The sequence below is a fragment of the Aulonocara sp. 'chitande type north' Nkhata Bay genome, linkage group LG12 (genome assembly GCF_057382095.1).
Source record: "Aulonocara sp. 'chitande type north' Nkhata Bay isolate Kocher_YH1m ecotype deep benthic linkage group LG12, A_spYH_male_GT1.1, whole genome shotgun sequence".
NCBI classification, from domain to species: domain Eukaryota; kingdom Metazoa; phylum Chordata; class Actinopteri; order Cichliformes; family Cichlidae; genus Aulonocara; species Aulonocara sp. 'chitande type north' Nkhata Bay.
Genome location: NC_141355.1, coordinates 23,179,352 through 23,239,369, shown reverse-complemented (window position 1 = coordinate 23,239,369; position 60,018 = coordinate 23,179,352). Strand labels below are relative to the sequence as shown.

The following is a 60,018-nucleotide window of genomic DNA, read 5'->3' as shown; positions in this document are numbered from 1 at the left end:
GGATTCCTTAGCTTCCTTAGAAATTCTTCCTTTGAAGTTCCTTAGCTCACATGTACTATAATTGCTTTAATGTGTTAGTGGAGTAAGGCAAAATTTTAAAAATGCATAAGGTGGCTTCACTTTGCTATAATCCCTAACTCAGACTTGATGGTGCAAGGCCCATTTGCTTCACCCATGTTACGCATTGCTGAAAGCATTAGGAGTGTACTGTACAGTTCTTTTTATGAGGCAGTTAAAAAGTCACAAAATCTCGGCAAAACGGCCACTCATGCTTTCCATTTTAAGGTTTTAGATAATGATAGTGGCATGTGACTACATGGCTCAAATTAAGAAGTAAAATGGAAACAATGCAGAAAAGAGATTTAGGCTCAAGATCTTGATCATTGTAATGCTTGAGACCTCAATTCTAAACCCATTCTCATAGGCAGAATAATAAAAAGTCTCCTGTATGCTCAGGAGCTACTTAAATGACAAAATTCAGTTACTGGAGATATCGTTCATTTATAGCATTGAGAGAATAGTTTTGTTGCTCAATAGTAAATGGACTGGTTCTTATAAAGCAGTTTTCTACTCTTTGTGAGCACACAAAGTGCTTTACACAACTCGCCTTATTCACCCATTCACACCCATTCATACAAGCACTTTTTCCTATGCTTTTTCTTTTTCTTTTCAATGTGACAGCTTTTGAAGGTGCTCCTGGTTTTGATGTCTAATTGCACATGATTCACATGTGTGCTTTTCATATGTCTTTACTAAATGCCAGCTGAATTTGTTTATTTACTTATGTTGTTTTTATTACAGCTTCTACTATCCTCTTGGCCAGGTCTCTCTTCAAAGAAAGATTAGAAAAAGGATATAACAAATGAAAATACAGAAAAAATAACACCTGCTGCATAACTCTCCAGATTGTTTGAGGTATATACAAGGGCTTGATTTATTATTAAAATTTGTTTGGTGATCTGAAAAACGCAAGTGTAACAAATATGCAAAGAAAAAAAAGAAATCAGGAAGGGATCCTTCATATTCAAAGTGGTGGACATGAAGGATCTAACATGTCGAAAAGCGCTATATAAATGCAATCCATTAAATACTGCAGACAGGCCTGGTTTCCTTTGAATTTAGTGAAGTTTTAGACTAAGATTGACACTATTGTTCTTAGCAAGGGATTAGACCTAGAATTGATATAATAATGGCTGTAGGTCAAGAGGTAGAGCTAATAATTGGAAGATTGGTGGTTCGATTCTAGGCTGCATGCCAAAGTATCCATGGGCATGACCAAGTTGTGTTCACTGGAGTGTGAAGTTACATTGAAAGCACTTGGAAGAAAAAAAAGGTTTTGTGTAAATGAGGAAATTTGTATTAAGTATTTTCAGCCCTCAAGTAGAGTATACTCTATGCTACAGTATGTATACAATATGTTTTTGATAGACTGTAAGTCAAAGCTTGGGAAAAAAGAAATGTACCACAATTACACCACACCACAAGAAGACAATATTGAACAAAACACAAATGTAACCCTCCAGTTGACTTAAAGGTTAGCTGGAGATCGCTCTAAAGCGTAGTGATGGTGTGACGGACCATTAGTTTTAGACAGGTATAAATATGTGAATAAAAACTGCATTTTAATGACGGTGTCAAAGAAGCTCATAAAGAGCAAAGAGTCTAACAGCTAAGTTAAGTTAACGCCTCAGTGCCTCGCCAAAAATAGCACAAAATGACCTTCAGAGTTTACTGCAGTGCCGTTTGATTGCATACTGTGTAACTATATTATGTCCACTGAAACACAATCAGAGTGTGCAAGGTTAACTTCCACTAGGCGCTCATCACGCAATCACTAAAACATAAACTGTACTTCCTATGGCTCTCCATAAGGACCTCCTCCCACCCAGTGAGAGCACACACACACACACACAAGAAAAAAGAAAAGAAAAAACAGGATTGAAATGGAAACTGTACAACAGAGATATGAAGTCCCAACATATCCCGTCATACGCATTTTCTATTCCACAGGTTGGTGTATAAATGACTTGTGTGGCGTTTGTTTGACGTGACACTCCCCCTTGGTCGATGGGAGGCCGACGTCACCCTGCCAGCGGAGGAGTGGATGGCCTGTGCAATAAAAATACATGAAGAGAATTGAGGAAAAGGAGAAGATTGGCCGGGGGAAAAGCAACAACACGGCTGTTATTCCTTTCTTTACGTTCCGCTCGTGAACCGTGGACTTGAGCTCCCTTCTGAGGCGCACTGGGATGTTTTTTCGCCTCTCTATCAAGAGCTCGGGCAGAAATGCTGTGTTATGTGCGGCTTTCTTGGCTTTTTGAGCGCACCGAGAGAGATAACTGTACTGTATCCCAGCCTAGCGGATTGGAGTGAAAGTCCGCCATATTCTGCCTTACCACGCCCGGGAGTCGAGCCATTGGAAAATAAACGGACAGCCTTATTCATGCGTTTTTCTTGTTGCCCTTATCCGCAGACGGTAACCTGAACGCGAGGGATTTCGTTTAATGAAAAATATCAACATTGACGACTTTGAAGAGAGGGTGGCCCGGCTCGGATGACAATGCTTAACGAGATCACACTGAGCAGTACGGAGGATGTGTCTTAAAAGGATCTGTTGATCATATTGAGACGGGAAAGCAGATTACACCTATTAAGATTGCACAGATATTCCACCGAAACCGCTTTGGACTGTTGTTTTGAAGCTGTCGGGAGGCCCCAGATAAGCGAAGCAGGGGGAGGGGGTGGGGGGGTCAATAATTTCTCAAATATCTAATTTTCCTTTCCACCACAATCTGTGCGCTGTTGGGACTCACTATAAGGGCGTCCACGCGTTATTTCACCACCAGTAGGCCTGTATGAGGACGTTATTTGGCATTCACAGGCCTGTTTTTTTTTTTTTCTTTCTTTCTTTTCCTTTCTTTCCTTCTGCCCCTGAAATCTGGATGAATCACTAAGAGGGGAAAGGAGTGCGCGTTTTACAAAAGGAGAGAGAATGACCCTGGAATCCATAATGGCGTGTTGCCTCAGCGAGGAGGCGAAAGAAGCCAGGCGGATCAACGACGAGATCGAAAGGCAGCTCCGCCGGGATAAGAGGGACGCACGCCGGGAGCTGAAACTGTTGCTTCTCGGTAAGCTCGACGGGGAGAGCAATGCCAAGCCCGCATTCCTCTCTCACTAAAAATGCCTTTGTCGGCTGTAGGGAGTGGGGGTTAATGGGGTTTCCCCACCTGAGTGAAGTTTGGGTGGTAGGGTAGAACTATCTCGGTGTTATGAGTCGAGTGCACAGATTGGCAGGTCAGCAGAGGGAGGAGATGCTGCCCAGCAAGGCCTGCATGGCTTCCACTATATTAAAAAAACCACCTGATTTGAATAACTGTGACTGGCTAGTGTCGAGGAAACAAATGAGCGCTAGCTCTCCATTGACTCCTCCATGCTCTTTACAGGTTTGACAACAACCTGTGCAGCCAGATCTTAAGGAGCCCATCCAGGCGGTGTGCTTATAAGAGTGCGGCTGGGCCAAAGTCTGCGCTTTATTGGGCACAATCAAGACAGTTTTGCAGCTTAACACATAACCCTGGCAATCATCATATCCCAGATATCGATGTAGAGTGAAAGCTTGGCCACTTGATGTCCTATAATATGTGTAAACCTGTGTGTGATGGTATGCTCCTGCATATTATATTGTGGAATATTAAATTTCCAGACTAACAGCAGTATTCGGTGCAATACAGTGAGTAATGTATCATGGTTTTAATAGTAACATTCTAAATTGTTATTTAAATTCTTTAAAAAAAAAAAAAACCCTAAATAATGACATTCGTAACTGTCTTTGCAGTGTTTGGTTGTAAATGGGGGAGAAGGGGGCAGATCCTGTTAAGCAGCATTAGTCATACTGAAGAAATGTGAGGAAAACAAGTCATCTACTTACCATCCCGGTTTTAATTAGGTTTTCAACAAAAAGCCCATTAGATGTGATGACTGTGGTCCTGGTGAGTGGTGCCAGAAACCTCGCTTCCTGATCTGCTGCTCTCCTCATTTAGTTCCTTAGAAAATGCAAGAAGGCAATGGTCTAAAGTACATTTAGGCCCTTAGATCGCAACATTGCCTCCCGAGTGATGCTTAAGAGGGACTGGATGAGAGAAGTTTACACCTTTGGCTGCTGGTTAAAACAAAACAATGACATGAATCCTTCTTAAATGGATTTGAAGGAGCTCACTGCCACCACCCTTGTTAAATAACTGTGCTGCTGTTGCCCCTTAATCTCTCATAATACACCACAAGTTCATTGTGCAAATTCATAAGCAGTCAGTGACCTTAAACAACAAAGTGTGTGCTATTTGAGGGCAGCTGTTTCTAATAATCTTGTATTTATTTAATCTTTAGTCAGTAATGTGTGAAAATTTGTCAGCCCAAAGTGAAAGGGTAGGCTGTTGTATTTCAGAGGGATTTACTTTACTTTAAAAAGATATAAAGTGAAATGGAGCATGATTATATAGAGACAGGAAAACAAGAAACAGCAGCACGGATTTTAGACGGTAGTAAAGACTTTTTTCTGCTGTGTGGCTTTTTCCGGAGTTATAAGAAACATCTAAGGTTTGAGCATGGAGAGGCCGATTAGAGTATGAATAGGAAATGCGTTATGCTCAAGGCTAACCTAGGACAATAGACCTTATTAATCCTTGTAGAAAGTAGCGGCATTCATAAATACAATAGGCAGGCATATGCTTGAGCATCTAAAGCAATCCTGGATAAATTAACCATTTTATTTTTGGACCTGATTCAGTATATCAGCTCATATGCAGGGCTCTCAGTTCACAATGATTGTTTATTTATTTATTTATTTGCGTGTGTGTTAATGCACACAAATACCACTTCTATTACAAGTGGTCAAGTGAAACAGAGGAAGATGTGCATATGTGAAGATGTGTGCTCTATATGACTGTGTCACCACAGATGCTCTGTGAACTATTATACAGTGACAGGATACGGGTATTCAGTTTTTCAAGCTTGCTAATTGCTTAATTTCCCCGATGGATTTGACCACTAAACTCTCCAAGTCAAGTTCACTAGTTTTCAGGATGACCATCAGTGGGCTTTTCAGAAATCATCTTGGCTTTTAAAACATCACTTATAATCTTTCAAAACCACTAATTGCTTTGTGTCTACTGGGATCGTGTATGTTGAAACGCAGGCTACACAGCAAATGAGAAGATTGCAAGTTTTTAATCCATTCCTCAAGTATCTCATGTCCATTAAGAGCTAACCGGATAATGGGAATGTTCTGAAATTAACACTCATTTAACCTTATTGGATGACTGAGAATACATTAGCAGCAACAGTGTAGATGAGTTGATTCAGTGGGAGAAGGGCTTGATATGTTTCTCTTAAAAGCTGTCAAGTATAGATGTTGTTTAATGATAGGTCAAATACTGGAGAAACCGATGGTTTCTCTCATATAAGTGACTAATAAAGACTCTCTAGTTAACAAAACATTGATATATATATATTGTGCCTGAATATTTCATCCATACATCTATCAATCAATTTATCCATATCCATTCCCTGCTGCTTATCTGGGTTCAGGTTATAGGAACAACTGTCTAAGCAGAGAAGTCCAGACCCTCTCTCCCTCCAACCGCTTCCTTCAGCTTAGCCTGGGGGACAGAGATATAATCTCTATGTCCCCCAGGCTGAGTTGCTCTGAAACCTCTCGGTAGTACGTGCCTGAAACACCATACTTAGGAAGCGCCGAGGAGGTAATTTAGTCAGATGCCCGAACCTCCTCAATTGGCTCCTTGTGGTGTGGAGGAGTACCGGTAGCAGCTCTACTACTCAACCTGTTCTGAATGACTGAGCTCCACATCTTTATCTAAGGAGAGCCCAGCTACTCTTTGGAGAAACCTAGTTTCTTCTGCTACCATCTCATCTACAGTCTCATTCTTTAGCTCATGACCGTAGGAGAGGGTAGAGACATAAATCAGCAGTTTTGCTTTCAAACTCAGCTCTCTCTTCACCACTACAGACTGTCACGGCATCCACATCGCTGCAGACATGACCCCAATCCGCATTTTAGTTTCCCCAATCAACTCTCGCCTCACTAGTGAACAAAATCCTGAGATACTTAAACTCATCCACTTTCCAGCAATTTGTCCCTGATTCAGAGTTGTCATTCTTTTCTGGTTGAGAACCATTGCATCGGACTTGGAAATGCTAATTCTCATTCCTGCTGCTTCACAAGATCTCATCTTTAAGCCACTCAAGCAGAAACTATCCATCACTTGACTATGCCTTGAAATTGTGTCTATAAAGGTTACAGTTAGTTACAAAAGTTAGAGTTATTGGCAAAGTCCAGCAGTCGACCGGGATGGAGTCCAGTTTATTAGCTGGTATTATACATCGAGTCTTTGCACTGCAACTGGTATTTTTCAAAATCTACAGTTTTTACTTTGACAGCAAATGGTTTCCATTTATGGCTTCTGTTGCACTTTTCACAGTTTCTCTACAAGTTGGAGAGTAGCTGGAGAGTATTTTTAGACAGGTCTGCCTTTTTATGCAAACTACAGGTAACCGCAGCAGTATGCTACCAATCAAAGTAATCATGTTTTTACCAACTGGTTGGGGAGTACATGACCCATCTGTTCCCTAGAAAAAGGTGGGTCCTGTGAAAAAATGAGGGTCACTGTCTATTTCTAGATTCTAGGCCTGTAAGAGTGGGCCTTTTAGCAATCATTTAATCAGCGACTGCTATCAACCTCATGCAACCACTTTAAGCCACCTGATGAGTTCTCATTTTTTATCTTAATAACTATTAGTTGCCATGGACCAGTCTCTAAGCCTGTGTGACTAGGACCTTATTCACTTTAGCCTATATAGTCATCACAATTGTCATACAGCCAATATGGCTTACTAGTTAATGTCATGCTTAGTGGTCTTGGCTGTGTATACCTCAATAGTCAAAACGGGATTTAGTTTTGACTATTGCTAAAAATGTTTTGTTGAGTTCAGAGGAGAATGACCAGACTGTTTCAAACTGTTAAGAAGACAACAGAAACTTAAATAACCTCTCGGTACAACCAAGGTGTGCAGATGAGAATCATTGAATGGTCTACAACAGCAGAAGACCGCACCACGTGTCACTCCTGTCAGCAAAGAACAGGAAAGCCTATGATTCACATAGACTCACCAAAGCTGGTTAACAGAATATTGGAAAAACATTGCCTTGTCTGAGTGTTTTCTGTTGCAACAGTCAGCTGTCAGTTAGAATTTGACTTTAACATGAACTTATGGATCCATCCTGCCTTGTATCAGGCTTGGTAGTGTAATGGTCTGGGTGATATTTTATTGGCATTGAACATGAATGAACTCACTGTATTCAAACGGTTTCTGTATCCCAATCCAATAGAACACCCTTTGGATGTGGTGGAAAAGGAGATTGAGATCATGGATATGCAGCTGACAAATCTCAGGTCAATAAGGACCAAAATCTCTGAGGAATGTTTCCATCACCTTGTTCATTCTATGTCAGGATAAGTTAAGGCAGTTCTGAAGGCAAAAGGGGGCCCAACCCAGTAGTAAAGACTTTAGCATCATTTTATGGAAGGGGGCAAGATTAGTGCCACGCATTTAGCGTCTGATCCAGTTTGAAATATGATCACAGTCTACTCTTTCGTTCTGTTATTGTTTTTAAATAATGGCCAGTTGGCCTTTGAACTGCTGGATATATCATGTCATCTTTTTTTTTTTAGCTTTGTACTCTATTAGATATTTTAGGAAATTGTCTTAATTGGCACATAAACTCTTGAATTATGGCAGGAGCAAAAACCTGTTTTGCGTTACATTGCTGGTTTAAGGTCAAAGACAAATTGTTATCAGCTCCTCCCAGAGTCCAAGTGGCCAAATTTGAAGAAACCCATTCAAAACTCTTGGGCTGTTGTGGGAATCTAGGCATATTTACTTTATCTAGAAAATAATTTGTAGATTAATAATAGATACCACTAATAATAGGCAATTCTTGTTTTATCATTGAGGTCTGAAGCGTCTGTTGACTCTGAAATGGGTTAAACATGACTAATTATTGGGCTTGTCTACATTTGCTAAATTAATTTAAAATTGCTCAATTACAAAAATGGCACGACCCAGCTCCAATCCTTAAGGGACCATTGAACCTAGTTTTTGGTGCTTGTCCCCCTTTACACACTTTCACATGCATGCCGAAAATTAATTTGTAGACAAGTGGGATGGACTCGAAACACAAGATGCCTTTACAACTTAGGTTATAGATTTACCTCAACAAACACAAAAGATATATTCTACAATGTCCATTTTGAACAAATAATTTTGAAAATCATTGCATCAGTGCTGGTGTGACTGGGTGAATGAGGCAATTTGCGTAAAGCGCTTTGAGTGCTCAGAGTAGAAAAGCTCTCTGTAAGAAATGGTCCGTTTACCATGTTGTGTCATGGCTATGACTGAACAAAGTCCAGCCCTACTTATAGCGACTCTTTCACCAGCACATGGTTGTTATTGTTAGAGGAATGCCTAAAGGTGGCTTATGTTTTGATTAACGTATCAATCAGTGTTTAAGTCATTTTTATTCATTTCAAAGTCATTGTTTAGCTTCCAGATTTTATGATAGTTGGGTCCACTTTTGGACAATTTTTCAAAATTTTGCCTCCAAAATAGATTTTTAAGTTAACGTGGATGTGATTGAAGGGCAAAATTTCTACTTGAGATCAAGCGACTGACTTGGCCATTGAAGAATATCCCATTTCTTTGCCTTGAGAAACCTTTGGGTTGCTTTTGCAGTATGTTTTGGGTTATTTTCCATTTGCACTGTGCCCGATCAGTATTGCACCATCTGATTGAATCTGAGGAGATAGTATAGCCCTGCACACTTCACATTTCATCCTGTTGCTTCTATCAGGAGTCTCAATAAATCAATAAATACTTGTGACAGAGTCAACAAAGTCTATTCAGTGAGACAAAGACTTCAGTGAGACTGATTGTTCTTGAGTTAGTCAGAAGTTGTATCGTAATCAAGGAAAAAATGCAGTCATGCACTTTATTTGTTTTCTGTGGTCTTTCAGGTCTCTTGGTGTATCTGAGCTTGTCAGTTACGCTTTTTGACTTAAAAGTATTTGCAATGCAAAAGTGCTGAAGAAATTGAGAATATGGTTTAATACGGCACCTTGATACACCCCAGCAGTTCTACTGAATTTGCCTTTCTATGGAGTGTTTTGGCTCTTTTCAGTCTCTGCCATTAACACCAAATTGATCCGACTCCTATAGGAGTGATTTTCTTTGGAACCGTTAAAATATAAATATATCTGTTTATTGTTCAAGAGTTTTAAATTCTCTTAATAAAGTAAGGTTTATTTTATGTACTTTCCTGTCATCCAGTTAAGATTGTTAAACACAGTGAAATCCCTGGTCTGCAGTGGTAGTCCTACTTACAGCAGTGGTCAGTTATGCACATGTATAACTGACCTTAGTCAGTCATAAGGAACTAAATAATGAACTAAATATTCACTTATCATTTCCTGAAAGTATTTACTCTCTTGCATTTAGTGTTAATGTATATTTTGAATACAAGATGCTGTTAAAATTAGGGAGCTTCTGTTATTTGGTTAGTCAAATAAATGAAATGTAAAAGCTCCTATCAAAGTAACTGAGAGGGAGAAGATTGAAATCCAAGTCTGTCACTCTTGTAACTGTACAACAGCTGAATAGTTTTCGCTTTCAAATTTAGGACCAAAGAGCGTCTGAGTTTTGTTAAACTCTCATTAGTAGCAAGGCTGAAAATCAAGGTCCAATAATCTATGCCGATGAGGAACAAATCGAAAGTATTTGTAAAAGTGAAACTGGCACTCAGCCTTCGTGTCTTAACTCTACTTAAGGTGCTGCTAAGAACTTGGAAGTGAGTGACTTTCTTTTTCACTCATAGAGTCAGTTTAAAATGAGGTACGTTCTTAAAATGTCTGCGCACTGCAGACAGTAATGGAGTTTGGCGAGTCTTGAAAGCACAAAGTTCAAGACGTCATTTGGCCAGTGAACAGGAGAACTTTTAATTATCCTTTTGATACACTTAACCCAAATAATAAGCACATCTTAAGTGTGAGTGCTGAGTATCTTCAAGTCAAGTTTTAAATGTCCAGGGTATTTAATAATTAAAGGAAAAGGAAGACTGAGCAGCTTGTTTTTTTTTCCTTTGGTCTTTTGTCATATTGTGCTTTTGCTTCTGAGTCAGACAACTTTCATAGAACCCGTGCCATGGCAGATGTAATGCTGATCCATAGACACCATTACAAACTTGGGTTAATCTGGGGTCGCTTCATCGATTGGAAACGTGACTCAGCAGCCACTAATGGCCAGAAGACAGTCATACAGAGCATATTTGCTGTCTCCCTATCTTTTTCAGTGCCTGTTATACTCATTGGTATAATGGAAAAGATCCATTAAGACAGAGATGCGGTCAAGCGATTATGATTTCTTTTCGAGTAATTGTGTACAAATCTATGAAGTAATGTGTGTAAAAATATAGCATTCTTGTAGGAGAGTACTTTTTTTCTGTGACAACCAGGATGATGTCATCGGCATCCATCCATTTTGCTACCACTCATATGGATCCAGCTAGGCATGCTAGGAAAAGCTGCCAAGACCTCACTACTCTCCACCACTAAAGTTCTTTGGGGGCTTTCCCATGCAGGCAGGCCGGGCAGGGTCTCCACCCAAAGCATCTTACCAAGGAGGTACTGAGAGTGTATACTAGACCAAGCCTGGCGATTGGGATCCTCACCCAGAGCATCCACTCTACCCACCTCAGACTCTGAGGTGCTAATTCTGTCACCCACTTCACTGGTGTTAGGAAAAAATGTTTTGAATGTATTATTTCTTAAAATTAGTTAAAGAATTACTACCCATTATTTAGGTTATTGTAATTGTTAACTCCCAGTCATTAACTGGAACAACAAGGTAAATAACACTATGCTGTTTGGGCAGCAAATACAAATCCAAGTCTAAATCATGAAGCATAGGCTTGTATGAGTTTTGCCTTTCACCCAATTACAGCTTAGATGGGCTTCAGCCTCCAGTTGTGACCCTGACCTGGATAAGCAGTTGAGAAAATGGATAAATGGACAGATGTGGTTTTCTTTGCTTTGTTTAGTGGAAAAGAAACCATATGCATTGTGGTATTCATCAAATTAAGTTGAATATGCATGGAAAAACAATGTGTTCTAATACCTTTCCTCAAAGCGACATTTATTAATTTGGAGAATGATTGCTACCTCCCTGCAAGCTTCTATTGGACTACACTAGAAAGCCTGCTTTGGCTTCACTTTTGTTACAAAGAAGTGCAGCATATTCAGACTTCTATAAGAGAGACGCTCAGTTAATATGCACTGCAGCACACATGCAAAACATACATGTGCACTCCTTTCTCTTGAAGTTATCCAAGAGGTACTAGTCAAGACTGCTTCACTGGTCTGCCAAGATTCTCAATGAACCAAAGGGAAATCACACCCCCAGTTCTTCACACCCAAATAGTTCCTGTCACCGCTGAGAGGACAGAGATGTTGTTCTTGGTCTATCACCAGACTAAGCAAACAGGCTGGGAGGAAGAGTAACCAGCACATAATATCATATGTGTGAGTGCATGAGTGGATGCGTTCATATGTGTATGTCCGTGTGCATGTACTGTTCATCTGGGTGTATAAATGTTTATTCCAAGACAGGATGTTGTTGCAAAAAGCCACGATTCATCTTAGGATAGGAAATATCCCTATACACATATTTATGTTTGTAATTCTGCAAGAATCCCTTTCATTCACCATAGTTACTTTAATCAGCTTTTCATCATTAACAATGGACCCAATTACTGGGCAGTGTAAAAGGGGTTGCTAATAGCTTTGTACCCATAAGAAAATCATGGGTGGATACTGAACATGGACATTTGGCTTTGATATTAAGCAGTTTATAAACTACATAGTAAAAAGGTTTTACCATCTGGTTGTGTCCATATCAAAGTAGAGCAGTCAGTAGTTGGTAAACTTAAAGCAAATGAAGCAGGTTATCTCTTACTGTCTGCTATACTGGGAAAGAGGTAATTTCAGACAGTATCCGACTTGATTCCTCCAGCACTGTCTGAAGTTTGAGGACTGAGGACTCCTTAATATGCAACACGAGTATGGATATCGTCTTCAACCAGCAGTTTGTGTTGCTCCATGTCAGCCTGTCTCTGTTACAACTTTATAAAGTAATCCTGCCTGTTTGCTTGTTCAATCTTTGTCCGTGATGTGAAATATAATAATGCAGCTTGAATAAAAAAGGCTGTTAGACAGCGGCGCTTCGGCGTTTTTAAAAACGTTTTTATTTCTTACTGTGGGTGGATTGCTGTGGGGTACAGGTAATTATGGAATGTGAATGGAAGCGTGTAGTTTAAAAAACGAATTTAATGCCAACATCACAAGTTTGTTTTTGTCATTTTCAATGAAAACAAATGCTACACTGCAGAAGTCTATATGGATTTTTTTTCTTTTCTTCTCTTGAAACGCTCTGACAGCCAAGTAAGGATCTTGCAGGGTCCCTTCTTTTTTTTTTTTTTGCTTTGGTTTATAGCAGCTAATTATGATCTGTACTTGGATTTCAGCTCTGCCCCTATAAATGGGGCAAATGCAGTGCAATCAAATTTATTTTCTATCCATACAGCTATGGCAATCTCATGGTAAGGACGTTGTACAATCAGTGCCGCCTATGTTCTGTATTTAGACCACTGGCTGTGCAAGAAGCCTCCCCTGCAAGGTTTTAATGCCTTTTTCTCTAGTTAACAGCAGTGGATTAATTTTTAACAGTGAAAATAGTCTGAATGTCCATTTAAGAAGCATGACTGCCGACACAGGAGACGACACGCGTCGTCTGGTTAAATGACACTTTGCACAAACCTACTGTATAAATAAAGTCCGTGTTCCCTTTTCCTGTGTACTTTCTCAGGCACTGGGGAAAGTGGGAAGAGCACATTTATCAAACAGATGAGGATTATCCACGGAGCCGGTTACTCTGATGAGGACAAAAGGGGCTTCACCAAGCTGGTCTATCAGAACATCTTCACGTCCATGCAGGCCATGATCCGAGCCATGGAGACGCTCAAGATCCCCTACAAGTATGAGCACAACAAGGTAAATGGATTCTTTCACTCCAGCTTTTCACGTTCTCCAACTTAAATGGCAGTTGATGGTGTCAAACAATTAGAGAAAGAGAGAGAGCGAGACTCTACGATGTGTTACATTGTGCTTGAGTATTTTTAGAGTGCCGTCTATCTTATTTGTAACAGCCATCCATAATCATTTCCTGTCCTTTTATAGACTTCCTGTGTCCTTAAAACACTCAAGTACTCATCACGCCCTTTTGAGTATTTGTGTTTGCATATTTCCTTGAAATCCACACATGCATATGTGCACACCATCCCTGCTTCTACACTACTACCATACCCCACACTACTCGCTCAAATTTCACCTTGCTCTCTGTACTTAACACTTCAGCAGAGCCTCTTTGTTGTAGAGGAGTTACCCTGGTGTTCACAGCTTTGGGAACTGGTACAGGGAGTTTTTGCTCAAAGTTTCTTCCATGTGAAAGTGACAAATTAAAGGAAATGATGCTTAGGAGTCCACACCTTGGCACAGCTACTGTGGTCTTCAGTTTCTCTGTGTCAGACTACAGTCCAGGCTGATGTTTAATGAAAGCCTTTTTTAGAGATGTTGTGTTTGTTATGTCAGTGTTAAAATCAGGTGTTTTATTCATAATGCACAAAACCAAATGTGCACTTTAATGTGAGAGCATTTTTGGTCTGTCCCATTTTATCAGCGTTGTCATTTCCCTAAAATACATGTGCAAGTAGACCACGGGATCCCATTCATTCCATTAGAGGGGTGCAAAGTTGTTCCAATGCATTCTTTTTGGGAACCGCTTTAAGCGTTGCATAATTAATACTGATCTGGACAGCTTAGAACTTTTTGACTGATTGCACAGTTGCATCATTTATTTGTATTTTAAAGTGAGATGTGTTCACCCAGGTAAGAGGGTTCCACTACGTGTTGTTCAATTATGTTGGCGGTTTTCAAATAGCACGGAAATCTTCGAAAGTCTGAATAACAATGCTATTCTAAAGACATTAAATTCGTAGTGCAAAACAACACATCTTTTCCCCAGACATGCAGACTGTAACGAGCGAGGAGCCCAGCCACTGCTGTCGACCAAGCGCACATTATATGACAATCAGTGCAACCTGCGAGATTTAAAATGACATCGCAGCCGTGCATGTTTATGCAGATGTGGTGCACGGCTGTTTTCACTTCCCGTCTCGTGTGTGCATTTTCATGAGGAATGAAACTGATTGTGGTATATCAGTTATGCATTTTCACCATTATTTTGCCCACTTTAAACACTATAATTCAGAATATGCTGAATAAATATAATGCTTTTATGATCTATTTTTATGAAACTAAATGCAGGTGGGTTTCTGCTTCAAAATTTCTTCCTAAGCTTTTGGTTCATTGTACAGTTCTCATTCCAGTTTACCACCATGTCTTGCACACTGCACATCCGCCATCTAATTTATAGTAACAGTCAATTTGAGGTTGATGTAAAAGTCTTTTAGGACCTGTACTAAAGGGTAGAACTGACTGTCTAATGAAATCAGAGCTATGTGCACAATGGAACCGTGTAACCTGTCATAATTTGTACCCAACATCCCTCTACTCTCATATACATACGGGTAAAATGGGAAGTATTTTATCCTTGACAAAAGAATTGACTGACATCACAAGGGAAGTGAAAATGAAACCCATCAATTGTGTTTACAGTGTCTTTCTGGGCTTTTATAGTAAATGTCACTCTCACAGTCTTTCAGGCCCACCCTTTTAAATAGGCCTCAATCTTCAGACCCCAGTCTTCACATGTCCGATGTATGCACGTCTCAGTCATGTACTGTAACTCTGTCTCACACTAGGTGATCCACACTAAAAACAGAAACTGTGTTTGTGCTGGACTTCAAGGCTTGTAGTGGCAGGTTAAGAAAAAGGTCATGCTGTGTCTGCATGTAGACGGTCACTGATTTGTAAAGGTTCAGCACGAGTGGTTAATCTGCTGGTAAAAAGACTTGTTCTGTGGCTTTATTTATGTTTTCAATCTGCCAGTTCTACAGTCAATCACACAATCGCTGTAAGCAAGGACACTATTTTCTGATTGTGTCCAAGTACTGTTTACCCTTATCTTCATGAGTATCACGTGCAGTTTATTGACAGGCATTCTTGTGTGTCTGCTACTGCAGAAACTTTTTTTTTTTTTTTTCACAATCAGGAATTCAGTCTTCAGTTAGAATGCACTGACTCATATCTGTGTCATCACAAAAGATTTACTCAGCCATATTAGATTTAGGAACTTGCTGAATGGTTTTATCCAAATAAATATGACAACTGCAAAGTTAAAAGTAAATCTATTCTTTACATCACTGGTGGGGCTAAAGCCACTGTAGACAATATAATTGATGAACATGTGTCCCACTTTGAAGCCTCTGGATGACCTTCTTTTGTAGTCTCCATTTGGTTTAGAAACTGAATTTTAAGGAGCGAGTCTGAAACTGACTGATTGTCAGTCATGAGTTGTTAGCCAGTGAGTATATCCCAGAAAATCCTTATTTCCAAAACACAATATGACCAAAATTTACAAAATGGACAAATTTTTTGATTTAATGTGACCTGAAATAAATGATTGCGGCTGTAAACCGGAAAAGTGCTTACAGAGTTCGAGTGGAGAGCTGTTCTTTATGAGACCAGAAAAGTATTTGCAATCACACGCCTCGCCCCCTGGTGGCCATTGAGAAAAATGCAGTTTTAAGGCACTACTGCTTTAATTGAGCTCCCTTGTTTAAAAGACGTCTAACCCCACTTCTTTTATGGAGGTTTTTGTCCATATTACATATGGAAAAACAATACAATTTAAATTTAGAAAAATGGATTCCTCCCATGTACCTCAGAGTGGTTTGTTCTGTTATTTTTACCCTGTTTACAGTTAGTAAAGTAAAAAAGGAAATGTGAGGCACTGATATTTACATTTACCACACAGTAAAATTAAACAAATTTAATATCTTGTATTACAAGCATTTATTAGCACATTGCATCACCATCTTGAGTGGGATCTGGCAACCTCCAGTTGCTTGAGGAAAATGTGCATCAAGTCCTAACTCACGTTGATGGAGGCAGAAGGTCTGTTCATCTTAAAATCTGAATAGTTTTTAAGTTTTTTGTTTCTGTATTTCACTTATGATTGAATTTTCAGATTCAATGCCTCCCCATTTCACACTTATGGAAGCACCCATGCATGACATACACAATGCAAACATTACGTATCCGTCCTAATCATCAGGAGTAGCTGTGCTGCACTGTTGCTCAACACTTCAACATTCAGTCACGTGTTGATCTCTTGCCATAGGACACAACTCTGCTGTGGGAATCTGGGCCCACAAAACTTTCCGCTTAATAGGCCCAGTGGGATTTGTGCTTCAGATATTAGGTCCATGCTGAGCCCCGGGGTGCTAAGAAATTTCTGCATATAGAATAAGCGAGTGAGAGCAGAAAATACACCAGTGATAATTAGGACTGTGTAACCTGTGCAGTGATTAATTTGTGTGTCTCTGTGTGTATGTGTGAGAGATACTGAATGCTTGATAAAGTTTTGATAAGTTAAGTTTCTGTTTTCCACCAGGCTCACGCCAACATAGTGAGAGAGGTAGATGTAGAGAAGATCAACAAGCTTGAGAATCCCTACGTCGATGCAATCAAGAGCTTATGGAACGACCCGGGCATCCAGGAGTGTTACGATCGAAGGCGGGAATACCAGCTCTCGGACTCTACTAAATAGTGAGTACAGCCGACAGCCGTTCAGGAAACGGGCGTCAAACTGTTCAACAGATTTCTAAAAGATCTCAGGAAAGAGATTTCTAGTGTCTGTGAGGTGCTGGATTGTTTTTACTGCCTGCCTCCTCAGTTACCTGAACGCACTGGATCGGATCGCTGAGCCAGCCTACCTTCCCACCCAGCAGGATGTGTTGAGGGTTCGAGTTCCAACCACAGGCATTATTGAATACCCATTTGACCTGCAGAGTGTCATATTCAGGTGAGATCGGATTGTTATTTAAAAAGTGAAAATGCAGTGCTGTGTCATTATGTATAACAAAAGCACAACCACTGTTCACTGAAATGGTGCTGTGTGACTTTGTTAGAATATCTTAATAACTTGATGGAGCTATCAGCTGACCTCAGGAAAGGAAATGAAAGTAAACAAAGTGTTTTCGAGATGGGCTCTCAATGCAGCGAGAATACATGAGTGCACTCACTCTGTGAGAGTTTGAAGATGCTCAAGTAACCTGTGGACTCTACTGCCTTTAGAAAGAGGTGCACATCATCTGATGGTTATACTTACAAGTAAGACTGGGGATTAATATTTTATATGCAAGGAGTTTGATAAGCTTATAAAATATTTAAAAAGAATATTGTGCTTTGTTAATGCAGGTATTAAACTATACTCGATACGTAATGGACTCGCAGGTTCGCCTTTTAAGTTTATCAGATGTTTTCCTGATTATTTTATGTTAATAATCTGATTGAAATCCACTGAATATCTGATTCAGAAGTGGTCAATGGCATCATCACATTTGATTTGTCTTGGGCTTTCCCTTTATTAAACAACCTGCATCAAGGGGATTAAGTCAAAAGGACAACCACACAGACACTCCCTGTGCTTACGGTGACGTTGTTCTCTCTCCTGCCATGGCAGGATGGTGGATGTCGGAGGTCAGAGGTCAGAGAGGAGGAAGTGGATCCACTGCTTTGAGAACGTCACGTCAATCATGTTCTTGGTAGCCCTCAGCGAGTACGACCAAGTTTTGGTGGAGTCGGATAACGAGGTGATTTGTCCTTTTATTTTATTTTTTTAGAAAGACCAAGAGAAATTTCACCAAACTACCGAGAGATTAAATGGTTTAAAGGATGCTCTCATAAATTCCCATTTGAAAATCCTTATTTCATGTGACATAGGAGATTAGTTGTTTGTAAAGATAAAAGCTTTCCCTATTTAAAACAATGGAAATCAGGTTCTCGGGCTGCTCGGTGGTGCTCCAGCTCTTTTTCCCTTGTAAATGATCAGCCAGCTGTTTTGAATGCCGCCTAAGGCCACGTCTCTTTCTTAAGAGGAATCGATGTGTCAAGGTTTTTTTTAAGTGTATTAATGAGCAGGTGTGCGTTCATATGTGTGTTGCTGTTTTGTTTTTTTTCTCGCGCCCATCTGTTTTCCTCCTTTTTTTTTTGCCTGCATATTGTGAAAGTAGAAGACTGACCAGCTTCACGACCTTTATAATCCAATAGCATTAGATAGTTTTTATTATATAATATAAAATAAGGCATTCTGCTTTGTGCTTTTGATAAACAGCAGCACTGAGAGGTGTAAGACTCGCTATGAGAAGGGTTGCTTGAAATGAAGCGCGAGGGAGAAATTAAAAACATGATTGCCCTACTCTCTCATCTTTACTGCTCTCCCTCTGGTGCCGTGAAACGGTTATTAAAATCTGCACTTAATCAGGTTGAAGGACTGGTTTTTAATTAAGCGACTAACTATCTCTCTGTTTTCTTTCTTTATTTCTGTCCTTCTGCCCCCTCCCATTCACATATACTCTGTGTAGAACCGGATGGAGGAGAGTAAAGCTCTGTTTAGGACAATAATCACATACCCCTGGTTCCAAAACTCCTCAGTCATTCTGTTCCTCAACAAGAAGGACCTGTTGGAGGAGAAGATTATGTACTCTCATCTGGTTGACTACTTCCCAGAGTATGATGGTGAGTGTTGAATGATTGAAGAGTGCTCGTACCAAAACACTGACAGAGCTTACACGAAGCCCCAAAATCAAGACTGTCGAGGTGTTTTTGAGTAAAGACGTCATGTTTTGTTTAACTCTGAAACATGTTCACAGATCACCTGCTGTGCCATTATTTTTGTTAGGCTTCAGTCACGCAGCAACTTCCAGTCAGGATGGAAAGATGTGAAGTCCCCGACTGGATGGTGAGAAGTGGCGGAGGTAGCTAGGGGCCCTGTTGATTGTGTCGGTCAATAACAGATGTTCGTAGATGTAGAAACACTTGCAGAGCGGTCGTAAAACTTGGAAACAAGTGTGATTCAAACTGGGAATAGAGGCTGTTAGTCTCCAAAGTAAAAGTGCCTCATCACTGCAACCAACTTGCTTTCAGACTTTTACTTTGAAGGCAAACAGTCTTGATTTCCTGTCTGAGCTGTGCTCATAGTTTCAGTATCACTCAGCAAGTAAATGCCAAGCTTTTGCAGATAAGTCGGCGTCCTCTATGAATACTACGGACGGCCGTGGAAACCTGCAAAGCAATGACAAGGTTTTCGGTATAACATCTACACCTCATTACGACCGTTTTCACCTAGCCACTGCTAGTAACTGCTCACCACCCAGTGACCGGTGGTTGTCAAGGGGGGTCATTGACAGCTCTCCATGCCAGTGTGACTGGGGGTCCATTAGAACTAGTTTGTAGAGCTGACAGGTTAACCATGGCAGGAAATTTCTGCTTACAGTATAATATCTGATACACAGCTTTTAATGTATCAGAGTAATCTCTGCTATTTTTGTCTTTTTTTTTTTTTTTATTACACATATTTGATTTAAGGAAATAAATGCCGAAAAAATATTTCAAACTCGATATCAAGTGATGCAGATTTCAAGTGCTTTAAAGTGGCCCTTTTGTGCTAATGACAAGGTCATAATTTTATTTCTGGAGTGCACTAGAACAGATTTAATATGTAATTCTTGCTCCACATTAGTTCCTGTCTATTTAAAGGCCAGCTATGATTGGTCACAATGACAAAAGCATTGAGTGTTTCTCACGTACTGCATCATTGGTGCTATTTCTAACTCTGTATCTGGAAGATCGTTCTAACTGTAAATGGAACTTTGAGCACGAACATTTGTAAATGGGGATTTTTAACAGATTACAACGTCTTGGATCAAATATAAGACTTCAAGCAGTGCGGAGAGTTGATGGAAAAATGCCTTCAGCGTGACAGCTTGTTTACATTAGTCATACATAATTTGACAGCATTACAGCAAACAGTGTACTACGCTACCACATTTGCCATGCACTGTGCACCATGGACTAATTGTATCGGTATTTTACTGTTGTGGGGACATGATAAAAGTACATAAAGAAAGTGTTACAGCATTCAAAGCTCATAGCTTTGGTATTTTAAAGTGTGCAGCTTTAGAAAGAAAAGAAAATGATGTTAGACTGAAGCTTAACTGGTTGCCCCATGATATTCTCTTTCTTATGTATATCTGTTAGTTTTGGGTGAGCCAAATAATTAAGCCACAGAAGAGAGGTGTTGACTATAAGTGAAGCATTCCGTGCAAACATTTCTTCTGGGAAAATGTAACAGTATTTGCTTTGAATTTTGCCCTTTGTAGTTTTTTGCACCAGAAACTTACTTATAAGATCAGTAATTTGCGCTCCTGCCATTGACTCAGCATCACTCACATACATGTAGAGCTTAAAAAAAAACAAAGTGTACCAATTAACACATAATGTGAAATGTGCACAGGTAGACATTTGAGGGCACGTCGCTATACTGCAGTGAGTAAAGTTTTCTAAGTACTACCTGAAGCTCCACAATGTTTTTAGCTTGAGCTCTAGGGCAAATAAAAATCTTCGGCTGGCAGACCTGAGATACAGTCGTGGTGCGTAAATTGGAATGATCCGACAAGTATGGCAGGGAAAAACCATGAAAAAAAACAAAACATGGAGGATCTCTACACTGATATTATGAATGATAAACAAGCTGTAGTAATTTATAGCTGTGCATATATACTGATCCACGATATTCCCCCATGCAGGTCCGCAGAGGGATGCCCAAGCAGGGCGAGAGTTTATCCTCAAGATGTTTGTGGACCTGAATCCAGACAGCGACAAGATCATCTACTCTCACTTCACCTGCGCCACTGACACAGAGAACATCCGTTTCGTCTTTGCAGCCGTCAAAGACACCATCCTGCAGCTCAACCTAAAGGAGTACAACCTGGTGTAGAGCAGGGAAGAGCAGGGTGTTCCGACTGCAGGCCCTCAGCACACACTGACTGACGCAATCTGTGAAAAGATAGATCATATATACACACACACATTTAAAAAAGAAAATATAATGGTTGCATAATACTAATTTATTTGCTGTCTGCTGATCTCTTGACTCCTCGAGGGGTGAGCGAAGTAAATGTTATCTTGCTATTTAAGAAGTGATGAAAAAGTGGGGACAGGATATTCGCGAGGGTTGGGTGGAAGGCGCTCAAATGAATGCAGTGTGTTTCTGTCCCTCCTGCCTTTTTTATAAAAAAAAAGAAGAAGAGAAAAAAAGTTTGAATTCCTTTTTTTAGCCTTCTTCCTTACCTGTTGTTTCATTCTGAAGCTTCATCACGGGCGTTTACCTGTTTGCCCAGCAGGGAGTGATGAGTTAGATGGCTTCATTTTTTTATTTATTTTTTTAATCTGATAGACTGATTGGCAAGTCTTTTGATGAGTAGGCAGAATTTGTGATCTCTTTTCAAATGATTTAAGATTCATTTAATATATGCGAGTGGCTTAGATCTTTATTAATCTTACTTTGCATTGGCTTTTGGTGCCATTCAGTGAGTCGAGCATGTGTTTGGAGGGAACAACCCAAGTCGTGTGTCAAGTGACGGTCGTGTCATGGGTTTTCAGCTGTCGATAGAACCGTTCAGTTGAGAAATGTGAGTGAAAAAGGCTTTGAAAATTAAAAAAAAAAGAAGGAAAAAAAGCTTTGAGCAACAAAGTGGGGAAGCACACAGGGACTTCTGCTTTGTCGTGTAAAGATGAACCATGGCAGCGGTCACTTTACACAAACTGAAGGGAGCCGAGGAGGTAATAATTTATCAGACGATATGTTTAAATGATTATGTTCAACTGTGCCACATTAACGCTTTTTATTATGGTAACATGTATATTTATTACCAAATGCCAAAAAAAAGAGTGAATGAGTGAGAGGGACAGAGGCCCAGACTCCACAGCTGTTCACTGAAATGAAAAGTGTTGCAGACAGGAAAGAGCAGGGCTAACAAACACTGACTCTACCGACCCGACGTATCGACCCTGGAGGTTTTCTTTTCTTTCTTTCTTTTAAAATACATTTATTTCATATTTTTTTGAAGTGTTCAACACAATCTGCGGTATTCTTCCCACCCCCGACACACCGACCCAGCATGGACTGACCTGAGCTACAGCGAGCTCGTGGGTTCTGAAAGAAGGGGCAGCTACACCGGCGCAGCTAAACCCGGCGCGTTGAACTGCCTAAAATTATCCAATCACCACCTTGCGCCGTGGGCTGCAGGCCCCTCCCTCCAAGCCCGCGCCAGCCTGCAGACTTATCGAGTCGCATTTTAGCTGTATCTTTGTAATTGTCCAATCACAGCCCGGCTGTCTTGACTGTTGTAGTTGAATAGCAGTGGAGAGTAAATCTGGCTAGTTCCTGTGTGAAAGGTAAAGTCTCGACGTTCAGTTGTACCAAAGTGAGTCCTTCTTGTTTCTAATTGGCATTTCTGATTTGCAATCCTTCATTCCCCGACTTACTTTGAGTACTTTTTTTTATTTTTATTTCTTTCGTAACACTTCCCTAGATTATAAGCCTGTAATTAACATTTATTGAGGCATAGTGCAATTATGAATGCTATAATCATTGTACATACATCTCTCTCTCTATATATATTGCAGCATCTTTGTTGGCTTTTTAATCATTACTTTTTTTGTTGTTGTTTTTATTTGTTTTGTTTGTTTGTTTTTTGGCAGATTGAATGTGCGGTATTGAAAATATGTATCTATGTAATTGTATTGTATGTCTAATGGCTAATTCGTTTTTGGAAGGAAAACAAAGTTCTTTACATGTTTGTTTTGATTGTTTTTTGTAAGAGGAGAATGTAAATTTTGTGTTATGGCAGTTTGATTTCTCAGCGACGAAACATCGTTCAGCTTCAGAACTGCAAAAAGAGGAATATTATTATCCGAGAACAGATCAATTGGTGTGCCAGTACTAGCAGTTTTGTTAAATTGATTTTTATATGGGAAAAACACACAAAAAACCCCAACTGCAAACTGAATCTAATCTACAGGGCTAATTGTAATAGTTTAGTTCTTAACTGGCTTCAGGAACAGAGCGCTCGTCACATACGTGTAATGGCGTCTTCTCTCGCCCATGTCTTTTACGTTTCGTTTCTTTTCACTGCTTTTCAACCAGTATTGATTAACAAGCCTTGCACTTCCTGCACACTTCTCATCCCCACTTCCACCACCACCAAAACCAACCTGCCTCCATTTGTAGCCAAACTGTTTTGTAGTGCAGGAGCAGGAGGTGCGGGCAGGCAATCTGTCGCTTTGTGTCTGATTTTTTTGATAAGAAAAAAAAAACTGTTACGAAGTTGTAATTATCTTTTTGTTTATGTTAATGGGAATGCCAACATGTTGTTGTTGTTGTTGTTGTTGTTGTTGTTTTTCCCCTATTCTCCCAGATACTGTTAAAAACTCAGTACTAAGTCCGTGTACACAAAAGTGCAAGAAATGACTTAACCAGTTGGCCTGATTAGCAAGGTGCTTTGTTTCATTTTTACTTGTATTATTATTAATTTTTTTTTTTACTTCATTTCCACCTTTGATTGCCACAGTTTCACCAGAATGTACAGTATTATTTTAGACTTTATTTATGAAACGACAGCATAAGAGAAAAATACAGTTCATGTGTACATATTGCCTTACTGAATAAGCTGTGCCTCTGACGTCCCATGTGAGGCACCTGTGTTTTTTCGAGAAGTAAAGCTAGTGCAGCCGATATTGTCCTGTTGTGCAGCTGGAGGATTGTTCGGGGTGGTTTTTTTTTTTGGCTCGGTGGTCTTTTCCACCGTCACTCTGTGCTGAAAAGAAACAGCTTTGAAGTGTAGCTCTCATGTAGCTAATGTCACATAAATACATGATATTTTAAGCACATTGTGACTGAGTTGTAATCAGAACACGCTTTCTGTTGATTTCATGATGTTGTCACATCAGATTCTTGTCTTAAAACCCACAGCAGGGTGCGTCTTAAGGCACTGAGCTGCCAGATTAAAGCAGCATTTGCTCCTACGCATCAGGATGTGTAGAATGTGCTTGAAAAGGTGTCACAATCTGGACTCAACCGACCGGCGGCCACCTGCTGGGTGTTGTGTTTTTTTTCCACATTTGGCTGTGTTTTGGCGTCTGCCAGCCACTCTGGCAGGTTACCAGCCCTCGTTTGGAGGTCCTGTTGTTTTCAGGTATTTCAGCTGGCTGGTGAAATTCACACATGGATGGTTGAGTTTGGCAGGTGACAAGTTAATTTTCAGTCCAGTCCTCGGTGTACTTGAATTCAGTGAAGATCTTACAGTAACCACTTATCAACAGCCAGGCCTAACAGGACTGATATTTGGGGCCAGTTTGTGTCAGATGTTGCCAGGGATGAATGTTTTGAAGCTGAACCAAGATTTCAGCTTCATCAGTGCTAATGATCTTCAATTATAGATTTGCAGTGATATCTGATTTTGTTTCCCTGCTGTCAAAAGGTGGCTGTTCACACAAACCCTGCTACTTAAAGGGACAATCCTTGCTTCAAAAATAAACTAAAATAAATAAAAATAAACCACATTTTGCTTTCAGCATACAGAACAGCAACTGCACGCTTATGCGAGCCTTAAAAAAGGATCTCGGATCAGCTGAGATTTCAGCTGATCCGAGATCTCACGTTAACGTTTAGATTTTGTCAGACAGTGAATAAGAAATATATCTCAACTTGCAGAAATGCACATTATGGGCTTTGTCATAAATGTGAGCCACGCAGGACTTGTTTCCAAGCTTTGCGAGGGTTGGCGCTCCTGTCATTGTTTGGAGTGAGCACACGTGAGCTATGCTGAGCCTGGATTTTCCCCTTTAAGAGAGCCAAGACTCCAGCTGACGTTGACATGGTGACACACATTGTCGGCCACCTCCGCTGCTGTTCAGAGTTCATGCAGTATGTTCAAGAGCAGTCCAGTGTTGTGTACAGTACACTGAGAACTACATGGTGGGAGGTGGGAGTGAGAGTGGGGGAAAGCAACCCATAAACTCTTCTTTTACTGAAGTGTCAGACACATCATTTTTATTGCTTTCAGCTCTGTTTTTTTTCTTTTGGGTTTATTTGCATCCAAATCCTTTAATATATGAAGTTTGATGACCATTTTTGAAATAGTGTTATGATGATCTCCAATCATAATTGTGTAAAATTGTTTCCTGTATTCATAAATTCGCACTCCTTCAACTTGTTTCTGAATGAAGCAACATATTTCTTTTCAACTCTTGTCGACTGTGATTTTTAAAAACCTTTTTCCTGTGATCACCTCTACACTGTAGTTTCATTTCGATGTTTTTGAATACGTTTGATCAGGTCACCCGAGTGGTTTTGAATTTTAAATACAGTTTGTATTACAAACTTCTGCAAGCACCAAGAGCGTAGTTTAAGTGAATCTTGTAAAGTAGAACTAAACCCTACAAAGGCCAGTTTAATGGACCGAAGATACTGTAAGCCTCACCACTGAAAGGATGAAATATGAGGTCTTTTTCTCTGTCAGATGGTTAAAAAAGATAGACGGGGAGAAAAAATCAGATGTGGTCTTAATTCACAATCTTCATTTTAAATGGGAGCGAAAACTTTGTTCTAAACTGTTCCCACTACATGCTCAGCTTTGATGATAAATGGAGAGTAAACTGCCTGAAGACTGCTTGTGATTTTTTTTATTTTTATCTAACACTAATTTACAACTTTAGTTGTTTAGTTTTCAACTTTTTCTGAGAAAAAGAAAAGGGTTGGTTAAGTTCAGGGTAATGTTTTCAGAGAATGCTGTTTTATGATTATTAATTATAATCTGGGGCCATCGTGGCTCCACGTGTGTGTGTGTGTGTGTGTGTGTGTGTGTGTGTGTGTGTGTGTGTGTGTGTGTGTGTGTGTGTGTGTGTGTGTGTGTGAGAGAGTGAGAGAGAGAGAGAGAGAGTGTGTGAGAGTGAATGAATAGTGGAATTGTAAAGTGCTTTGAGGGTCCCGAAAAGTGCTATATAAATACAATCTATTATTATTATTATTATTATTATTATTATTAATATTAATGAGACCCAAAGAGCGAGAAGTGTTTACTGGCTCTGTTTCGGGGAGAAACTTGCTTCTTTTAAAAGCACCACTTGAAGGGTAGAACACACTTATTTAACTTCATATCCACAGTCTTAGTACTTCTTTCTTTGTGAACTGGAAAAAGTTTTCCAGAGATCTTAAAGTAAAAAAAAAAATCCTCATATTTTAATTAGTCGTTATATATGTGAACTTTTCGCTACTTGTGATCATTCGACATATATACTGCCACCACTGACTGCTTATACTGTGGATAAATGCTGTGATTACCTCGCTTATATTCTCAAAAACCCTGCTGCAAGATCACAAAACGGGTGCAAAACACTCATTCCTTCACTGTTGGCCTTCCCGCCCTCTAGCGGGCGTGAAGGCCAGCCAGAGGGGCCCTCCCTCCTCCCTGCTGCCGAACTGCTAAATGCGTTTCCTGTCCCTGGATCTCATGAATTACGAGTGTGATATTATAGAAACTTCCAAGGAAAGCGAGCACAGCGTGGAGCACTTCTAAGAATGAGCCATGGCACTCCATGTCCGATTAAAACTCATCTACAGGTGAATTCCTCCTCGCTCACCGTTTCCACAGGTTGTGGCAGCGAACTTCCCATTTTATCCTTTTCTATTTGTAGCCGGTGCCACGCCCTCCCGATTCGTCAGGATAAAGCTGAAGTGTCGTCCAGGTAGAGTATAACTGCAGCACTTTGTCCAATAGGAACAGCTCGTGGTGCACCTTGTTGTACACCTCGATGCTTAAGTAAAACAGAGAGAGAGCTTTGGACTTACCCCTGAAATCTAGCACTTTATATTTTAGCAGCAAACTTTTCTGTTTCTGTGGAAGTCAAAGGCGCAGTTTTGAAGATGCTCTGTGCCTTTTTGCGTCTGAAGTTGTGAAGTGCAAGAGGGGGCAAAGGAGCATTTTTTTTAACACGTCTGAGTTTCCTTTTTCTTTTTTTTTCTGTCTTTAATCAAAGCCTGCGACATTTTTACAGCCGAGTGGTCGTTGGAGAGCAACCTGGTGACTTTCAGCGATGGCTGGATGCTGTGTTTCAGCGGAGGACAGAGAGAACCAGAGGATCAACGAGGAGATTGAGAAGCAGCTGCGGAAGGACAAGAAGGACTCTCGCAGGGAGCTCAAGTTGCTGCTTTTAGGTGAGCATCACTAACCTGAACACCAGCTCGGAGGGTAACTGACTTCACGGAGTCCTCCTCATTCTCCTCATGCTCTCAAATACCATGCTGTAAATCATTCAAAGGTTTCATCTTGATTGTAGTCATAGATGTTCTTTTCCGGGCAAACGAAAAGCTTTAAAACATTTGCTCTTAAAGTTGTTCCTCTAGCGGAAGGATCCAGGCGTTTTCATTTTCAGTTGTGGGGGATTTTGGAGACGGCTCGGCAATTGCCATTTCACCGCTTCCTGGCCACACCTGGCCACGGGTATCATGGCAGGTGGGACAGAGCTCTGACGCCTGTCGACTAGTATTCATTTAGTCATATGTAAGAAGAATGCACACTTTAGAAGGGAAAGGAGTGGGTATTATATCCAGCACGCTACATTTTGTCATTGCCACGTGTGTCTACATGAGAGGATTCAAGTCATGAGCAGCGTTTCACAGTTGAGGCGCACTGGCTTTCCGAGAACATCCAGGGTATGCGCAGCCGCGCGCCATGGCGCTGCCATTGATTTTACGCGTGGTCGGGGGTTTGAATCCTTGAGTACTTTTTGTCTGCTGGGGTTGCTAAGTTTCCACCTGGCCACAGAAATGCCGAAAATGGACACACACAGACAGACAGACAGACAGACAGGGAGAAAACGGATCGTTCAAAATGATATCCGTTTCTTTCCTTTACAACACTTTTACACAGTCCTGTTCGTGATGACCTGTGGAAAGCGTTAAGGCGTGGTAATAGAGCCTTAACCTCACCCCCCACACACACACACACACACTCTTCCTGAATATAGGGGGGTTGCCCTGTTCTAGGGTTATATAAGTTTATGGAAGCGGCTTCCCGATCCAGAGGAAACTTGCTGAACATGTATCAGGCGCATTTTACTGCAGCAGTGTGGGAGCACTTCAGGAACGCAGTCGCCATCCACGCCTCGGTCAGTGGTGTGTTTGAAAGCCATAACTAGCTGCTGCGGGCGCATTTCATGCAAACGTCATGCAAATGCATCACGGAGCACGAGCTATTGGTTTTTACCAACTGTTCTTTTAGCAGATCATTTCACTCAAAACACAGCGTTATGTTTCTGCCTGCAAGCCAACATTCATTTGCTTTAAAAGAAAACCATTTTCTCAGCTCACTGAAGGCTGTTACAGACAGCTGGACTGCAGCAGTTTTGTTTAACACATCACAAAGGTAGTTGAGAGAAGTCAAAAAGTGGAGTGAAACAACTTTCCAGAAAAAAGGATGACCCTGGAGTCTCTGTTCAGGCTGAAGGAGTGTCAAACATAAGGCCCAGGGCCCAGAACCTGGCCGTCAAAGAGCCCAACTCGGCTCCCTAAATAACTTTGGATAATGTGGTAAATGCAAAAAAGAAGGACATAAATGTTATCATTCAAAGTGTATTTTTTTAAAGCTTTTTTAGCGACAAAGACACCAACTGCCCGGTCATGCTGCACCAAAGTCAGTCTGCAGGATAAAGTCTGGGAAATAAACTGCTTCTTTCTGTCATTTTTAAGCATTTCATCATCATTCTCCTTTCTTAAAGTGGGAGAACAAAGAGTCACGTTGGAGTGTTTCTGTTGCTTTCTGAGGTACTTAATGTATTCTTAAATGTCTTTACACAGACAGAAGAAGGAATGATTTGGAGGGTTTTCTTTTCCAGGTAATAAATCTACTGCTCCAGCCCACTAAGATCAAACAGGGCTCTGTGTGGGCCACAGTGTAAAAGGAGTATGACAGCCATGATCTAGAAAGTAACCTTTTGTTACCTGGTCAGAGTGACTCAGCTCTCAGTGGATTTCATTAGGATGGTCAGAGTCAGGTCTACTGAGAGTGCAAGAGATTATATTATAATATTTATACTATATATGCATATAAACATGTATAAATGCACATGCGCACACTTACAAATATGGATATATGCCCTCGATATATCGATATATACCCTCAAATATCTATACATACATTTACATATATAGACACTGAAATACTGTTTGGTTCTTCTTTTTGGAAGAAGTGTTGTTTTTTTCTGTTACTTTTAACTGGAAGATGTTTGAATGTAGCAGTAGATCTGCTGGATCTCTTTTTTTGTTGTTGTTTTTAAAAGTCAAATTTTGCAGATTAGTGACTTCTCATGTTTTTTGTTTTGTGCCTCTGCACAGTCGCTGCCTGGCAGGTACATTTCAGTTGTGAAAAAAAGGGACAGGGCAGAGTTTGACAGGTGGTAGTAGCCGTTATCTCATGACACTAACACCACATTCATTCACACGGGCACCATCACCTCGTGTTACAGCGTTCCCCGATCGAGGAAGTGTGCAGATATGAAGCTGTGTTTGGGCTTGTGGTCAAATCTGTTATATGTGTGTAGCTATTTCATGTTGGCCGCCGGTCTGTGGAGACTTCTGTAGCCGGCATTAATCGGTCACAAGGAAATTGTAAAACCTGACTCTGCACCACGCACACACGCACGTGTCCAGGAATCAAGATAAGTCAAGAGTCCAGCTCAAGACGTCTTTTCAGCTTTATTGACAGATACAGTGAAGAAATGACAGGAAAGTGGGGGGAGGGAGAGAAAGAGAGGGGAAGACAAATGGCTAAAGGGCCATGGGTCAGACTTGAACCTTGGCCGGCCATTCTCAGCCTTATGGTTGCCTGCTCAACGCACTGAGCTAAACTGGCACGTACTATAAGATATCTTGGACATCCCAGACTGCAACGTGAATGACATTTTTTGTGATTGGTGTTTCAAACCTTTTTGTATCTGACAGACTATTTGAATTGAAAATCATTCATGGGGTCAGTTGTCACAGTTTATATCTACTGTAGCTTCTACCGGTGGCGTCTGAGGAAGAACATTCTGCAGGGACAGTGAAGTGATTCATCAGTTTTTATAGCTTGACTATCCTTTAATTTAATCCTCTTTGAAATCAGCACCATTTCACTAAAACAAATTCAAATGGTAAAAGAAATTTGACTGATTGGCAAGTTAATCAAGAATGATATTGACAAATAGAGAACTATCAAAAGTTCATTCTAGAGACGATGATGGCAAAGATTTGTCACAGATCAAGGGCAAAGATTAACTGAATAATGTGACATGAATACATGCAGTCTGAGCTCGTTAACCTCCCTCCTTGAGGTCCAGCCTGATTTGCCTCCAATCTGAGCACCTGCCTCTCCTTCTTCTCCAAAATGATCTCATCTCCGAGAAACTTGACTTGTAAACAAGGTGCATGCAAATGCACACAATTTGTCTAAGATTTGTTTGTTAAGATGTAAAGATGATGACATGCAAAACAGCTGGGAACCAAGGAGCTGACACACACACGCACACAACAAATGCCCACAAGGTGAAACTCCCCACCCATCCCTGCATAAATCCACACATACACAAACACAGCAACCTCCAATATTCAGGTCTGTTAACAAACACATTTGTTAACGAAATCGGCTGTGCATCATGTGATCTCAGTGAGAATATTACGAGCTTTTGCTGTAAGAGCTGAAGAGTAACATGGCAGAAAGGGACTGTGTGTGTGTGTGTGTGTGTGTGTGTGTGTGTGTGTGTGTGTGTGTGTGTGTGTGTGTGTGTGTGTGTGTGTGTGGTTTGCATACCTTTTAATAAGAACAAGTATATTATGTTTTGGTGAAATATAAGTTAATCGAAAGACCTTTTAGATGGAGAGCTTGAGTCCAAATACACACCGAGTCTCTGAGTTATTAAGCGTGCATCTGATCCTGTCACTCAGGAAAGGTTTCAGGGTGAAAAAGTGCACCGTTCTTGTTGAATTAATTATTGGAAGTTAGGAGGGCTTTTGTTTTATTTATTTTTCCATCTGACCAAAGGAAGGTCATTTTTCAGAAGCAAATTAAGCAAGGTTGACTAAAATATTTTATTCAACCAGGTGAAACTAAAGCTATGAATGATATGTTGAATTTTATTTCGGGCAATTTGTGATATTTAAACTTCCTGTTCTCGGATATTGGCGAGTGTCCCTTTGGCAGTCAAATATACATTCAAATCGTTCAGCTTGCGTCCCTGCGTGGACAAGCTGGGTATTGAGAGTTGTCACAGAACTTGTTTTTATTTCTTTCAACTTATCTCTTAGTAAAAAGTTGTTCATAAAAAGACAGATGGGTCTTTAATGTAGCTGCCAGGCAGCTGCCAGCTGGCATACAGTATGCAACACCTGTGCAACATCACACGTAATAATTCAAATTTGGGTCTTTTTTAATGTAAATATCATAAATATTGAGTTGCAGTAATAACTCACCAGGATGCAGCTCAGTAATATTTTAAAGTATATATAAACTTTATGCTCTTGCAGAAGGGGCATGGATGCATGACACTGGGCAGGGGTACATTTTACTGTATCGTAGACAACTTCAAGTTTAAAATTGTCACTGTAAGGAGGGATAGAGACTCCCATGACTTTTTTTGTTTGTGTCTTTGCAGCAGAGAGCTAAATTTGCTTGCTTGCAGTGGCCATAATATCTTCTCTTGGGATAAATGAAGAGTAGAAAATTAGGCTCGTCTTTTATCTTTAACCTGGACCAGATACCACCAGCAAGCTCTGATCAGCTGACCTCAAAGATCTCGTATTTGCATATGAATGTAGTAATTTACTAATACATGGAGGCAACTGACCATAGTAAACTGGAAATAAACCAGTCCATTTCCAATTTAATTAGCACAATTAAAGGTCAAACATCTAGCTAGCACTGACCACACACAACAACTCAAGGTTCAGTATCTTTCTCCAGGATAGTTTGGCATGCAGAGCGGAGCAGCCGCGGATCAAACCACCAGCCTTACAACAGGTAAATGACCTGCTCTAGCTCTTGAGGCACAGCCTCTCTGTTAAATGGTTCAGACCCAAAGTGATCACTAAAATCTTGGAAGTCAGCCTAAAGAAGACAGAATGGGTGTTTCACAGTGTTGGGCAAGTTACTTTGAAAAAGTAATTAATTATAGTTACTAGTTAGTTCTTCAAAAAAGTAATTGAGTTAGTAACTGAGTTACAAGATTCTAAAAGTAATTACTTACTTGAAAAGCAACTATTGCGTTACTTTAAAAAAAAAGTTTAATTGGCCATGTTTGACTACTTCTGATGTTTCTTCTACATTTCACCTTTAAAAACAGTTTATTTGCCTTGTTTAGTATCATTCTTTTCAGCACAACCTCCTGTGTCTGAATTTACAGTTATGTTTTCATTTTGACATACTGTATTAACACAATTGATCTAAAATCAGACAAAAAAAAACAACATAAAATCAGAGTAGAAAGTTATATTTTTTACTGTAACAAATGGTAAATGGTCTGTATTTGTATAGCACTTTACTTAGTCCCTAAGGACCCCAAAGTGCGTTACACATCCAGTCATCCACCCATTCACACACACATTCACACACTGTTGATGGCAAGCTACATTGTAGCCACAGCCACCCTGGGGCGCACTGACAGAGGCGAGGCTGCCGGACACAGCCTCGCCTCTGTCAGTGCGCAAAGAACAAAGTTATTTGCATCCATTTACCTTTTACCCCTTTTTTACAATAATCATTTCAAACTATTTACATAACAATCAGCTGTTCTGCATTCAATAAGATGCCACACAAATTATTTGTGCCACTCCAAATATTTCTGTCCACTATAAAGGAGAACATCACTGCCTGACACCTGCAGGTCTGACAGCAGCAGGTGTATCACTCCTCCTGTTTTTTTTTTTTTGTTTCGTTTTTTTACACCTTGAGACGGCAGTCGCCTCATTGTTTTGACACACAACACAAAATTATCCACAACACCACACACTAACTACACAGGACAACACATTAACTACACACTCCAAACACGCTAAACGTCACAAATCTCTCACATCTACAAACTCGCTCTCTCTCTTTTTCTGTTGTCTGTCTTTCTCGCCGTCACTCCTAAAACTTCCCCCTCTTCCTAAACTTTTTTTGCTCATAAGCAGAGAGTGCTTATGTTAAGTTTAGACAGTAAACTTGGAGAAACTATTCAGGGAAAAACACCGCGTATATATTGTTTATCATGACTCTGGTTTTACGTGGCCTATCAACACAATTTAAACACTGGTATATATCACCTTGTTGCTTGTTGCCCATCACTGGTGTCACATGGGACCTTTTAAGGACCTGTTGAGCAGCCTCACAGCCACATTCTGGACCGTTTGCAGGGCTTCTGGGGTTGATTTGCTCAGGCAGGGAACAAAGGCAAATAATTATAGAGGCATGACAAAATAAAACATCCCTCCACCACTCAAAGTATTATACTATAGGGCAATTGAATTTATCTAGTAAGTGTGTGCATATCAATACGTTTAATAAAACATTATCTATGTAGCTCTCAGCAGCACACATATGAGCTCCATATCAACCTGCACATAAGTGATGCTTACACATTTCAGTATTTATACTATAATGATATAATCTGCTTGTACAATAAGTACTCTAATTTTCTTATACTTAACATTTATTTTCTTCCTCTTTATAGCTGTAGTTAGACTAATGTTATTACTGGTGGTTTTGATACTTAAATACTTCTAGGTACTATGAGAACCTGTTGTCTGGCATCAAAATCAAGACAATGAAAGCAGTCGTAACTGACTCATCAGCATGATTTCTTTAAAATTCAGAAACATGACAATTAAAATGGTCAAATCCTGCACCGATGAGCACTGCTGAGAAACAGGCTGTCACGTGAATGCAGATTTTTAAAAACAGACCTTAGACATAAAACTGCATTCCCGTCTGCTCACGCAGCCAGCAGATGTTTACTTTGGTTTGATTTGCAGAATGTTAATTTGCAACAAGGCAAAAAATTGTAGACCAAATAAATCTATTATTGAGTTTAATCCTCAATGTGTCTCACAGGCACTGGAGAGAGTGGAAAGAGCACCTTTATCAAACAAATGAGGATTATCCATGGAGGAGGATATACAGACGAGGACAAAAGGAGCTATGCCAAGCTGGTGTACCAGAACATCTACACGTCCATGCAGACAATGGTCCGAGCTATGGAGGCTCTTGGTATATCTTTCACTGATCCCCAGAACCAGGTACAGGCAGACTGACTCTGTTCCAGTCCTTTACAATAAAGACTTGATGGATGGTTACCTCATTGTTACCTCACTGTCTTTTTGTCTTCTCGGTGTGTCCATAGAGCCATGCCAGCGCAGTCCTGGAGGTGGAGGTGGATAAGGTGGAGGACTTAGATAGCAACCTCGCCATGGCTGTCAAGAGTCTGTGGGATGATCCTGGAATACAGGAGTGCTATGATCGGCGCAGGGAGTACCAGCTGTCCGACTCCACCAAATAGTGAGAATTAGGCATTTATGATCTTTAACAGTGTGCGCAGATCAAATTATATTGACAGGATTATTAAATGAGTATAATATTCATGCAGAAGGAGGAGTCCCTTCTGACCACATAGATGAGTGCCTGCTGATAGAAGAACAAAAATCTTGCTGAATATAGTCTCTGTCACTGCCACGAACGATGGCAATAAAAAGAGAAGAGCTTTTTTTCGGCTTGCTGTTTTTACTATTTTGGGAAATGCAAATTTGATCGAAGCTAAAACAAAAAGTATTTGTTCTCTTGCATTGGAGCAAAGTCTTCATCTCCCTTGAGAGTCCCACCAGTGAGTGAACTCTCATGTAGCTACATGCATTTGGTTTACATTTTAAGTTTTCTACGTGTTTTCTGTATTTTTCCTTTCTTAGTGTTTTTTTTTCTCCCTGCATATTTTTCTTTTTAGCTATCTCACAGATCTGGATCGGATTTCACAGCCCTCATACATACCTGACCTTCAGGACATCCTCAGAGTCCGAGTCCCAACCACTGGTATCATTGAATACCCCTTTGACATGGAGAATGTCATTTTCAGGTGAGGTGCATATTGACATCTTCTGAGTTTCAGTTCAATTCAGTTCAGTTGAATTTATATAGCATCAAATGACAACAGCAGTCGCCTCAAGGTGCTTTATATCTTAAGGTAGACACCTTACATGTGTAAAAGGTAAGTGAAGAAGAAACACTCAGTGCTTCATGGGAAGCCAATGCAGCCTAGACCTATTGTAGCATAACTAACAGATCACCTGATCCAGCCCTAACTATATGCTTTATCAAAACGCAAAGTTTTAAATCTAATCTTAAAAGTAGAGAGGCTGTCTGTATCCCAAATCCAAACTGGGAGCTGGTTCCACAGAAGAGGGGCCTGAAAGCTGAAGGCTCTGCCTCCCATTCTACTTTGAAATACTCTATGAACCAAAATAATAGCAGCAGCACTGGAACTGGCCACAGGCATGGCACCGACCTCGAAGGTGGCGTGACTTTTCTTGGCTGCTTTTATGACAGGATGGTTGATGTGGGTGGTCAAAGATCAGAGCGGAGAAAGTGGATCCACTGCTTTGAGAACGTCACCTCCATCATTTTCTTGGTGGCACTCAGCGAATACGATCAGGTCCTGGCTGAGTGCGACAATGAGGTGAGAATTTAACGACACAGCAAATGATGATTTCAGTTTACATCCTCCTGGAGTTTTACATGTGTTTGATCCCTTTAAACATCTCAGAACCGCATGGAGGAGAGCAAGGCCCTGTTCAAGACCATCATCACCTACCCCTGGTTCCAGCGCTCATCTGTCATACTTTTCCTCAACAAGACCGACATCCTCAAGGAGAAGATCTTGTACTCTCACTTATCCACCTACTTCCCTGAATTCACAGGTTAGACTGAGTGAATGCTCATCTTGATTTCAGCTCTTATTCCACCACAAGATTTGTAATTACTTAGCTGATCTAATTAAGTCCTTCATCATACAATCGCTGCACGGTACTCATTTTTATGGAAGTGTTGAAATAGACTAAAAATACTCAACTGACACTATATTAGGTACACTGTGCTGGTACCAGGTTGAACCTCCTTTACCATCAGAATTGGTTTAATTCTTCATGGCTGAGATTTAAAAGGGAGCTGAAAACATTCAGCAGGAATTTTGGTCCACATTGGCAATCATTAGTCTAAGCTCCGCCCCTCCCTCCTTGATACAAGCCCACAAAAAAAGTCACCAAATTTGTTCTGCATTAAAAACCCATAATTTGTTCAAAATAAAATAACTGATTGTTTTTTTTTTTAAACACATTTTTAATCTTTAAGTATCAAGACTTAGAATTTCAGTTTTGGTTCGGTGTTTTTGGCTGACAAGAGGTGAAACCATGTGTGGTCTTCTGCTGCTGTAGACCATCTGCTTCAGAAGATGCTCTTCTGCATACCTCGGTTGAAATCAGTAGTTAATTACCATTAGTTACTATATCATCACGTCTGGCCATTCTCCTCTGACCTCTGACCTCTGTGAGGACTGCTACTCACAGATCATCTTTCACTTTCAGACTATTCACTGTAAACACTACAGATGGTTGTGTCTCAGTAAATTTGAAATACTCAGACCAGCCTGTTTGGTACCAACATTTAAAGTCACTTAAATCACTTTTCTTCCCCATTCTGATGCTCAGTTTGAACTTCAGCAGGTCGTAAAATGCATTGAGTTCCTGTCATGTAATTGGCAGATTAGATATTTGCATTAACAAGCAGTTGAACAAGTCTACCCAATCAAGTGTCTGGTGAGCGTATGTTGAATTTACTGACATATTTAAATAATATCAACCCTGAATTGCAGGACCTCAGCAGGATCAAGTAGCAGCTCAAGAATTCATCCTAAAAATGTACCAAGAACAAAACCCGGAGAAGGACAAGACGTTGTATTCTCACTTCACCTGCGCCACGGACACAGAAAACATCCGCTTTGTCTTCGTGGCCGTCAAAGACACCATCCTCAGGCACAACCTCAAGGAGTTCAACCTGGTGTAGAAAGGTTGCATACAGCACAGGAGCAAATGCATACAAGAGAAGACCTGAGGAAAGCCGAAATAGAAAAGAATCTAATTATCAATCAAGCTTAAACCAAAAAAGAAGCAATTTGAAATTGTTTCATTTCTAACAAGGGAGATCCAAAAAAGAGAGAATACAAACATCCTGTACCAGACATACTAACATGAAATTGTGTTTAGATGCTTTAGTTTCCCTTGTAGTTTTTTAGTATTTGCTGTAAATGATACATTACAGTGGAAATGAGAAAGTGAAAATTAGTAGCAAGTAACTGACCTGTTGTGTGAACTACTTATTTAAATAGACATATGATCTGAGTGCTTTAATGTATGTAAATGTATCCCCATGTAATAGTTTGATAAGGATGCTCTTTAGCCCGGTTTTGTGATTTCATAATGTTTAGAAACAGTTGCTCTAACACTGAGACGCCTTAAGTGCCTTATTTACTCAGGACAGTCAGCAGAGCCACGGAGTTCATAGAGTGTCAGATGTAAATAGTCTGAGATGTGCTTTAGGAAAAAAAAATACAACTGTTTCTTCTATTTATGGTTATTTTCAATAAAGAGATATAATTATTTAATAAAGAGTACAAGTCAGGTGCCTGACGTTTTCTTGGTGCGAGGAATAAATGAAGACCGCTTTGAATTCAAAAAAACATTTATTTTTATTGAAAAAAAAAAAAAGCCAGCGCAGTGAATATTTCGTTCCCCGAAAACAAAACTACGTTAATGGCAGCAGAAAGTATTTAGTAATATTAAACCGTGATGCGCCCAAGACCATGTTTGGCATTGCATATGTGTGGTATAAAAACATAAAAATCACAAAATTTCATACTGCAAGCTCCTCATAAAGTCTGATGCGAGGATGGATATATACAGATAGACATCATATTAGGTCATATACAGCAAACTGATGCATGTAAGTACAGTATAAAAATAGCATGCATCTCTGACTCACACACTCAACAGTCTTTATTCTGCAATGTATAAAAATAGGAAAAAGAAGAACTTTAAGGATGCACATTTTTTGAATTATGTGTACTATAAAGCCATACTAATTCATATTAACATGCCTTTTATATAATCCAGTAAAAGAAACAGTGTGCAACATTAAATGTGCTACAACAATTACAGTTAATTTGGCCTCAGTGATACTCGAGGGATTTTTTTCCCCCCCCCTATCAGTCGCTGTTAAGATTGACATTTCTACACCCAAATCCTCCTTTACATCCAGAAATGAAAGTTAAACTCAATCTCTAAAGCTACGGTAGGCAAAAATGTTTTTGGTAGCATGCAGTAAAGAAAAAAAGGCACTGGCACACACAGAGCTCGTGTGTTTAGCATTTCTCAATCTTCAGAGTCAGTACTTGGGTAAACTCTCTCTTGCATCCTCCAATTTGGTGAGAACCCACTGAAAATAAATAATGACCAAAGTTAGAATTAATTATTTTCACTAGTCGTGTATCCCGACTGAAAGGAAATATCAGCTTGAGTCCAAATTGCAAACTTACTTTGGCTATCTCTGGAGTTTTGAAGTTTATTATCTTCCCAAACTCTTTGGCATGAAAGACTGACTTCACTCTCTCCTGCAGTGGAAGGCGAGGTTCAGTGCAGAAGTAATAATAATAATAATAATAATAATAATAAAGAAAAATTTAACTTTTAAACAAAGACAGCAGCAGTGGAAATGCTCATCTCCAGGATTCAAAACAGGGCTCCACAAAGCAACAGCTGACACCAGGGCTGCTACATCCAAGTTTTATACAGTCTGTGTTAAGCTGTGGGCTGCAGCCCCCAGGTGGGCAATGAAGGTACTGCATGTGAGAGGTATGAAGTCAAATCTTTACATTAGTTACAATTTAATTTGAATGTAACGCTGTTAATAGAGAGTCAAGTACAAGAAGTACAGCAGAAGATTAAAACAAATGAATGAAAACAAAGGACAACTCAGGGCATAAACAAATTCAAACAGGACCTATCTGATTACACACTGATGCGGCAAGTGCACAATCACATAGCACAGACAGAAATAACTGTACCTCTTGATCCCTTGGAAAGTGCTGCTGGCCATGTCAATAATGCCTCCTGTTGGTCGAGCTACTGCACCAACCAAACCTTTTCCAACACCTTTAAAAAAGCCCGTTGCCCCCTCTTTCTGGGCCCCTGCATAATAACACAAACACTGCAGCTTAAGTTCAAAGATCTTCACGGCCAAATGTCAAGTGTTCAATGGAAACACACTAACTTATGCCCTTATTTTATTGGACTAACATGTTTATACTTGTGGTCAGACTCATCTTACCTTTAATAGGTTTGGTAACGATCCCTGTGATCCCACTGACAAATCCCTGTGGGAAAAGGAAGATAACACTGCAGAATAAATGACTCATTACAGCCGTGCATTTTCTTTCAGACTAGTTTGCAGTGTTGTTGTTGCTAGTCTTACTACTTCCTACATCCTGCATTAACTGCGTGTTTCCTGCTGATAAACAGAGAGGAGCAACTTAAAAACCAAACAGTTTTACATACAGACACCAGTCCTTTTCCACCCCTGGTCAGCCCCTCTCTCAGACCGCTGGGCTGTTTGTTCATAGCTTCTCGTCTCTTCTGCTGGTACTCTTCATCCATTGTCATCGCTGCGACACCCTTTGCCATGGCACCTGTTATCCTGGAGGCTGCACCTGCAATACCGCCTGAACAAACATGATTCGTTACCTGAGAATATTTTTTAATATATCTTAAATGTTCATGTCAAAATTGTGTCAGTGAAAATCTGAAATCTTAAGGGCTCCAACATGTTGCTAAAAAGTCTCAGATGTGTAATGAAACAGCCACAGTTCACTGTTAAAGGCAATATAATGCTGAAATTTAACAGATATAACACTATATTAAAAACACATGCAGTAAAACGACAAATGCTCAGTTATTACACTGTTCAAATTACAGCCCTATATAGCAGCCATGAACCCATCCCAGTCAATCAACGTGTATAATGACAGCAGATAAAGTGAGGACAGCGTGCAGGGCTGTACAAACTCTTTAACGACCTTCATTTCTTTTTATTTATTTTTTTCATGTGGTGATGAGCGATAATTCTCCGAGCTTTATTACGTTTTTTGTTGGACATTTACTGCTTTTTAACTCATTTTCAATCTAGTTTCACATTATTTTCACAGGATTATTTTTAACATCTGATAAACTTCTTAACACTGATGTCAAACATATAATGACACCAGGCTAAAGGGATGAATCATTATTGTTTCTACACATTATGGACACTTTCAATTAAATTTTATTTTTAACCAGTTTGTTACCAGCAGCCTCTCACAAAAAGTAAATGATTTGCTCAATCTATGAAACATGGCAATGATAACACAGTTTGACAGACATAAAATAGCTGAAAACAAGTGAAGGAAACTGGACAGTTGGGAGGGACAAAGAAAGAAGTGGCAGGTCTAAAAGGCATGCCTCCACTTAGGTGAAGCAGTGCTCAGACTCAACATAAGTGAAGCAGTGTGGGATCATCTTTACAGAAAACAGAACAAAAGACAACCAGCATCTAAGGAAGAGCTTTGAATGTCCTTCTAGAAGCCTGGAGAACTATTCCTGAAGACAAGGAAGCTGAGTAAGAGAGTTCAGGTTGTGATAAAGAATTGTAAAAACTGTTTTTGCTGTACATACTGTATTTCAAAATACAAAGAAATGAGTGCAAGACTTTTGCACAACACTGTACTTAAATTTAAAATAAAAGATAAATTAAACATAATTAATTTTTGAATTAGAAATTCCAGTGATTATTTAGCAGTTTTGACCTGATCCTGTTGAGCTAAGGCTGACTCTGTATTACCCCTTTAACACCATTTCATGCTTACCTACAGCTCCTCCCACCAGCGCCTTAACCCCAAGAGCCATTCCTTCAACAAACTCCTCAGGGCCCTGGATGGCTCCCTAGAAGAAAAAAAAAGAACAGTTATTGTGAATGTTAACCTGAATCCAATGTGGCCATATTTTCTAAATTACACAACGTAACTATTCACAGGTTTTATAACGCACTTCAAAGCTAAAAGACCCAGTTGAACTTGTCAATAATTTTATTGGATATCATTACCTGATAGGGCTCATAAAAGAAATCCTCCACCCCTTCTGACAATCCTCTGATCAGTCCAAATGGGTTTCCAAGAACATCGAGGCCCAGCACCAGCACATACATCTGCTTAATAGCCTTGAGATACACATAGGTGGAAAATCAAAATATCAAAACAAAAGAAGACAAGACAAATTGTCACTTGTCTGGTTTCATTGTGCTTGTATGTATTACCTGCTTAGAATAATGTCTGAGGACCTCCCACTGGAGCTGCTGAGTGGTGTAGAACTGGTAGGTCAATTCAAAAAAGGCCAGCCTGAAATAAATGTCACATTCAGCCAAGAAGCAGGGTTGGAATCACCAAGAACAAGTCACATGGAAGTAATTTAATGCTAATGGATGGCACATGCATGCTGTGTATTTGAGCCTTTTTCTGTATTCATACTTGAAGACAACATCCTGCACGTCAGTGAGCGTCGCGCCGATACTCTTCAGCAACAAATTGAGCAACTGCACAGGGTTCAGTTCCGATCTCTCTTCTGTGTCAAGCCATCCTCTCCGCCTGAGCTCAGAGAGAAACTCAGGTGCAGCTGACAAAAACACAAAAACATCAGCAGGCATTAGTATGGCAACAAAGAAATTGCAGAGATCAGTTCAGACACTATTTGTTTGACAGAAACTGCATTCGCACACACCTTAATGGGGGAAATGTGGAAGTACTCGTAGAGGCTGATGGGAGATTTGTCAGCAGCAGAGACATGGTTCAGTTCTGTCTTTATGTTCGTTATGTCCTTTTCAAACAGTTCCACCTGAAGCATCAGGAAAAAGGCACAACAGCTGTTGAGTTAACTGAATTATAATCATAACGCAATCTGAACAGAAAGGTAACTTTGTGTGTGTGTCAAGGCGTGTAGCCAAAATCAAATAAAAAAATAAAAAAAATCGAATCAAAATTTATTTATAAGCACATTGAAAAACAACATGGGTTGAGCCAAATTGATGTACATAGTAGAGATAACATAGTAAACATACATAGTAATTACTATAAAAGACTAGTCATAATTGAAAGCTAGAGAGTACAATTGTGTTTTCAACTGGGTTTTAAAAATGCTGAGTGTTGGGAAGACCTAAATGAAGGGGCAGACTGTTCCAGAGTTTGGGTGCAGTGATCACAAAAGCTTGTTCACCTCTGTCAAAAGGAACTTATCTGCAGACCTAAGTATGGAACGCCAGGACTGACATAATGAATTAATTAAATGTCCGTAATTACAGAAAATAAAACATTTAAAATACACAAACCTCCTGAGCTGACATCCAGGAGGGCCTAAATAGTCCTTTATGGCCTTCTTTCTCACTTATTTCTTCTCTTTGAACAATATTTTCTCCATGTGTGGAGCTGACCGCGAGCTGCAGCATGCAGACGCCATGTGCGCTAGCATAAAGTGGCTGAGTGGAGACCCAAACTGCAAACAACTGAACCCTCGATACTTCACCACCAGAGGGTGCAAAAGAGCAAAATCTGGACATAAAGCTCAACAAAACATAAAATGCAAAAGACCGTTACACTCCCACCAATCACTTGTGATTTAAAGAATAAAGTACTGCCTATGAACTAATGAATGGCTTTTAAATGAACTATTATGAATTATATTTAAGCAGAGTGCGGTGGAGAATCTTCTTCCCCTTCCATCAAAATGACTGTCTTCTGAATGGGTCTTTCCAGGTGAACAGGTTTGGAGGTACGTTTTCATTCTTTATCCAGGGTTGGATCACTCAGCAGCAATTTCACCTTGGTCACTCTTCCATCCTTTCCAGGGTACACTTCAATGATCCTTGCCAACTTCCACTGGTTGCGTGGAGTTATCTCATCCTTCAGACGATCATTGATCTTAGCATGTCTGTGCTCTTTGGTCCACTTCTGTCTGCCTTGAAGATTTAACAAATACTCTTTTTTTTTTTTCTTTTTTTTTTTTGTGTGTCCCGTTTGGATCTTTAGCCATCAGAATTGTTGTCTTAAGGCCAAGAAAGATGCCAAGCGGATTTATTTTACCAAGTGGATCATCATGGCCTTGCCATATTGGTCCATTTGATTGACCTTTATTATAATTATGAATTTATTTTATTTTCAGTTGCTACAAACGGGACAGACATGACTGGGGGATAGGACAGGGAGAAAGAATGAAAGAAAGAGAGGGAGAGAAAGAAAACCAAAGGGGAGACGAGACGGTGAGAAGGGGGGGAAGAAAGAAAAAAAAAACAAAAAAAAAAAACACCTGGGTCACCTGTATGGAGAAAAAAAACAGAAGAGAGAGCAAACAACAAAGAGCAACATAATAATAAAAAAAAAAAAAAAACGGCACCATCACAATAAACTAGCTAGCAGTAGATATCAGTAGATACTAAATAATAAACGATATTGTGCAGCACGCAAGATAGACAGCGCACAATGTGCTTTGAGGCAGCAGCCAAGAAAGCTGTAGTCCACGTCTGTGAATACCCGTGTGTACACCTGTGTGCATACCTGTGTGGATCAGCATGCTTGCATTCCAAAGGTTTCTCCATGTAACGATCTGCTAGGGAGTGTGGGGAGCCACAGCCCCGTCCTCCAAGGTATGAAGCAGGTATGGAGGAGATCAAAACTCCAGACATCCAGAGGCCCCCAGAACACAAGAGACCAAGGAAGACCAACAGAGGGGCAGCCGCGCCACTGTCCCAGTAAGAGCTGAGGAGAGTCCCAGATGAGGGCTCACTCAGCAGCCGCGGAGCAGAAGCCAGGGGGAGTTGCAGTGACGCGCCCGTGAGCTCCGCCGGCAGCCAGCTGTGCCTGAGTGACCGAGCCCCAGGCCGAGAGGCCGGGGGCACCCCACCTCCGAAGTGGCCCGAGCGAGCCCCAGGCTCCAGGCCCCGATAAGCGGCCGCCAAGGAGTGAGCCGGTGTGTACCCAGACGCCCACCCCCAGACACAAAGAACCACCAACGCACCGACACCTGAGGGAGTCCACCACTGGCAGGGGAAGTGGTGGTGGGTGGAGATAGGCCTCCAAACCTTGGAGGGCCTGAGATGTTCATTGATCTTAGCATTTCTGTGCTCTTTGGTCCACTTCTGTCTGCCTTGAAGATTTAACAAATACTCTTTTTTCCACCTTGTCCAGAAAGTGTTGGCGAGTAGTTGAACACGACGCCACCTCTTACGGAGATAAAGATCTTCCTTCACAAACCGTCCTGGAGGTGGGGAGATGATTGTGGACTTCATGGTTAGTATGTGGTTCGGTGTTAAAGGTTCTGGGTTTGATGGATCACATAGCTGGTCAGTAGTCAATGGTCTGCTATTAATCACTGCCATGACTTCATACAGGAATGTCCTTAGAGAGGAGCTCTAAGGAAGAGTTGTCTGGCTGATTTTTCCAGAATGAGAACACTTCTTATGGTGCGAATTTGTCTTTCCCAGACACCACCCATGTGACTAGATGCTGGGGTGTTCATGAGAAACTCGCAGTCCAGTTTCCCTATCTTGGCTTGATCCATCTCCTTAAAAGCTTAAATATACTCATTTCTAGTGCTGACAAAATTCGTGCCTTGATCGCATCTTATCTGTACCTATGGCTTAATCTAATGGCTATGAACGGACGTAAGGACTTGATGAGGGAATCCGTAGAGAGGTCGTCAAGCATTTCAAGATGCACTGCTCTGGAGCACATGCAAGTGATTAGCAAGCCATAACGCTTTAGCTCCTTGTAGCCTTCTTTTACATAAAAAGGACCGAAGCAGTCCATCCCGCAGTAGGTGAATGGCGGTGTTGTCTCCATCCGATCCTCTGGGAGGTCTACCATCTTCTGCTGCTCTGTGTGCCTTCTGAACCTTCTGCATTTTACACATTTATAGATGTAAAATGACACAATCTTGCTGCATCCAAGAATCCAGAATCCGTTAGCTCGAAGTTCGTTCATGGTGATGCCTTGTCCTTGATGGTATGTCTTCTCGTGGTAATGTTTGACCAGTAATGCTGACACGTGACTGTCTCTTGGCAGGATTGCAGGATGCTTGACATTGGGATGCAAAGCTGCATGTGTTAAACGTCCGCCTACCCCAAGAATGTCTTGGTCATCAAGGAATGGGCATAACTTGTGTAATTTGTTAACCTTGTCTTTGAACTGCATCCCATCGTGATGTTGCAAGGTTTTTATTTCCTGAGCAAAGGCTGTTTCTTGAACCATCTTTATGATTGTTAACGCTGCTTCCTTTCTTTCTTGTAGGTTACTGATGTCGTGTGATCTACTCTAGTGAACTTTTGCTTCTTTCACATAGCGCTTGAGTCTAGCAACTGCCTTAATCATTCTCCACCAGTCGGTAAACTTGTGTAGGTGATCTAACAGAGACCCTTGTTCCTCCACTTGTATCTTGTGAACTTGAACCTTCTTAACCTCTGCGTCACTGGTTGATAACTCTCCCACCTTAATTTCACAACTGGGTATGACTTTCTGCCAAAGGAGGTCTGGGCCTTTGAACCAGTTTGATGTTACAAGTTGTTCTGCTGTGATGCCTCTTGAGGCGTGGTCCGCCGGATTATCTTCGGAAGTTACTCCATTGGGTTGAATCTGTACTTTGTTTGATGCGTTCCACTCGGTTTGCAACAAACACATGAAATCTTCTGGCTTCATTGCTGAGGTATCCAAGTATCACCTTTGAGTCAGTCAAATACCTTTCTTCTGAAATTTTCATTTCCAATTCCTTTTTCAGCATGTCACCAGTGCACACAGCAACAATGGCCACTGACAACTCAAGCCAAGGTATAGTTGTGACTTTGGTTGTTGGAACTCTCGATCTTCCCATCACCAATGAGCACTGAACTTCACCAGATGTGCTTACTGCTCGAAGTTTGTAGTGCTGTGCCTTGAAGTTCGAAGGAATGTAGCATCTGCGAACCTTTACGTCTGCAAGGTTTCCCAGGTCACGCAACCAAGACTCCCACTGAGGTTGAAGACTGTCAGGTAAGGTCTCATCCCAGCTGAGTTTTTCTGGACACATTTGTTGCAAGATCTGCTTTCACAGCAGAATGAAAGGTGACACAAACCCAAGTGGATCGAACACAGAGGCGACTGTGGCCAATACTCCTCTTCAGGTGAGTGGTTTTTCCTTAACAACTACTCTCAACTGAAATTGATCTGATGCGACACACCATTGTACGCCAAGCGCTCTTTCCATATGTACTTCACCGAGTGCCATGTCTAGATCCTTGGCAGCTGCAGCACATTCTTCCTTCGGAAGTGAAGCTAGAACTTGGGTGCGGTTTGAGATTAACTTGTGCAACCGAAGTTTGACATGCTGCAGAGTTTCCGTGCTTCATTAACAAGCTGTATTGCCTGATCTTCAGTGTCAACACTTGCTAGTCCATCGTCAACATAGAAGTTGGTTTTGATGAACTTAATGGTTTCTTCATCAAAACTTCCTTCTCCTTCAGCTGCAAGATGCTTGAGGCTGTAGTTGGTGCAACCTGGAGAAGATGCTGCTCCAAATAGGTGTACCTTCATCCTATAGACAGTGAATGGAGTTTCAAGGTTACCGTTCTCCCACCACAAGAACCATAGGTAATCTTGGTCGCAAGCATGCACATGGAATTGGTGGAACATGCATTCGATATCACACATGAAAGCCACTGGACCTCTTCGGAAGTGACACAAGACTCCGAGCAAGGTGTTTGTTAGCTCTGGACCAGTCAGGAGATGGTCATTTGGAACTTGGCAGAGGCATCGAAGACGACACAAATCTTTCCAGGTTTTTGTGGATGATACACGCCATGGTGTGGGATGTACCAAACTGGTGTTTTGTCAATGTGTTGCTCTGGGACCTTTTCGGCATCTCCATGGGCTAGGATCTCATCCATGAATTTCTTATAGTCCATGTAGTTCTGCTTGTTCCTCTTGAGGTTTTTTTCTAAACATTTGAGATGATGAATAGCACATGCCTTGACTAATGCCAGTCTTCATCTTTGTTAGAAATTTGAGATCTTCTTGAGAGACCTTTGTATCTTCTGGTGCTTTCTCAACAAAGTCAGACTCCAACATCTTTTGGACCTCTGTGGGAGAGGTCATTTCCTTTATTTGAGTTCTGTAGACATAGTGAACCTTGTTGGTGAGGTTTGAAGAGGGCTGAATGTCAGGCATTACTTACTTCACAATGACTTGGTGACTTACTCCAAAGGCATCTCCATAATCGAGACATGGATTGCCATAACCTACAATACTCCATCCCAGATCAATTCTTTGTGCGAACGGCTGATTTTCCTTTCCAGACACAACCTCATGAGGAAAAAATGCTTGGGGGCAGTTGTACCCAATCAGCAGACCAACATCACAGCTTTGAAGTGGAACGATCTCACTTGCAATGCATTCGAGATGAGGCCATGCCTTGGCTGTTCCAGGCGTTGTAATGTAATCTCAGTTTGCAGGTATAAAATCTCTGGCATAATTGGCAAAAGTTGGCCTACCTATTACTGGCTGAGGTTTTAGTAGAGTTGTGGCTGAACTAGGGCTGCACAATTTTGCATAAAATGAGAATCACGATTTTTTGGCTTAGAATTGAGATCACGATTCTCTCACGATTTTCTTTTCCAGTATAAATATTTATTGCACTTATTAACTGCACATCAACTTCGTAACAGTTGAGACTGAACATAAAAACAATAAATAAACATAAAAACAACAAATGTCTTACGTTTTGTTGTTGCCGCAAAATGTTGTACTGCTTGAAATTCCGTCTCCACCGTTGCTCGACGCTGCGTGTATAGAGCAGGTAGTGCAACAATAGAAAAATAGTTGCAGGACGGCACTGTGTAGCGTTTGTCTAGGGTGTTGATCATTTTCCTAAATCCCTCGCTTTGCACAGTGTTGATGGGAGCCATATCTTTGGTCAGGTGATAAGTGATAGCCTCTGTAATTTCTTTGAGTTTGACGGGTATAGGGAAGCGCTGTATAAGGTTCCCGTTATTGGTGTTTGGGTGGTTGACCGGAACGGATTTTCTCCTGTCACTTTCTTGTCATCCCTGACGTGCTCTCCGTTGTTTTTTCCCTGCTAATTTTAGTATCACACGGCACAGCTTCTGTAATACGTGGTATAAGGCTCCGCCCTTGTCATTTGTTGAGCAGGAAGAGTGAGCGCTTGTTTTCATGCAGAGTACGTCCCGGATCAAAATGCGGTACAATTGTCGTCGTCGTTTTTTTGTTTGTTTTTTTAAATCATTGTAATTTGGAAATGAGATCGCACATAAGTATGAATCGAGATTGCGATTTTCTAACGATTAATCGTGCAGCCCTAGGCTGAACCACATAAAAATATATCATTAATTTTAATCTCCCCAATCAATTATAATGTTATGTTGGAATGTTGTTAAAGAGGGTCAAAAATGTTTCAACCCAGTTTGTTTTGCAAATTCTGTATAGCAGCTTTAATATAGGGAGGACACAACTTCCAGATTGTGTGAGTAAAATCAGGCTTTTTCTCTTTAAACTGTCAGTTTAACAGTTTCTGTTGTGCCTGTCACTGTTCCCTGTCTGTTTTCTTACCTGGTTCTTCCTGCAGGAAGGTCATGACCTTGTACTTTCTCCTCACATTCCCCTCTTTCCTCTCTCCCTTTTTGGACTGACAATCATACACAAATAGATTCAATTAGATGAAAAATTACATCAATATGAAAAAAAAACACACTATTAAGCTCACTAACAAAAAGTCCTCTCTCAGTGTACTTTCAACCAAAAGGCAAATAAACAAACCACATGAACATCTAATAAAACACTGATCCAACATTATTCTTGATTGACAGATCATTTTTACCTGAATGTGGCTCCTTTTTTTGAAAAACCTTCCTTATATCCATTATGAACCTGGCTGTCTCTCTGTACACACACACACACACACACACACACACACACACACACACACACACGGAGTTATAAGGTTAATGGGCATTCAGTCAGTTAGCTAGTTAGTATCCATTTCAAACAGGACAGTGGTAACAACAGTAGGCTACGGACAATTTTAAGTTTTAGATTTTAAATAGGCTATATAAATTTCAATGGGAGCAACAGGACGGTCAAATGTCGCTGATTTTACTACAGAGCAGGACGGATTGTAGGGTAGCAAACATCGACGGAAAAGTTTTCAACACTGCAGGTTACCTGGGTGTAATGTTTTTCAGCTAAAAAGAAACATGACCTGACTCCTACCTAACTATATAAAGAGTAATTGAAGGTAAAATGCAGCTAATATGTCCTGTTTTAAGCCAGGCACTTACACCTCCGTTCCGCTGTGTCTCAGCCATCATCGCTCTGGCAGCAACGGCGCTAGAGCCAGAGCAGGGGAGGGGCGAGCTGGAACAAACCATTTCTTTTTTGGGGGGTGGGGGGGGGGGGGTATCTATACTTTTGTTGTTAAAATGTTACGTCTCAACCAAGTACTGTATGCTTTTTATATTAGTGTGTCACACAAACAGCAAATATTGTCATGAAAGTAAGAAATCTTTGGGGGTGCTAAAATCGCACAGACAGACAGACATTTTGGGCTAAAATCTCCCCTGCGAGAAACATTCCTAAATCTTTGGCAAACGAGGTTCTGAACTTTTCGGGTGGGCCAAGGTCAACGTTTAGGGAAGAACAGGGGCTGAATAGTATGATCTTTTTTGATCATTTATATGCAAAAAATTAACGCGAACCATGATTTAATGTCATCAAGACTCGTGAATTACGAGTGTGATATTATAGAAACTTCCAAGGAAAGCGAGCACAGCGTGGAGCACTTCTAAGAATGAGCCATGGCACTCCATGTCCGATTAAAACTCATCTACAGGTGAATTCCTCATCGCTCACCGTTTCCACAGGTTGTGGCAGCGAACTTTCCATTTTATCCTTTTCTATTTGTAGCCGGTGCCACGCCCTCCCGATTCGTCAGGATAAAGCTGAAGTGTCGTCCAGGTAGAGTATAACTGCAGCACTTTGTCCAATAGGAACAGCTCGTGGTGCACCTTGTTGTACACCTCGATGCTTAAGTAAAACAGAGAGAGAGCTTTGGACTTACCCCTGAAATCTAGCACTTTATATTTTAGCAGCAAACTTTTCTGTTTCTGTGGAAGTCAAAGGCGCAGTTTTGAAGATGCTCTGTGCCTTTTTGCGTCTGAAGTTGTGAAGTGCAAGAGGGGGCAAAGGAGTATTTTTTTTAACACGTCTGAGTTTCCTTTTTCTTTTTTTTTTTCTGTCTTTAATCAAAGCCTGCGACATTTTTACAGCCGAGTGGTCGTTGGAGAGCAACCTGGTGACTTTCAGCGATGGCTGGATGCTGTCTTTCAGCGGAGGAGAGAGAGAACCAGAGGATCAACGAGGAGATTGAGAAGCAGCTGCGGAGGGACAAGGAGGACTCTCGCATGGAGCTCAAGTTGCTGCTTTTAGGTGAGCATCACTAACCTGAACACCAGCTCGGAGGGTAACTGACTTCACGGAGTCCTCCTCATTCTCCTCGTGCTTTGCTGTAAATCATTCAAAAGTTTTATCTAGATTGTAGCCATAAATGTTCTTTTCCGGGCAAAAGAAAAGCTTTAAAACATTTGCTCTTAAAGTTGTTCCTCTAGCGGAAGGATCCAGGCGTTTTCATTTTCAGTTGTGGGAGACAGCTCAAAATTTGCCATTACTTCACCGCTTCCTGGCCACGGGTATCGTGGCAGGTGGGACAGAGCTCTGACGCCTGTCGACTAGTATTCATTTAGCCATATGAAAGTAAAATGCACACTTTAGAAGGCAAATATATAATTTTATATATATTATATCCAGCACGCAACATTTTGTCATTGCCACGTGTGGCTACATGATTCAAGTCATGAGCAGCGTTTCACAGTTGAGGCGCACTGGCTTTCCGAGAACATCCAGGGTATGCGCAGCCGCGCGCCATGGCGCTGCCATTGATTTAAGCGTGGTCGGAGATTTGAATCCTTGAGTACTTTTTGCCTGCTGGGGTCGGTAAGTCTCCACCTGGCCACAGAAACACACACACACACACACACACACACACACACACACACACACACACACACACACACACTCTCTCTTCCTGGGGGGGGGGGGGGGGGGGGGCGCATTTTACTGCAGTAGTGTGGGAGCACTTCAGGAACCAGTCGCCATCCACGCCTTGGTCAGTGGTGTGTTTGAAAGCCATAACTAGCGTTTCATGCAAAAGTCATGCAAATGCATCACGGAGCACAAGCTATTGGTTTTTACCAACTGTTCTCTTAGCAGATCATTTCACTCAAAACACAGCGTTATGTTTTTGCCCCCAAACCAACATTCATTTGCTTTAAAAGAAAAACATTTTCGCAGCTCACTGTAGGCTGTTACAGACAGCTGGACTCCAGCAGTTTTGTTTAACGCATCACAAAGGTAGTTGAGAGAAGTCAAAACGTGGAGGGACTTTCCAGAAAAAAGGATGACCCTGAGGTCTCTGTTCAGGCTGAAAGAGTTTCAAACATAAGGCCCAGGGCCCAGAACCTGGCCATCAAAGAGCCCAATCCAGCCCCCTAAATAAATGGTAAATGGCCTGTATTTGTATAGCATTTAACTTAGTCCCTAAGGACACCAAAGCGCTTTACACTACATTCAGTCATCCACCCATTCACACACTGGTGATGGCAAGCTACATTGTAGCCACAACTGCTCTGGGGCGCACTGACAGAGGCAATAACTTTGGATAATGTGGTAAATGCAAAGAAGAAGGACATAAATGTTATTATTCAAAGTGTATTTTATGTCAGTCTGCAGGATAGTCTGGGAAATAAACTGCTTTTTTTCTGTCATTTTTAAGCATTTCATCATCATTCTCCTTTCTTAAAGTGGGAGAACAAAGAGTCACGTTGGAGTGTTTCTGCTGCAAATGCGTTTGTTTTTCTCATGCCGTCTGAGCTATTTAATGTATACTTAAATGTCTTTACACTGACGGTGACCGAAAGTCTCCTTATATTTCAGTCGCATCGCTATAAGTGCAACGAACCACACGCATGTCCGCCCCTCCCACACTTGTTCAGTATGCCTACTGCTGTACTGTTGAGCTGCTGTTAACTTCCATTAAAGTATATCTGGACATCACTCTCTGTGCCCCACTCTCTGACCGGAGTTTAAGTCCTGAAGGAGCTATCATCCCAGCATCCCAGAGATAACTCTCTAACAGACAGAAAGAGGAATGATTTGGAGGGTTTTCTTTTCCAGGTAATAAATCTACTGCTCCAGCCCACTAAGATCAAACAGGGCTCTGTGTGGGCCACAGTGTAAAAGGAGTATGACAGCCATGATCTAGAAAGTAACCTTTTGTTACCTGGTCAGAGTGACTCAGCTCTCAGTGGATTTCATTAGGATGGTCAGAGTCAGGTCTACTGAGAGTGCAAGAGATCAACACCTTCACTTTCTGCCCTTTTTTGTCAGAGGCCTTAAATTTGACTTGAACAGCTGCCGACTTGCATACCGAATCATCACAGCTCAGTAGATAGGTATAGTCAAATATTCAGTATGTTAGTCGTCTGTGTATAAATAACTCAACTTTTTATGCCTGAGAAGGATTAAGAAGAAGTATAAACTTATATGATCCTTCCTATTTATGGAATGATAGCAATATTTATCTTACTTTCAAATGACCTGCCAATTACCCACACACACATAAAAGTGCATTCATACCGACACATGATGTGCATACAACAAACATATGCAATTATACATCTATACATACATGTATCCTTACATTCACCGTGGGTAGGTGTGTATACACACCTACCCACGCCTACCCACGCTACAGGATCGTTATCACAGTTGTGATAAATAATATTATTTATATTATAATATTTATACTATATATGCATATAAACATGTTTAAATGTATAAATGCACATGCGCACACTTAAAAATATGGATATACACATACCTTCGATATATACCCTCAAATATCAATACATACATTTACATATATAGACACTGAAATACTGTTTGGTTCTTCTTTTTGGAAGAAGTGTTGTTTTTTCTGTTATTTTTAACTGGAATATGTTTGAATGTAGCAGTAGATCTGCTGGATCTTGTTTTTTTTTTTTTGTTTGTTTGTTTTTAAAAGTCAAATTTTGCAGATTAGTGACTTCTCATGTTTTTTGTTTTGTGCCTCTGCACAGTCGTTGCCTAGCAGGTACATTTCAGTTGTGACAACAAAAAAAACCCGGAGAGGACAGACTTTGACAGTAGCCGTTATCTCATGACACTAACATCACATTCATTCACGCGGGCACCACCGCCTCGTGTTACAGCGTTCCCCAATTGAGGAAGTGTGCAGGTATGAAGCTGTGTCGTACATGCAAGCTGGACACACACGCACACACCGACTGCCCAAAAGATGAAACTCCCCACCCATCCCTGCATAAACCCACACACAAACACAGCAACCTCCAATATTCAGGTCTGTTAACAAACACATTTGTTTACCAAATCGGCTGTGCATCATGTGATCTCAATGAGAATATTACGAGTTTTTGCTGTAAGAGCTGAAGAGTAACATGGCAGAAAGGGTGTGTGTGTGTGGTTTTCATACCTTTTAATAAGAACAAGTATGTATGCATCTAGTATATTATGTTTTAGTGAAATATAAGTTAGTCGAAAGACCTTTTAGATGGAGAGCTTGAGTCCAAATACACACCGAGTCTCTGAGTTATTAAGCGTGCATCTGATCCTGTCACTCAGGAAAGGTTTCAGGGTGAAAAAGTGCACCGTTCTTGTTGAATTAATTATTGGAAGTTAGGAGGGCTTTTGTTTTATTTATTTTTCCATCTGACCAAAGGAAGGTCATTTTTCAGAAGCAAATTAAGCAAGGTTGACTAAAATATTTTATTCAACCAGGTGAAACTAAAGCTATGAATGATATGTTGAATTTTATTTCGGGCAATTTGTGATATTTAAACTTCCTGTTCTCGGATATTGGCGAGTGTCCCTTTGGCAGTCAAATATACATTCAAATCGTTCAGCTTGCGTCCCTGCGTGGACAAGCTGGGTATTGAGAGTTGTCACAGAACTTGTTTTTATTTCTTTCAACTTATCTCTTAGTAAAAAGTTGTTCATAAAAAGACAGATGGGTCTTTAATGTAGCTGCCAGGCAGCTGCCAGCTGGCATACAGTATGCAACACCTGTGCAACATCACACGTAATAATTCAAATTTGGGTCTTTTTTAATGTAAATATCATAAATATTGAGTTGCAGTAATAACTCACCAGGATGCAGCTCAGTAATATTTTAAAGTATATATAAACTTTATGCTCTTGCAGAAGGGGCATGGATGCATGACACTGGGCAGGGGTACATTTTACTGTATCGTAGACAACTTCAAGTTTAAAATTGTCACTGTAAGGAGGGATAGAGACTCCCATGACTTTTTTTGTTTGTGTCTTTGCAGCAGAGAGCTAAATTTGCTTGCTTGCAGTGGCCATAATATCTTCTCTTGGGATAAATGAAGAGTAGAAAATTAGGCTCGTCTTTTATCTTTAACCTGGACCAGATACCACCAGCAAGCTCTGATCAGCTGACCTCAAAGATCTCGTATTTGCATATGAATGTAGTAATTTACTAATACATGGAGGCAACTGACCATAGTAAACTGGAAATAAACCAGTCCATTTCCAATTTAATTAGCACAATTAAAGGTCAAACATCTAGCTAGCACTGACCACACACAACAACTCAAGGTTCAGTATCTTTCTCCAGGATAGTTTGGCATGCAGAGCGGAGCAGCCGCGGATCAAACCACCAGCCTTACAACAGGTAAATGACCTGCTCTAGCTCTTGAGGCACAGCCTCTCTGTTAAATGGTTCAGACCCAAAGTGATCACTAAAATCTTGGAAGTGAGCCTAAAGAAGAAAGAATCGGTGTCACATGGGACCTTTTAAGGACCTGTTGAGCAGCCTCACAGCCACATTCTGGACCGTTTGCAGGGCTTCTGGGGTTGATTTGCTCAGGCAGGGAACAAAGGCAAATAATTATAGAGGCATGACAAAATAAAACATCCCTCCACCACTCAAAGTATTATACTATAGGGCAATTGAATTTATCTAGTAAGTGTGTGCATATCAATACGTTTAATAAAACATTATCTATGTAGCTCTCAGCAGCACACATATGAGCTCCATATCAACCTGCACATAAGTGATGCTTACACATTTCAGTATTTATACTATAATGATATAATCTGCTTGTACAATAAGTACTCTAATTTTCTTATACTTAACATTTGTTTTCTTCCTCTTTATAGCTGTAGTTAGACTAATGTTATTACTGGTGGTTTTGATACTTAAATACTTCTAGGTACTATGAGAACCTGTTGTCTGGCATCAAAATCAAGACAATGAAAGCAGTCGTAACTGACTCATCAGCATGATTTCTTTAAAATTCAGAAACATGACAATTAAAATGGTCAAATCCTGCACCGATGAGCACTGCTGAGAAACAGGCTGTCACGTGAATGCAGATTTTTAAAAACAGACCTTAGACATAAAACTGCATTCCCGTCTGCTCACGCAGCCAGCAGATGTTTACTTTGGTTTGATTTGCAGAATGTTAATTTGCAACGAGGCAAAAAATTGTAGACCAAATAAATCTATTATTGAGTTTAATCCTCAATGTGTCTCACAGGCACTGGAGAGAGTGGAAAGAGCACCTTTATCAAACAAATGAGGATTATCCATGGAGGAGGATATACAGACGAGGACAAAAGGAGCTATGCCAAGCTGGTGTACCAGAACATCTACACGTCCATGCAGACAATGGTCCGAGCTATGGAGGCTCTTGGTATATCTTTCACTGATCCCCAGAACCAGGTACAGGCAGACTGACTCTGTTCCAGTCCTTTACAATAAAGACTTGATGGATGGTTACCTCATTGTTACCTCACTGTCTTTTTGTCTTCTCGGTGTGTCCATAGAGCCATGCCAGCGCAGTCCTGGAGGTGGAGGTGGATAAGGTGAAGGACTTAGATAGCAACCTCGCCATGGCTGTCAAGAGTCTGTGGGATGATCCTGGAATACAGGAGTGCTATGATCGGCGCAGGGAGTACCAGCTGTCCGACTCCACCAAATAGTGAGAATTAGACATTTATGATCTTTAACAGTGTGCGCAGATCTCTGTACTTTTCTAGATCAAATTTGGTTTACATTTTAAGTTTTCTACATTTCTCCTTTCTTAGTGTTTTTTTTTCTCCCTGCATATTTTTCTTTTTAGCTATCTCACAGATCTGGATCGGATTTCACAGCCCTCATACATACCTGATCTTGACGACATCCTCAGAGTCCGAGTCCCAACCACTGGTATCATTGAATACCCCTTTGACATGTGGTCTAAGGATCAGAATGTCATTTTCAGGTGAGGTGCATATTGACATCTTCTGGACTGCACAGAGTTTCATTTCAATTCAGTTCAGTTGAGTTTATATAGCATCAAATGACAAACAGCAGTCACCTCAAGGTGCTTTATATCTTAAGGTAAAGACCTTACAGTAATGCAGAGAAAGTGCCAACAATTAAACAACTCCCTTTGAAAAAGCACTTGGTGACAGTAGCAAGGAAAACCTCCCTTGTAACAGGAAGAAAACTCTTAACAGAATCAGATTCTGGGAGGGGCGGCCATCTGCTGCAACTGTTCGAGGATAAGGTGAGGGCGACAGGACAAACAACACACTGTGTAAGAGAGCCAGAGATTAATAATAGCTAATGATTAAAGAGTGATGTGTAAAAGGTGAGTGAAGAAGAAACACTCAGTGCTTCATGGGAAGCCAATGCAGCCTAGACCTATTGTAGCATAACTAACAGATCACCTGATCCAGCCCTAACTATATGCTTTATCAAAACGCAAAGTTTTAAATCTAATCTTAAAAGTAGAGAGGCTGTCTGTATCCCAAATCCAAACTGGGAGCTGGTTCCACAGAAGAGGGGCCTGAAAGCTGAAGGCTCTGCCTCCCATTCTACTTTGAAATACTCTATGAACCAAAATAATAGCAGCAGCACTGGAACTGGCCACAGGCATGGCACCGACCTCGAAGGTGGCGTGACTTTTCTTGGCTGCTTTTATGACAGGATGGTTGATGTGGGTGGTCAAAGATCAGAGCGGAGAAAGTGGATCCACTGCTTTGAGAACGTCACCTCCATCATTTTCTTGGTGGCACTCAGCGAATACGATCAGGTCCTGGCTGAGTGCGACAATGAGGTGAGAATTTAACGACACAGCAAATGATGATTTCAGTTTACATCCTCCTGGAGTTTTACATGTGTTTGATCCCTTTAAACATCTCAGAACCGCATGGAGGAGAGCAAGGCCCTGTTCAAGACCATCATCACCTACCCCTGGTTCCAGCGCTCATCTGTCATACTTTTCCTCAACAAGACCGACATCCTCAAGGAGAAGATCTTGTACTCTCACTTATCCACCTACTTCCCTGAATTCACAGGTTAGACTGAGTGAATGCTCATCTTGATTTCAGCTCTTATTCCACCACAAGATTTGTAATTACTTAGCTGATCTAATTAAGTCCTTCATCATACAATCGCTGCACGGTACTCATTTTTATGGAAGTGTTGAAATAGACTAAAAATACTCAACTGACACTATATTAGGTACACTGTGCTGGTACCAGGTTGAACCTCCTTTACCATCAGAATTTGTTTAATTCTTCATGGCTGAGATTTTAAAAGGAGCTGAAAACATTCAGCAGGAATTTTGGTCCACATTGGCAATCATTAGTCTAAGCTCCGCCCCTCCCTCCTTGATACAAGCCCACAAGAAAATCACCAAATTTGTTCTGCATTAAAAACCCATAATTTGTTCAAAATAAAATAACTGATTGTTTTTTTTTAAACACATTTTTAATCTTTAAGTATCAAGACTTAGAATTTCAGTTTTGGTTTGGTGTTTTTGGCTGACAAGAGGTGAAACCATGTGTGGTCTTCTGCTGCTGTAGACCATCTGCTTCAGAAGATGCTCTTCTGCATACCTCGGTTGAAATGAGTAGTTAATTACCATTAGTTACTATATCATCACGTCTGGCCATTCTCCTCTGACCTCTGTGAGGACTGCTACTCACAGATCATCTTTCACTTTCAGACTATTCACTGTAAACACTACAGATGGTTGTGTCTCAGTAAATTTGAAATACTCAGACCAGCCTGTTTGGTACCAACATTTAAAGTCACTTAAATCACTTTTCTTCCCCATTCTGATGCTCAGTTTGAACTTCAGCAGGTCGTAAAATGCATTGAGTTCCTGTCATGTAATTGGCAGATTAGATATTTGCATTAACAAGCAGTTGAACAAGTCTACCCAATCAAGTGTCTGGTGAGCGTATGTTGAATTTACTGACATATTTAAATAATATCAACCCTGAATTGCAGGACCTCAGCAGGATCAAGTAGCAGCTCAAAAATTCATCCTAAAAATGTACCAAGAACAAAACCCGGAGAAGGACAAGACGTTGTATTCTCACTTCACCTGCGCCACGGACACAGAAAACATCCGCTTAATCTTCAAGGACGTGAAAACAGCCATCCTCAGGCACAACCTCGGGGACTTCAACCTGGTGTAGAAAGGTTGCATACAGCACAGGAGCAAATGCATACAAGAGAAGACCTGAGGAAAGCCGAAATAGAAAAGAATCTAATTATCAATCAAGCTTAAACCAAAAAAAAGAAGCAATTTGAAATTGTTTCATTTCTAACAAGGGGGATCCAAAAAAGAGAGAATACAAACATCCTGTACCAGACATACTAACATGAAATTGTGTTTAGATGCTTTAGTTTCCCTTGTAGTTTTTTAGTATTTGCTGTAAATGATACATTACAGTGGAAATGAGAAAGTGAAAATTAGTAGCAAGTAACTGACCTGTTGTGTGAACTACTTATTTAAATAGACATATGATCTGAGTGCTTTAATGTATGTAAATGTATCCCCATGTAATAGTTTGATAAGGATGCTCTTTAGCCCGGTTTTGTGATTTCATAATGTTTAGAAACGGTTGCTCTAACACTGAGACGCATGTAAGTGCCTTATTTACTCAGGACAGTCAGCAGAGCCACGGAGTTCATAGAGTGTCAGATGTAAATAGTCTGAGATGTGCTTTAGGAAAAAAAATACAACTGTTTCTTCTATTTATGGTTATTTTCAATAAAGAGATAATTATTTAATAAAGAGTACAAGTCAGGTGCCTGACGTTTTCTTGGTGCGAGGAATAAATGAAGACCGCTTTGAATTCAAAAAACTTTATTGAAAACAGCATGAAAAAGAAAAAGCCACTGCAGTGAATATTTTGCTCCCCGAAAACAAAACTATGTAAATGAAATTGAGTGATATTATATCGTGATGCGCCCAAGACCAAAATCAAATCTTTGAAATATACATCAGAGTAAACAGCAGCTGATAATAATAATTAGCATTCCTTTATTTTCAATATATACCTTTTCTCTGTATAATTCATCAGCATGTTTGGCATTGCATATGTGTGGTATAAAAACATAAAAATCACAAAATTTCATACTGCAAGCTCCTCATAAAGTCTGATGCGA

At 40.6% G+C, this 60,018-nt stretch overlaps 4 protein-coding genes across 12 annotated transcripts; 3 read left to right on the top strand and 1 right to left on the bottom strand.

The window, feature by feature from the left end:
* The first annotated feature begins 1,982 nt into the window (after window positions 1-1,982).
* On the top strand, window positions 1,983-25,451 carry LOC147317496 (guanine nucleotide-binding protein G(q) subunit alpha). The gene is made up of 7 exons (XM_086314497.1): window positions 1,983-3,128; window positions 12,988-13,172; window positions 16,756-16,910; window positions 17,038-17,166; window positions 17,827-17,956; window positions 18,728-18,881; window positions 20,951-25,451. Exons 1-7 carry the CDS (start codon window positions 2,993-2,995, stop codon window positions 21,139-21,141), a joined length of 1,080 nt encoding a protein of 359 aa, XP_086170623.1. The 5' UTR covers window positions 1,983-2,992; the 3' UTR covers window positions 21,142-25,451.
* A 1,304-nt stretch (window positions 25,452-26,755) lies between these two features.
* LOC147317495 (guanine nucleotide-binding protein subunit alpha-14-like) lies at window positions 26,756-37,935 on the top strand. Its single transcript, XM_086314490.1, has 7 exons — window positions 26,756-27,420; window positions 34,328-34,512; window positions 34,617-34,771; window positions 35,211-35,339; window positions 35,810-35,939; window positions 36,027-36,180; window positions 37,131-37,935. Exons 1-7 carry the CDS (start codon window positions 27,300-27,302, stop codon window positions 37,319-37,321), a joined length of 1,065 nt encoding a protein of 354 aa, XP_086170616.1. The 5' UTR covers window positions 26,756-27,299; the 3' UTR covers window positions 37,322-37,935.
* On the bottom strand, window positions 37,862-49,774 carry LOC147317494 (intermembrane lipid transfer protein VPS13A-like). Of its 5 annotated transcripts, XM_086314494.1 has the most exons (13): window positions 49,709-49,774; window positions 49,249-49,310; window positions 48,981-49,056; window positions 41,868-42,012; window positions 41,657-41,738; window positions 41,447-41,560; window positions 41,211-41,286; window positions 39,868-40,031; window positions 39,641-39,686; window positions 39,378-39,501; window positions 38,999-39,152; window positions 38,850-38,924; window positions 37,912-38,749 (listed from the first exon to the last, which is right to left on the bottom strand). In XM_086314494.1, exons 3-11 carry the CDS (start codon window positions 49,003-49,005, stop codon window positions 39,098-39,100), a joined length of 831 nt encoding a protein of 276 aa, XP_086170620.1. In that variant the 5' UTR covers window positions 49,006-49,056; window positions 49,249-49,310; window positions 49,709-49,774; the 3' UTR covers window positions 37,912-38,749; window positions 38,850-38,924; window positions 38,999-39,097. The 5 variants fall into 5 exon arrangements, with proteins under 5 accessions (XP_086170618.1, XP_086170617.1, XP_086170622.1 ...); XM_086314492.1 differs by having other exon boundaries at window positions 37,862-38,749; window positions 38,999-39,501; XM_086314496.1 differs by lacking the exon at window positions 38,999-39,152 and having other exon boundaries at window positions 37,907-38,749.
* A 280-nt stretch (window positions 49,775-50,054) lies between these two features.
* Window positions 50,055-59,643, top strand: LOC147317493 (guanine nucleotide-binding protein subunit alpha-14-like). 5 transcript variants are annotated; one of them, XM_086314486.1, is made up of 9 exons: window positions 50,055-50,259; window positions 50,334-50,384; window positions 50,696-50,855; window positions 56,105-56,289; window positions 56,394-56,548; window positions 56,690-56,830; window positions 57,541-57,670; window positions 57,758-57,911; window positions 58,852-59,643. In XM_086314486.1, exons 3-9 carry the CDS (start codon window positions 50,735-50,737, stop codon window positions 59,040-59,042), a joined length of 1,077 nt encoding a protein of 358 aa, XP_086170612.1. In that variant the 5' UTR covers window positions 50,055-50,259; window positions 50,334-50,384; window positions 50,696-50,734; the 3' UTR covers window positions 59,043-59,643. The 5 variants fall into 5 exon arrangements, with proteins under 5 accessions (XP_086170612.1, XP_086170614.1, XP_086170610.1 ...); XM_086314488.1 differs by having other exon boundaries at window positions 50,678-50,855; XM_086314484.1 differs by having other exon boundaries at window positions 50,055-50,384.
* The last annotated feature ends 375 nt before the right edge of the window (window positions 59,644-60,018 follow it).

What these genes read in the sequence shown, in the direction of transcription:
- LOC147317496 (XM_086314497.1), top strand. Translation starts at nt 2,993, where the DNA reads ATGACCCTGGAATCCATAATGGCGTGTTGCCTCAGCGAGGAGGCGAAA. An exon ending in ACAAGTATGAGCACAACAAG is followed by an intron (nt 13,173 to 16,755) that starts GTAAATGGATTC and finishes GTTTTCCACCAG; the next exon opens with GCTCACGCCAACATAGTGAG. An exon ending in CTCTCGGACTCTACTAAATA is followed by an intron (nt 16,911 to 17,037) that starts GTGAGTACAGCC and finishes CTGCCTCCTCAG; the next exon opens with TTACCTGAACGCACTGGATC.
- LOC147317494 (XM_086314491.1), bottom strand. Translation starts at nt 49,005, where the DNA reads ATGACCTTCCTGCAGGAAGAACCAG. An exon ending in TCAGACATTATTCTAAGCAG is followed by an intron (nt 41,561 to 41,656) that starts GTAATACATACA and finishes GTGTATCTCAAG; the next exon opens with GCTATTAAGCAGATGTATGT. An exon ending in CGTTACCAAACCTATTAAAG is followed by an intron (nt 39,502 to 39,640) that starts GTAAGATGAGTC and finishes GTTATTATGCAG; the next exon opens with GGGCCCAGAAAGAGGGGGCA.
- LOC147317495 (XM_086314490.1), top strand. Translation starts at nt 27,300, where the DNA reads ATGGCTGGATGCTGTGTTTCAGCGGAGGACAGAGAGAACCAGAGGATC. An exon ending in CTGTCCGACTCCACCAAATA is followed by an intron (nt 34,772 to 35,210) that starts GTGAGAATTAGG and finishes TTTTCTTTTTAG; the next exon opens with CTATCTCACAGATCTGGATC. An exon ending in TGGCTGAGTGCGACAATGAG is followed by an intron (nt 35,940 to 36,026) that starts GTGAGAATTTAA and finishes TAAACATCTCAG; the next exon opens with AACCGCATGGAGGAGAGCAA.
- LOC147317493 (XM_086314486.1), top strand. Translation starts at nt 50,735, where the DNA reads ATGGCTGGATGCTGTCTTTCAGCGGAGGAGAGAGAGAACCAGAGGATC. An exon ending in CTGTCCGACTCCACCAAATA is followed by an intron (nt 56,549 to 56,689) that starts GTGAGAATTAGA and finishes TTTTCTTTTTAG; the next exon opens with CTATCTCACAGATCTGGATC. An exon ending in GATCAGAATGTCATTTTCAG is followed by an intron (nt 56,831 to 57,540) that starts GTGAGGTGCATA and finishes CTTTTATGACAG; the next exon opens with GATGGTTGATGTGGGTGGTC.